Source organism: Stegodyphus dumicola, chromosome 4 (genome assembly GCF_044657685.1).
Source record: "Stegodyphus dumicola isolate Sdum_Otavi_A_Nest chromosome 4, ASM4465768v1".
Taxonomy (NCBI): domain Eukaryota; kingdom Metazoa; phylum Arthropoda; class Arachnida; order Araneae; family Eresidae; genus Stegodyphus; species Stegodyphus dumicola.
The window spans coordinates 17,941,270-18,013,358 of record NC_140771.1 but is presented as its reverse complement, the minus strand read 5'-3'; the positions used below and the strand labels follow the sequence as shown (position 1 = coordinate 18,013,358).

At 32.0% G+C, this 72,089-nt stretch overlaps 1 protein-coding gene across 2 annotated transcripts; it reads left to right on the top strand.

Annotated features, from left to right (window-relative positions):
- The first annotated feature begins 28,333 nt into the window (after positions 1-28,333).
- On the top strand, positions 28,334-71,644 carry LOC118202073 (protein XRP2-like). 2 transcript variants are annotated; one of them, XM_035374233.2, is made up of 10 exons: positions 28,334-28,475; positions 35,422-35,519; positions 40,656-40,773; positions 43,954-44,045; positions 47,724-47,896; positions 48,172-48,275; positions 55,083-55,211; positions 55,720-55,800; positions 58,855-58,948; positions 65,616-71,644. In XM_035374233.2, exons 2-10 carry the CDS (start codon positions 35,437-35,439, stop codon positions 65,798-65,800), a joined length of 1,059 nt encoding a protein of 352 aa, XP_035230124.1. In that variant the 5' UTR covers positions 28,334-28,475; positions 35,422-35,436; the 3' UTR covers positions 65,801-71,644. The 2 variants fall into 2 exon arrangements, with proteins under 2 accessions (XP_035230124.1, XP_035230125.1); XM_035374234.2 differs by lacking the exon at positions 40,656-40,773 and having other exon boundaries at positions 28,340-28,475.
- Positions 71,645-72,089: the final 445 nt, after the last annotated feature.

The following is a 72,089-nucleotide window of genomic DNA, read 5'->3' as shown; positions in this document are numbered from 1 at the left end:
CGGAAATGGGATAAAAACCAAAACAAAAAAAACTTTTTTAATAACAAATTGGAGGAGGGTCATGATGTCAATTAACAAAAATATTATATAGAGTCCAATCTTGGTGGTTCACTTCAGTTTTCCAGCATGAGGTGATCCACGTTTCCCGAAATATGGATCCCATTCCAAGAGAGACTGTGTAGAGCCTTCACTTCAGTTCTTTTTTTTCCTACCAAGAGGAGAGGGTCCCCAAAGGGTTACCCATGTCCAAAGAGAGAAAGTGTAGAGCGTTCATTTCAGTTTTTTTTCCAGTTTAGGGGAGGGAGGTCTCAAAATGACACCCCCCATTTTCAAAGAGACATGGTGTAGAGCGTTCATTTCTGTTTTTTTTCCAAAGTTAGGGAGTTTTCAAATGACTACCCATTTCAGAGAAAGAGAGAGAGAGAGAAAGAGAGAGAGAGAAGGTGTAGAGCGTTCATTTCAGTTTTCCAAGGTTAGGATGGTGGTGGAGAATCCTCCAAAATGGCTACTCATCTCAAAGAGAGAGAGAGAGAGAGAAAGCGTAGAGCGTCCATTTCAGTTTTCCAACATTAGAAAGTCCCAAAATACCTTCTGAATTCAAAGAGAGATCGTGTAGAGCGTTCATTTTCAGTTCTTCAAGATCAGAAGAAGAGGGTCCGCTTTTCAGAGACAGCGAAGTGCAGACTTCAGTTTTTCTCCCTCCCCAAGAATAGAGGGTCCCAAAATGGCTTTCCATTTCAAAGAAAGAGGGAGAGGCGTTCATTTCCATTCTCCAAGATAGGGTCGTCTGCATTTTTCCCAAAATGGCTTCCCAATTCAAAGAGAGAGAGAGAGAGAGAGAGAGAAAGGGTGTGTAGAGCGGTCATGTTCATTCTCCAAGATAGGGTCGTCAGCCTTTTCTCAAAATGGCATCTCCCCATTCAAAAAGAGATCGTGACCAATTTTTCCAGTTTTTTCCAAGATGGGGGGAGAAGAAAACCTAGGATGGAATAACACGACACACAGAGAGAAAGAGAAAAAAAAGCCATCTTGTCATTTTCTGATAGGGTACCGGTGTTCGAATACTTTTGTGACCGACTGTACACGTCCAAGTGTTTGCTCTTTGAACACCTAAATTCTTTGAAGTGTCCTGAAGGTATATTCAAAAGCGTCCAACTTTTTGAAACATCTTGGTATGTCTGACAGCCAAATTTCCCTGCAAATTTTTGCTTACATTTCTCCCTAATTTTCTTCTTTCCTTCTACAGTTATTTTCAGTGCTCACACAAAAAAAAAAATATTAAGATTTTTCGATTCCTAGACTTCCATAAATTTTGCATTCTTGTAAATTTTTTTAAAATATCAATTGAATCAACTGCGTTTCAGCTGAAGACAGCTTTTCATTTTCTAGACATTTTAACTATAAACAAAGTATAGAGCAAAGTCCAAAGCATATATATTTTAATTAAAAGATTTTTGCTAAATGACAAAGAAATAAAACAGTCCAGCAAGGCTTATTCTGTACCACCGAGTAACCCGATTCTTATATCGGCTGAAACAATCTAAATCATATTAAAGATCATGTTTTTTTATACAATCTATTACGCGAGAGAAAAATTAGCTTCTTTAAACATTCTTTCTAAGAGGATTAATATAAAATATTATATTTAAATATATATATTTTTAAAGCTGGGACTTGAACCAAACTGTCAGACTTTTAAAGAAAGACTTTTAAAGTTTAAAGTTTAAACGAAAGACTTTTAAAGTTTAATTTACATGGTGTTTATAATTAAAGTTCCAATTTGAAATGGTCATAAAAGGAAAACTACTGGACCAAATGTTATCAAACTTGGGAATCGTGTAAAGGAGGTTATGGGAATTTATTTTCCGCGGGAAAAAAAAGAGTTCAAAAACTCACCACCGGTGGAAAAATGGCGCTGTATACAATATTGGTAAATGAAATAAGACATGAAAACATCTGTTTAAAATGTGTTTAATAGTTTCCGAAATGTGTTACAAAGCATGTTCAATGTAGCGTCCAGCATTTTCCGAGAGCAAGTTAAATCCTGTTACTGCATTCTTAACAGCAGTTCTTAGCATATCAGGAGGAATGTTATGGACATTTTTCATTTCTGCCAAATTGTTTAGAATATCACCATAAACAGTACTTTTGAGATAACCCCATAGCCAAAAGTCACAGAGATTGAGGTCTGGTGGGAAGAGGGGAATTGTCGGCCTATAAGACGTTCATTCGTGAAATGTTTCCTAAGTAACTGTGCGACACACGTGAGGTGAGGCCCAGCCCTGCATAAAAATCGTAGTATCTAAAATGCCATGTTACTGCAGTTCCATGCATTTCATGTATCACGAAACATTTTAACATTGACTCTAAGTGAGCTGCAATCACAGTGGTCCAGCTGTCGCATGCTCTTCAGAGAAAAATGGTTCAGTTATAAAACTAGCTGCCATTCAACACTAAACGGTGTGGAATGACTGCTATGCAATTGAATGCAGTAGGAGAATGCAATGGAACTAGATAGATAACATGAGAGATTTCTTTGGCCCAAATCGATTAAAAGCGTTTTGAATCAGTATCTTCATGTTTTAGTGCCGAATTCAGGCTTCAAAAATTACAAATTAGCGATCTGTAAGAAAACGATTTCCAGATTATACGCACTTGTGCGAGTGATTTGCGATCTCACATTTTCTAATTGCTAATTCGTGGTTTTCACGGACGAATTTCTGACTTACACGGATGGCGCACTCGACTTTTATCGAATTCAACGCTTTTAAATGGTAATTTGCCTACTTCAAAGTTTCTTAAGGGTATGCAACATGTTAAACCTGTGTAACAAAAGGTTAAGTTAGATTCCGACCCATATTTCGTTTAACAATATTGCATACAGAGCCATTTTCCCCCTGGTGGTGAGTTTTCCAACTTCCTTTTTTTCACGGAAAATAAATTCCCATGACCTCCTTTACACGATTACCAAGTTGGATAACATTTGATCCAGTAGATTTCCTTTTATGACCGTTTCATTGTGGAAATTTAATTATAACCACTATGTATATTATTAAATTTTAATTTGAAGCTATGCGTTATATGTATACCAAGCGTAAATTTTTCGTTTTTATGGAAAAAATAAAGAATCAAAGCAAATATACTTAGGATAATGGACCAAAACTGAAAAAATTTCCTCTCCCTCCGAAAATAAAATATTGAAACTTCGACCTTGAATTTATTGGATTATCGAAATATTTAATTTGACTTATCTTCTAAGTCCTAGTTCCGACAACAATTCCGTCAAAACTTCCGAATTGCTTAAGCTAAAGTAAAAGATTTAGTATATATTCACTGTATGTTAATAAAGTAATCAGAGTGGAATAAAAATAGATTATAAAATTTACGCTGATGCAACTTTTCGTCTGACTGCACAACATGTAATGGAAGAGAAGGCTTGTAGAGATCTGTTCTTGACATGCCTCTAAAAGTAGATGTCATACTCCTTTTGTCTCTTCAATATGAAAAAACTTTCCTTTGAGAGGCAACTTTAGTTTTGGGGAAAGAAAAAATCACAAGAAGACAAATTTGAAGAACATGCAGGACGACTGAGTACACATACTTATTTTCTGAAGACAAGCGGTTCTCCGACTGGTTATTGAATAATGAAAAGATGCATTGTCATGCAATACAAAACATTCGGAATAGGTTTTCTGACTGAAAACGTAAGATTAAAAGTCATCTGCTTAATTCACAGTCATTTACAAGTCAACTACTCGGGCAATTGCAGAATCGTTTTGATCCTGAGCTTGTAAGACAAACCTAATATCACTGGATTTAAACACTTCTTTAATCTTCCGAGAACGTTCCTTCTTTAGTTCATATTCCAAGAATATTAAGTGAATACAATTATTGCAAAAGCAATTGAATATTCATTTGCATTACGGCTTGGTAGTTTACTAACGAGTTAACAAAACTTAAATTCTGCTTTTTGTGTCTAACAATACAACAATATTTTAAATATTTAGAAATAAAATATTAAATTGGAGCCTCACCAGTTGCCTAGCATTTGAAGATTGTTAAATACTAATTGTTTGTTGCCAAACCCTGGCTGTATGGTTGGTTTTCGTAGTTTTCTAAGTTCTCTTTACAAAGGTTCTCTATGAAAGCATCTTAATCAAATAGCTCCCATGTTCTTTCTATGTTCAAATAACCAACTAACCTAGTTTAAGCGCGATTTCTAAGTGAAGTTACTAGCAAAACCCGAATACTCATTAAAAATCATGTAGCTTGCCAATCGGGAGTAACATGAAAGATGCGGCGCCAATAATTGAATTCCTGCTACGGTACGCTGTTCTTAAACTTAGATGGTCGTTCCTTAATTAAATAGCTCACCAGCGGCTGAGCGGTAAAGACGCTGAACACTGGTAGTTCGGTCCGAGGTTCGAATCCCTCGAACGGGCTGGCTGCATGGGCGTTTTCGTGGTTTTCCCCATGTGTAACGTGTATACGAGCCAGTTTCCCTTAGAAAGTCTTCCACAAAGGAATCCCTCCCTTTAGGCAGATAACCCTCGTGTGCTTTGCGATAATTAAATAATCCAATTCAATCCAATCCAATCCTTAATTAAATGTAATTGATTTGTAACTTCTACTAGAGCTGACGGTTAGAATTGAAGTGTAAATAAATAATATTGGGTGCAATATTTGCAATTTATAAGAAGGATTTATTAATAACCGTAATAATTACTTATTATATTACTAATGATTCGGATTCAGTTCTTGACAATTACATTCTAAATTAGAATTTTAAGAATATAATGAAAATACGCTACGCACAAAAATACATTTTAAGATAAAAAAAATGAGTTGATTTTTTATGTTTTAAAACTTCTTAAATTCATTTAATAAACATCGTATCCTCGTGGTTAATTGAATCCAGAATGTTGGGTGTCGTTTATATAATTATTCTTACTTGTCCACAGAATCTGCTGACTTATCCAGCCATTAAGTAGCTGCAGATCATTTCTACACAATCACCGAACTTCCATTAATTCAGTCTTTAGAGGGTTGTATGTTTATATCATAATTTGACTTTTATAAAAATGATTATTCTAAATCTTATGTTTCTATAAAAATATACTGTGCTTTAAAAATATGTATCAGCCGCTCTTTCAGCCACTTCAAAAGCAACAGTTTGTTTTTAGAAATAAATTATGCAGTTACTGTCATAAAATTCAAATAAACATCAAACAAAAATTCTCAGTTTTAGACAATTCGATTTAAACGAAGTAAAGCAGCAGACGATAAAACGCCGAAGGTAAAAATTTACTCATATATATATGTAAGATAAAAAATGTATGAATCAGAATTATAGTATAACTATAAACATAAATTCCTCCTCTCTATTCTAAAATCGTAATAACTTATCTGCATTGCGTCATTCAAATTAATCATGCGATCTTACGTAACCGTTAATACCAGATGCCTCTTGACGACCAATCACCGAATCTTTCATAAGTACGCACTTCAGCTTTTGCTCTCTACTTTACTAAGATGTAATTTCGCTGGCTTGCTTTCTATCTCAACAATATCTAAAATGTAAATCTTCTGTGGAAAGGCACGACTAGAGTGCCAAGTGATCTGTGGCCACAAATGTCAATTGGAAATAAAAATGGAATTAAAATCGCCTCGACAGCCAAGTTCTTTAAATACTACGCAATCAAAATTCTTCTTCAATATGGATCTAAGCACGCATCGACACTGCTCTGGCTTTTCCTTTTCTTGTGCTTTTAATATTACAATTAAGCCGGTAGGATGGTTTCCTGCTGCTGCAAACCTCAATGGAAAATTTAGTTCTGCTCTTCCAATCATCGTTTTGTGATAAATCCAAGATAATATGAAAGAAGTGAATCATCAAGTTTGTTTTTTCAGTGTTTAAAAAATAACAGATCATTCTTCTGCTGCCGTGTTTTGCAAGTGCTTCAAAAAAAATAATAATAATCACGCGTAGTGTTTACAGATTGAAAGTAATCTCTCGATAAATTGAGAAGTTCGAATGCCTAGTAAAAAGGAATATTGAATTTCCTTCGCCGATGTCTGCAATATTTAGAAAAAAAAGTGCTTTAAATCATCAGTGAATTCCCGTTTAGGAATTCAACATTACAGCGAGTTCAAGGTCGATCTGAGTTAGTGTTTGCAAGTATGTGCGACAGAAAATTATTTGCATTTCCGCTTTTTCAACAGCTCAAAAATTATTACATTCGTGTGAACCTAGCTCAGGAACTAAATTATTTAATGTGCTGAGGATTCTGTAGTTTTCATTTCAACTTTGGTTAAAATTTCTGCAATTTGTTTTGAGAAAATCTGAAATTCTTGTTCATTAATTTTTCTAATTTTCATAATTATGAGTAAGCAAATTAAATAACGAATTTTAAGCTATTTAAATTATTCATAGGGAAGGATATTAAGATAAGTTTTTATGTTTTTAGAATAGAGAGGAGGAATTTATGTTTATAGTTATACTATAATTCTGATTCATACATTTTTTATATCAGTGTTTAAAAAATAACAGATCATTCTTCTGCTGCCGTGTTTTGCAAGTGCTTCAAAAAAAAAATAATAATAATCACGCGTAGTGTTTACAGATTGAAAGTAATCTCTCGATAAATTGAGAAGTTCGAATGCCTAGTAAAAAGGAATATTGAATTTGCTTCGCCGATGTCTGCAATATTTAGAAAAAAAAGTGCTTTAAATCATCAGTGAATTCCCGTTTAGGAATTCAACATTACAGCGAGTTCAAGGTCGATCTGAGTTAGTGTTTGCAAGTATGTGCGACAGAAAATTCTTTGCATTTCCGCTTTTTCAACAGCTCAAAAATTATTACATTCGTGTGAACCTAGCTCAGGAACTAAATTATTTAATGTGCTGAGGATTCTGTAGTTTTCATTTCAACTTTGGTTAAAATTTCTGCAATTTGTTTTGAGAAAATCTGAAATTCTTGTTCATTAATTTTTCTAATTTTCATAATTATGAGTGAGCAAATTAAATAACGAATTTTAAGCTATTTAAATTATTCATAGGGAAGGATATTAAGATAAGTTTTTATGTTTTTAGAATAGAGAGGAGGAATTTATGTTTATAGTTATACTATAATTCTGATTCATACATTTTTTATCTCAGTGTTTAAAAAATAACAGATCATTCTTCTGCTGCCGTGTTTTGCAAGTGCTTCAAAAAAAAAAAATAATAATCACGTGTAGTGTTTACAGATTGAAAGTAATCTCTCGATAAATTGAGAAGTTCGAATGCCTAGTTGTAAGGATCTTAAGTTTTACTAACGTTTATTTTATTTTAAATCTTTACTATCACTTCTTATTTTCTACTTCCGGCCAGAATTATAAGCGTGAAGGAGTTTATGCAAAGTTGTCTGGCGAACGCCAAGTATTTAAGTGTGGCCTTTTTGCCAAGCAGAGGAGAGAGGAAGCCGTGAGTTCGAGGCAGGCCGCTTACCTTAGAAGTTACGCAGTTGCTACTTTGCCTTCCAGGCCAGAGGTTTTAATCCTCTTGATAAATTAAACGTATTGTAGTGTTCACAGTCTCTGTGCTACATACGCTTTCTGTTATTATAAGGCCAATCTTATTCTAAAGTTAAATTAGAGTTTAGTTTTATTTTGATATCTTTTAAGTTAGACCCCGAGTGGAGGGTCATTGTATTCCGAAGTACGGAAGTCATTGTATATAAAGAAAAAAAATAAAGGGTTTTGTATACCCTTCGTCTGTATCCTGTCTACTTACTACAATTAGTGAACATAGCTTTAGTAAGCTCTCTGTTCTAGTCAGGTCATTGTATGTTTCCGAAGAAGGTAAGAAGAAACATTGAACCTGATAGTGGCGCCCGACGAAGAATAACCATGGCCGAGTTTCAAGAAGAACCTGTGCTGCCTGCAGAAACAGCTCAGAATCCAGAAATGCCAGCTGCCGCCCTGGAAGGATTTGGGTATATTGTCCAGACCATGCGCGCTTCGATGAAACCAGAAGCAACGTTTAATGGAAACTCACAGGTAACCAGTTTTTTGGAAAAATTGGATGACCACTTCATGCTCTACCCCGTGCACGAGTTTCAAAAAGTTACCTTAGCTACCAGCGCTTTGAGGGGCCAAGCGCTTAACTGGTTCAAATGTATCGGCAGAAGTCTCTTGGGTCAAGCAGGAAGTCCCACCTATACCTACGAAAATTTCAAGACTGCCCTACTAAAAGCCTTCCCTGTTGTAAGGGATCGTGCGAAATTAGAAACAGAACTTTTCAGTATATATCAACAAAGAATCGAAAACCTCTCGAGCTTTATTTTAAGAAAAATTCACGTTTTCAAGCTCTTGTATGGAAACCGTCCGGATCCTGAAATAATTCAAGTGATTTTGCCGAGGTTACTACCCCAAGTGCAAGACTTTATTGAATTGAGAAATCCGACTACACTGGAAAAATTATTTGAGCTAGCAATCCAGTTTGAAAGTAGAAGAACGGCGGCCGTCGAAAGAAGACGCCAATATCAACAGCGAAACCAATTTGGTACGCCAAGACTACAGCAAACTCAAGCACATGGCTACGGAGAAAAAGCGAATCAGTGGGCAAGGAAACCCGAGCATTCAAAAACAGCCGGCGAACGTCGACAGTTCAATAGCAACCCAGGAAAAAAGTCTCAAGGCCAGTGGAGAAAGAAGGAAAGCACCGAAAGAAAAAATAATTTAAACTAAAACGGATTTCTGCTGACGAGAGGGTGCGGAAATCCGAAGGCCACGAAAACCCCTCTTCCTACAAGTTAAATACAGTAATGGTGAAAAATTTAACTCTTCCGAAGATTGAAGTCTTGGTAAATAATATCCCGGCCACCGCACTCCTGGATACCGGCGCGCAGTGTTCCTGTGTGGCAGAAGTTTTTTTTAGAAAGTATTTTCGCAAATACCGCATATATAATGCGGATAATACAACAGTATTAGCGGCGCAAGGAGAACAATGTAAGTGCGTAGGTAAAGTACCTTTGTACATCCGTATCAAGGACGAACAAGTAAAGGTGATGTTTTTTATAGTAAAGAATTTGCAAGCACACTTAATACTAGGAATAGACTTTCTTTCAGACGCACAAGCTACACTGGATTTTAATGAAGCGTCTCTTAAACTGACGATGAAACCAGTGCGTGTAGAAAAGGTTGAACCGCCAAGGGTAAATCTCGACCACCTGCCTAATGACGAGCAAGATAGAATCCGACAAGTGGTAAGTGAATTTGCTTCCTTATTTAGTGATATTCCAGGATTTACCCAGGTTACTAACCATAGTATTGACACCGGAGATGCATTGCCGGTTCGTCAAAAACCATACCGGTATGATAAGAATAAGGAAAAAATTATAGAATGGCATATTACCGATATGCTACGTAAAAAGATCGTAACGCCTATCTCAAGTAGTTATGCTAGTCCGGTGGTTTTATGTAAGAAAAATAATGATTATCCTTTGGAGCATCCAAAAAGGTGGAGATTCGCTATTGATTACCGTAAATTAAATTCCATAACGAAATATCCGGTATATCCGTTACCGATTATAGAAGAAATTTTAAGGAACATAAAATCAACCAAATTTATGACAACTTTAGACTTAACGAATGGTTATTTTCAAATAGGGATCAGGCCTGAGGACGTGCCTAAGACTGCTTTTATAACCAAGTCTGGCACTTATGCATTTTTGCGAATGCCGTTTGGCCTTTCAGGCGCCCCAGCAACATTTCAGCGATGCATGGACATTGTGTTAAGACCTGTTCTCGGAAAGTCCACATTTATCTATTTAGACGATATCATTATTACTAGTGATAATCTAGACCAACATGTACAGGATTTAAGACAGGTGTTTTCTTTATTAAATGAGGCCGGTCTAAAAGTTAATGTCGAAAAATGCAAATTTGCAGCCCCTGAATTAAAATATTTAGGTTACAAAATATCGCAAAAAGGGATCGAGACAGATGAATCAAAAATAATCGCTGTACAAAAGTATCCGACTCCAAACACGGCAAAGAAGCTCTCTTCTTTTCTAGGACTTTGTTCATATTATAGGTCCTTTATAAAAGATTTTGCGGCTATCGCTGAGCCATTGTTAAAATTAAAAAGGAAAAAGGCAAGATTCTCGTGGACGGCCGAAGCCAATAGTGCTTTCGAAAAATTAAAACAAGCATTAACGCAAGCCCCTGTGTTGAAATTTCCTGAAAAGGATGAAAATTTACAAATTTCAGCGGATGCTTCGGATTATGCGGTAGGAGCGGTACTTTCGCAAAATCAGCAGCCAGTAGCATTTTTTAGCCGAACTTTAAATCAAACACAAAGAAACTATTCCGCGACCGAGAGAGAGGCACTTGCAGTTCTGTTAGCAGTGCAAAAGTTCCGAGTCTATTTTGGAAAGGCGCCGATAACAGTATATTCTGATCATGCGGCGGTAACTAGATTGTACTCTGGAAAAAATTTATCCCCAAGGTTAATAAGATGGGCACTCAAGCTGCAAGAATATAATCTGGTAATCAAGCATACCCCCGGAAAGGAAAATATCGTAGCAGATGCCCTGTCACGAATTAAATTAGACGAACAGGGTAATACCGTAAAAGTTGCAATGCTGACAGCGTGTACAATAAATTCCCGAGAAACTGTAATAACCGAACTGGGTAAGGATCCTGAGTTTGGAAGTATTTATGAGTATTTGAAGGATCCTGAAAATTTTAGCCACCAAGATATTGTGGCGATAAGAAATAGGGCGGCCCATTACGAACTAATAGATGGTCTATTATTTTATACAAAAACTACGAATTCCAACAACGAATTTCGACCTGTTATCCCAGCTAGTCTTAGATTAAATATCCTGCAAGAGCTCCATGACAGCCCTTTAGCTTCTCATGCTGGTATTCGAAAAACTACTCAACGCGTACGCGAGGCAGTCTACTTTCCTGAACTGCAAAAGTTAACAAGGGCGTATGTCCAGTCCTGCCCAACATGTCAAGCCGTTAATTATATTAATTTCCGCCCGGCCGGGTTTCTAAATAGTATTAAATCCGAATTTCCAAATGAAATAATTGGCATCGATTTATTGGGCCCTTTCCCAAAAAGTCAGTTAAACAAAAGTCGCTATCTCCTTGTTATAGTTGATCATTTTAGTAAATGGACCGAAATTGTTCCCTTAAAACGAGCCTCCGCGAAATTAGTTACCGATTCTATTTTAAATAAATATATTTTAAAATACGGGGCGCCCCTAAAAGTTATATCGGATAATGGTCCTCAATTTGTAAGTAATATATTTGAAGACATGTGCCAAAAACTGGGCATACGTCATTTAAAAATGGTCCCGTATCGGCCGCAATCAAATATAGCGGAACGGGTCAACAGAAATATAGTGAAAATTATCCGTAGTTATGTTAAAAATTTTCATAAAAGCTGGGATAACTATGTCAATGAATTTGCTTTCGCCCTTAGGACCGCAAAACATGATACAACGGGAAAAACTCCTGCTGAGTTATTTCTAGGCAGAAAGATTATAACACCGTTAGATAAACTATTTTATGTGCAACAAAGAGCCCCAGAATTTAAAATGGGTGATATAGAAAAACTAATAAAAGAAGCAAAAAAGAATACAGAAGTAGCACAAAGAAAACAAAAATTGTATTATGACTTGAAACGACGGGGAGTAACTTATAAAGTAGGGGATGAAGTACTAAAAATTAAGCATTCACTTTCTTCAGCACCAGAAGATAAAACTGCCAAATTTTTCCCACGCTTTGAAGGACCATATGTTATAGAAAAAATAACTCACGCTGTTGTAGTATTAAAGGCAAGAAATGGTGAAACCTGTTCCGCAAACATTGACCAGATAAAACCATTCTATGACCGTAATAAAATGCAAATCTTTTCAGATCTTTTGCAGGATCCGGTACGGCAGACACCGCAGGTACAAGTTCCAGAGGTGGGAAAACGACAAGTACAAGGGCAAGCCAATGAGAGACAGAAGCAAGTGAAAAGAAAATTGCCCCGCGGAAAAATTGAAGGTACAAAGAAAAAGAAGCCGTTCCACCGTCCAAAAAACAGAGTTCACGAACACCCCCAGAATGAAGAAGGGAGAAGGACGACGTATGTGGAAAAGACCGGGAGAAAGGACGGCAACTATAACCCGGCTGTGAAACGGAAGATTGACTCATCCGACAGAACTCTCCGCAGCAAAAGTCGCCGAACTGCGGAAGGGCCATCAGCGGCGGAGGAAAAAGTACAAGAAAAATTTGAACGGCCAACAACGAGGTCCAAGCAGGATCACGACAGAAGTTTCCCGGTTCCACCAAGACCAGCTGCCTTCAAACGGCCAAGACCACAAGCAGAGGACAGAAGGAAGATGTTCAAGGGTGGCCGTAGTGGTGAAAAACGGAAGCTTCCAGAGGAAAGCACTGAAGGGCGAGCCCGTACAAGAAGGAGGATCAACCAAGCTACGGTTTGCAGCACCTTTAAAGACTGGGCCCAGAAAAGGATGTCTGAATATTACAAAGATAAGTAAAATTTTGTGTTACTTTACAAACTTAAGTTAATCTTTCATTCTTACTGCAAGTGGCAGATTTGAAGAAGTTTTACCTCATGCGAGGTCTACCTTTATCGCCAAAAGGGCGAGAAATGAGTTGTGACCGATTTTCTTATTATGTTTTTCAATTACTCGCGCGTAAAACTAAAGTTGATGTATAATAGCGTTGTCTAAAGACTTAAATATTGTAAAAAGTTATTGTATAAATTTTATTTAAAACATTCTAACAAGAAAGAAGTTTTAGTCTGAAAGACTTTTTGAAATGTAGTATTATTTCAATGTAGTAAGAATTGGCACTTGCTTTGAAAAGAATAGAAGTTAACAATGTACTACTAATGTATGTTTTCAAATGTATAAAATTAACGGCATCTTGATATGTTCTTGTATACATGTGAACTGTTATTTTGAATGTTTAGAAATAACGTGATATGGTAAAAGTGAAAGTAATGTTAAAAAATTTGTTATTCGTGTGACTGTAAAGATTAAATCATGGTGAATATGTGTTAAAGGTTGAATGATGTAGTTAGGCTCTCTGACGCTACACTTTAGAGTTAGCCACTTTCAGAATAGTACCTCAGGGTCTAGAGTTGAAATTAGGGTGTGTTAAGAGGTCTCGTATGTTGAATTTTAACACGTTAGTGTTTTGATTGTAGGAGGAAGTGTTGAACACATAGACAGAAACACATTCGTGTTTGGTGTTTTTACAACACATGTCAGAGAGCACGGGGAGAGATAATTAAAATAGTCATGAATGAAATAAGAATGTTAAGAAAAGTATATTCTATATGTTATTTGCAATGTCATTCTGTAACATTTCATTAAACTAGTTTTCCTTCCAGATCTCTGGAAGGAACCAGAATTGAATAAAGCTCCTGTTTTGATGCAGTACAGATGAAAAAGAAAAAAGATTGTTGTATATTCCGGGAGCTGCTATTGTAACAAATTTCTTTCTTTTAAAATTTTCTAGTTTCTAGCTAAGTTATGTTTGTAAAAGTTTGGCCTCGCGTTAGTTTCTAGAGCTAAAAGTTTTCAACAAGGTCGTTTTAGACCTCAGTTTCAAACTAATTAACTCTGGCGGGAAGTATGTAAGGATCTTAAGTTTTACTAACGTTTATTTTATTTTAAATCTTTACTATCACTTCTTATTTTCTACTTCCGGCCAGAATTATAAGCGTGAAGGAGTTTATGCAAAGTTGTCTGGCGAACGCCAAGTATTTAAGTGTGGCCTTTTTGCCAAGCAGAGGAGAGAGGAAGCCGTGAGTTCGAAGCAGGCCGCTTACCTTAGAAGTTACGCAGTTGCTACTTTGCCTTCCAGGCCAGAGGTTTTAATCCTCTTGATAAATTAAACGTATTGTAGTGTTCACAGTCTCTGTGCTACATACGCTTTCTGTTATTATAAGGCCAATCTTATTCTAAAGTTAAATTAGAGTTTAGTTTTATTTTGATATCTTTTAAGTTAGACCCCGAGTGGAGGGTCATTGTATTCCGAAGTACGGAAGTCATTGTATATAAAGAAAAAAAATAAAGGGTTTTGTATACCCTTCGTCTGTATCCTGTCTACTTACTACAATTAGTGAACATAGCTTTAGTAAGCTCTCTGTTCTAGTCAGGTCATTGTATGTTTCCGAAGAAGGTAAGAAGAAACATTGAACCTGATATAGTAAAAAGGAATATTGAATTTGCTTCGCCGATGTCTGCAATATTTAGAAAAAAAAGTGCTTTAAATCATCAGTGAATTCCCGTTTAGGAATTCAACATTACAGCGAGTTCAAGGTCGATCTGAGTTAGTTTTTGCAAGTATGTGCGACAGAAAATTATTTGCATTTCCGCTTTTTCAACAGCTCAAAAATTATTACATTCGTGTGAACCTAGCTCAGGAACTAAATTATTTAATGTGCTGAGGATTCTGTAGTTTTCATTTCAACTTTGGTTAAAATTTCTGCAATTTGTTTTGAGAAAATCTGAAATTCTTGTTCATTAATTTTTCTAATTTTCATAATTATGAGTGAGCAAATTAAATAACGAATTTTAAGCTATTTAAATTATTCATAGGGAAGGATATTAAGATAAGTTTTTATGTTTTTGGAATAGAGAGGAGGAATTTATGTTTATAGTTATACTATAATTCTGATTCATACATTTTTTATCTCAGTGTTTAAAAAATAACAGATCATTCTTCTGCTGCCGTGTTTTGCAAGTGCTTCAAAAAAAAAAAAATAATAATCACGCGTAGTGTTTACAGATTGAAAGTAATCTCTCGATAAATTGAGAAGTTCGAATGCCTAGTAAAAAGGAATATTGAATTTGCTTCGCCGATGTCTGCAATATTTAGAAAAAAAAAGTGCTTTGAATCATCAGTGAATTCCCGTTTAGGAATTCAACATTACAGCGAGTTCAAGGTCGATCTGAGTTAGTGTTTGCAAGTATGTGCGACAGAAAATTCTTTGCATTTCCGCTTTTTCAACAGCTCAAAAATTATTACATTCGTGTGAACCTAGCTCAGGAACTAAATTATTTAATGTGCTGAGGATTCTGTAGTTTTCATTTCAACTTTGGTTAAAATTTCTGCAATTTGTTTTGAGAAAATCTGAAATTCTTGTTCATTAATTTTTCTAATTTTCATAATTATGAGTGAGCAAATTAAATAACGAATTTTAAGCTATTTAAATTATTCATAGGGAAGGATATTAAGATAAGTTTTTATGTTTTTAGAATAGAGAGGAGGAATTTATGTTTATAGTTATACTATAATTCTGATTCATACATTTTTTATCTCAGTGTTTAAAAAATAACAGATCATTCTTCTGCTGCCGTGTTTTGCAAGTGCTTCAAAAAAATAATAATAATAATAATAATCACGCGTAGTGTTTACAGATTGAAAGTAATCTCTCGATAAATTGAGAAGTTCGAATGCCTAGTAAAAAGGAATATTGAATTTGCTTCGCCGATGTCTGCAATATTTAGAAAAAAAAAGTGCTTTGAATCATCAGTGAATTCCCGTTTAGGAATTCAACATTACAGCGAGTTCAAGGTCGATCTGAGTTAGTGTTTGCAAGTATGTGCGACAGAAAATTATTTGCATTTCCGCTTTTTCAACAGCTCAAAAATTATTACATTCGTGTGAACCTAGCTCAGGAACTAAATTATTTAATGTGCTGAGGATTCTGTAGTTTTCATTTCAACTTTGGTTAAAATTTCTGCAATTTGTTTTGAGAAAATCTGAAATTCTTGTTCATTAATTTTTCTAATTTTCATAATTATGAGTGAGCAAATTAAATAACGAATTTTAAGCTATTTAAATTATTCATAGGGAAGGATATTAAGATAAGTTTTTATGTTTTTAGAATAGAGAGGAGGAATTTATGTTTATAGTTATACTATAATTCTGATTCATACATTTTTTATCTCAGTGTTTAAAAAATAACAGATCATTCTTCTGCTGCCGTGTTTTGCAAGTGCTTCAAAAAAAATAATAATAATAATAATAATCACGCGTAGTGTTTACAGATTGAAAGTAATCTCTCGATAAATTGAGAAGTTCGAATGCCTAGTAAAAAGGAATATTGAATTTGCTTCGCCGATGTCTGCAATATTTAGAAAAAAAAAGTGCTTTAAATCATCAGTGAATTCCCGTTTAGGAATTCAGCATTACAGCGAGTTCAAGGTCGATCTGAGTTAGTGTTTGCAAGTATGTGCGACAGAAAATTATTTGCACTTCCGCTTTTTCAACAGCTCAAAAATTATTACATTCGTGTGAACCTAGCTCAGGAACTAAATTATTTAATGTGCTGAGGATTCTGTAGTTTTCATTTCAACTTTGGTTAAAATTTCTGCAATTTGTTTTGAGAAAATCTGAAATTCTTGTTCATTAATTTTTCTAATTTTCATAATTATGTGTGAGCAAATTAAATAACGAATTTTAAGCTATTTAAATTATTCATAGGGAAGGATATTAAGATAAGTTTTTATGTTTTTGAAATTTTGTTGAGAATTTTGAATACGAATTTTGTAATTATTCTAAAAAACTGTAATAAATGTGTAAAAAATAAGTGAAATTATTACACATATGTAATATGAAATTATGGTAAATGCATGTTAAATTTATAGGTGATTGTACGTTAAGTATAGTGTATGTCGAGGGAGTACTGGGTTCTTAAGCAGAGGCCTGTAATTACCTCTGTACAGTTGTTCCCTTCACCCTCTTCATGCAAGATAATGTTGGAGGCTCTCATTTTATGAGTGTTTTTAATTTTTTTTATATTATTATTAGATTTTTTTATTATGGAATGTATTAGTGCAGTTCTCAAAGGCCAGTTACCTTAATGCAAGGAACGGAGGCCTTTTCAAGTAACTGCCTAGGCACCCTGGGCCACCATTGCAGAGAACACACTGGTTAGCTGAAGAGGACAGCCCTATTGATGGATATGTTTGTTTAGAAGTATTGCGAGGCTTCCAGTTTGGTAAAATCAGGAATTGTAAATGAAAGATGATAACGGTGAAACCATAATTTTTGAAGCTTACTCCTATTATTATATGGTATTAAAATATAATTTATCAATATGAAAATTAATATTATAAATATTTATGTGCATTACATTAAATTATAAGTAATGATTATGTAAAAGTTTTTGTGATATTCTGTAATAACAAGAACCTTCCCCAAAGAATTATGATTATGTGAATTCTCAAACAAAAAGACTGTTTTGCACAGGCACTACACTATAATTCAATAAACTCAGGAGTAATGGACTGTATTATATCTCACTTTAATTCTCATTAATTTACATAGTTCATGGCCACTCGAAGCCACGAATTCTCTCACACGCTCTTAGCTCACAATCTCATGTCACAAACTCCAAGAGCTCAAGACGCATGCGCCGACGTTAGTAATGAAATGCGCGCGCAGGCGCAACATACCGCCCGCCTTGACATGATGTAATCATTCAAAATTAAATCTTACAATAAAAAATTACACAGAGTGACAATACGAAATATAGGTAAATAATTGTAAACATCAAATAATAACATCAACAAAATCAAACTACTATAATAAGAAAATACAATAATTAATTACAAACATACTTTTTGTTTAATTTGGCATAGGTAAAAGACAAATTTTATTAATTGATCTTTTAAAAATACCTCCTTTCGTTTTCACTGAAACTACTCTAACCTTATTGTCTTTACCTATGAATATCTCTACGATTCTGCCAAGAGGCCAGTTACATACAGGAACATTATCAGTCTTTAAAATTACCATAGTTCCAACCTTGACATTGTCTTTTTCAAAGAACCATTTAGTTCTTCCTTGCATTGCACTCAAATAGTTATTTCTCCAATACTTCCAAATTGTTTGTACTATTTTAGTCAATTTTTTCCAGCTCTTTAATCTATTATCGTTAACGTATAAAATATTAGGTTCTGCAATAGCCGTGATAGGTCTGCCTATCAGGAAGTGGCCTGGTGTCAAGATATCAAAATCCTCTGGTTCACATGATAAAGGTTGCAAGGGCCTAGAATTCAAAATGCCTTCAATTTGAGCAATTACTGTAAGAAACTCCTCATAGGTTAGTTTCAAATTGCCTACTACGCGTTTCAAATGAAACTTAACAGATTTGACACCTGCCTCCCAAAGACCTCCATGATTGGGAGCTCTAGGGGGAGTGAACGAGCAATCAATACTCTCACTCGATAAATAATTACCTAATTCATCATCTGGTTTGCTGACTAGCCTATTCAATTTCTTTAATTCTGCGTTACTACCAACAAAATTGGTTGCGTTATCTGAAAATATGCGTGCACACTTGCCTCTCCTGCTGAAAAAACGCTTTAAGGTTGCAATAAATGCTTGACTAGACAGGTCTGTTACCAACTCAAGATGACAAGCTTTGGTAACAAAACAAACGAAAATGCACACATACACCTTGTTAAGGCGACCTTTTCTCTGATGTGGGTATTTTATAAAATAAGGACCAAAAAAATCAACTCCAACACAATTGAATGGAAAATTCGGGCTGACTCTTTCTTGAGGGAGTTGACCCATAAGTTGTTGACAGGGCACTGGTTTTGCTTTGAAACATACGACACACTCATGTACTATTTTTCTACAAGTGTTGCGCCCGTTTAAGGGCCAAAACCCTTGTCTAACAATAGACAGTAAGCCTTGTGGACCAATATGCATGCATTTCTTATGAAACATCACAATAATTAGATTAGTCAACTTATGATTCTTTGGTAAGATAATAGGAAATTTTCTATCAAAATTCAACTTACAATTAGCTAATCTGCCTCCAACTCTTAAAATTCCATATTGATCTAAAAATGGAAAAACACTTCTTACCTTGCTATCTAGAGGTACCTTACCCTCCTTTTCAAGGCTTGAGATTTCTTTTTTAAATTCACTATCTTGAATTAGCTTAATCAGTTTAAGTTCAGCTAATTTTAATTCTGAGCTCTGAAGAGGACCTGAAACCTTATCCTTCCCCTTGCAGTTGTTTACAAACCTAAAAATAAAACTTAAAACACGAATAATTTTAGTGTAATTGTTACTTAAATTTAAGAAATCCTCAATGAAAGGGTTAGCTTTCACATTAAGAAAAATATTAGAGTCACTAAGGATTTTAAGTTCGTCTGGAAAGTCCTTCACAATGACTTCCACCGGAATCTCTCTATTTGGGTAGTCGTCGTATCTCAGGAACAGAGGGCCTTTCCACCACATATCATTTTGTAGAAGTTTACTGGGATCCAAACCTCGGGATATAAGGTCACTCGGATTCTCCTTTGATGACACATGACGCCATTGATGACCATTAGTCAACTCTTGAATTGTTGCCACTCGATTTGCAACAAATGTCTTCAACTGGTAAGGCTCCTTTTGTATCCATGAAAGCACGATCATGGAGTCACTCCACAGATAAACGTTGTTCACAGAAATCTCTAATGCAGATATTACTCTAACCATCAACCTTGCAAGTAGGACTGCCGCACAAAGCTCCAGTCTCGGAATAGTAACTCGTTTAATAGGCGAGACTCTGGATTTACTCGTCACTAGCCTTGTCTTCACTTCTCCATTTCTCGAACGGCACTTGCAATATATGGTTGCTCCGTATGCTACCTCAGAGGCATCTGCAAATCCATGAAGTTCCACATAGTCTACTTCTGCAATAAGAATAAACCTTTCAATTTCTATTTTACTTAAAACTTCCAGTTCAGTAGAGAACTTCTTCCATTCATCAGCTTCATTTTTTGGTAGTGATTCATCCCAATTCAGCTTTAACAACGTTGGAGGAATATTTTGGCTTTACTTATGATTGGCCCTAGTAAACCAATCGGGTCAAACAATCTTACAATTGTGGACAATATTTGTCGTTTGGTAACTACTATGTCATTATCGAGTTTCACTCTAAAACAGTCTCTTCTAGACTTCCAAGACACTCCAAGTGTTGTAGATTCTGCTTCATTAGGAAAGGAATAGGAGTGATCTTCTTCCGCAAGATCAGCATGATTACTGCACCACTTGTGCAGTGTCATTCCTGCACTCTTCAGTATTGCAGTTAACTGAGATTTAAGTTCCTTAGCTGTACTCAAAGATTCCGCTCCACTAAGCACATCATCCATATGAAAGTTTTTAAGTAAGACTGGCGCAGCTAATGGAAATTTTGGACCTTCATCAATCGACAATTGTTTAAGAGTTCTCATAGCTAAGTATGGCGCACTAACTGTACCGTAAGTCACAGTATTAAGCTCGTAGATTTTCACAGGTGCATCATTTTCTTTTTTCCACAGGATTCGCTGCAAGCATCTCTGTTCAGGTTTAATTTTAATCATTCTATACATTCTTCTAATATCCGCCGTAAATGCGAATGGGTACTTTCTAAATCTAAGCATGATTGAAAAGAGATCATCTTGAATAACCCCTCCATTACGTTGTAAAGAATTTAGCGAAATTCCATTTGATGTTAAACACGATGCATTAAACACTGTTCTCAATTTAGTTGTTGTTTTTTGAGGTCGGTATATCCCATGATGTGGCATATAGTACACTACCCTAGGCTCATTTTTCTCTTCAACCTCAGTCATATGCCCTAGCTCTTCATATTCCTTTAAAAAATCCTGATACAGACTCAAATATTCAGGGTCTTTAACTAATCTTTTCCATAGGGGATTTAATCTCTCAAGGGCAACATCCTTTGAATTTCCTAAGCAAATAGGATCTTCCTTTAGTGGCATTGTTACAATGTATCTCCCTTCTTCATCCCGCTTATGAGTTTGCACATAATGTTCTTCACATATTGCTGTTTCTTTATTTTTTGGAATGGCTATTTCAACATTCTCTATTTCCCAAAATTTTCTCATTGTTTGTTCTAAGTCATTAGATGTTTTCATTAACCCACAATGTAAGCGGCTCTGTTCTTCTGATGTAACGCTTCCCGACACTATAAACCCGAACACGCTGTTTTGTAAAAAAAGACTCGAGTTTTCATAGAGAATTTGTTCAGATTTTAATATCTCAAAGAAAACCTCAGCTCCTAAAAGCATCTCTATACGTTCTGGAACATTAAAATTCTCATCAGCTAATTTTATGTTACAAAAATCCTGCATTTTAATAGCAATTTTCCTTGAAGGAATCAAGTCTTGAGTGATTTTTGGTACTACTAATAAGTCTAAATGTCCCATGTAACTTTTATCTTTATTGCTAATGCATGCCGAAACTCTTTTCCGAATTGTAAACAAGGAATCATTTAATCCGGAAATCGCAATGTTTACCTTCTCATAATCAAAGTTGAATTTATTCGCACAGTCTCTGCTTATAAACGATGAAGTACTGCCGCCATCAAGTAATGTTTTGACTGGATGTAGCTTACCCATAATATCACTAATAAAGCAAATAGCCGTGCTCAGAAGAACACTTTTTCTGGATCTGTTTACACTAGTCGCTGTAAGTAGAATATTACCGTTGTTAGGCAGAAAGTCTGGCGCTAGGGGGGGAAAGCACACTGGAACTACTCGCTGTTTCGTTTTTATTTTTTTCCTTCTCTTTCGATGATTTATTTTCTACTGGAAAATGCAATGTCATGTGGTGTCTTTTCCCACAAACGGAACACGAAAACTTTGATTTGCAGTTTTTGACGGAGTGGTTTAATGCTAGGTAATTAAAGAATAATTTATGACTTTTGATGATTTCAACCCGATCATTCACCGTTTGTTTCAAGAAATTTGGGCATTTTGCCAAAAAATGATTCTCCTCACAAAGAACACACTTTAAGCCTTTTACATCGGCAAGGAATACCTTTGAAACATTTTTCGACGTTTTGTAATTGCTGCGAGATTTTTCAAAACTGTGCACACTTGCGGCAAGGGACTTTCCGCGAGATGTGAAAAATAAATCTGCTTCCTTAGCCATTTGCTGAGGCGGAAACCAACTTTCAGCTTGCCTTATAGAAATATGGGCTGACGTTTCTCGATATAATGTTTCAAACAATTTGTCTGATATTATTAACTGCTTCAGAGTTTCAAAATGAGACACTTTCCTCAATTTTAAGTAATATTCGAAATTTGTGGTTAATCGCGACACGAACTGCACATGGGACTCATTTAGGCGTTGAGCCTTTTTAAAATTTTCTAAAACAATTTGTGGTGTAGGTTCGAATTCTTTTAGAATAATAGCTTTTACTTTTTCATAGTCACTTAGCTCCTCATCTCTAATATACACGATAATGTTCGAAGCCCGTTCCCCTAACAAGTTTAACAATATTTCCGCTTTAGATTTCTCAGGCACATTTTTTGTCGCGAAAGCTCTTTCTAAAGACGAGAAAAAATAATTCCAGTTTTCAGGTTTACTCGGAACCTTCAATGTTAGTGTTCTTATACTTTTAATAAGAGAATCTAAGGAATCGGAACTTTCTCCTTTATTTTCGTTTTGATCGTTATTAACACTTTTGGTTTCAGCTCGCAATCAAGCAATTTCCAGTTCTGTTTTACATCTCTCTAATTTAATTTGTTCTAACTGTAATACTTTAGCTTCTTCAGATTTACGATGCTCTACTATGGAATTACCCAACTCTATTACCGAATTTGGATCGGATTTAAAAGCTTCACTACTTTTAATCGCTAAATTTAATCTGTAACAGTTATCTTTTCACTTAATTCTATATTCAGTTCTAAAGCCAATAGCTTTCAATCCTCTTTATGTGCACCTTTCATCAACATTGTACTCTTAATGAAATAACACAAGATAATAAGTCATTCTTCTCAATTACTTAAACACAGTAACACAGTATATAAATTTTCTCAAAATTCTTACACAGTATCTCAAAATAACAAAATGGCACTTTATTCTTAAATCGAAACTGCTGACTTACTTGTTACTTGTATATAACTCATAATCCATAGATCTCTGGCCCATGACGGACCACGATGTTTTGCACAGGCACTACACTATAATTCAATAAACTCAGGAGCAATGGACTGTATTATATCTCACTTTAATTCTCATTAATTTACATAGTTCATGGCCACTCGAAGCCACGAATTCTCTCGCACGCTCTTAGCTCACAATCTCATGTCACAAACTCCAAGAGCTCAAGACGCATGCGCCGACGTTAGTAATGAAATGCGCGCGCAGGCGCAAGAAAGACTTTTGGACTGAAATGCTGAAAAATTCAATAGGACTCTAAAAATTAAAAAAATTATTTAAAAAAATTGATATTTATAAATTATACTTTACAGGACAAAAATTTTATGATTTATTTTTTTTTTTTAGCATTTGCTAGTGCTTTAACTCTTTCTCTTTCAAAAGGCTTCTCTGTCGTTACGCCTTTTTCTTTTTGAAGGGGGGAAATATGTAAGATAAAAAATGTATGAATCAGAATTATAGTATAACTATAAACATAAATTCCTCCTCTCTATTCTAAAATCGTAATAACTTATCTGCATTGCGTCATTCAAATTAATCATGCAATCTTACGTAACCGTTAATACCAGATGCCTCTTGACGACCAATCACCGAATCTTTCATAAGTACGCACTTCAGCTTTTGCTCTCTACTTTGCTAAGATGTAATTTCGCTGGCTTGCTTTCTATCTCAACAATATCTAAAATGTAAATCTTCTGTGGAAAGGCATGACTAGAGTGCCAAGTGATCTGTGGCCACAAATGTCAATTGGAAATAAAAATGGAATTAAAATCGCCTCGACAGCCAAGTTCTTTAAATACTACGCAATCAAAATTCTTCTTCAATATGGATCTAAGCACGCATCGACACTGCTCTGGCTTTTCCTTTCCTTGTGCTTTTAATATTACATATATATATATATATATATATTAATATAGAGAAATTTAAAAAATAGTTAAAAATTTGAATAATATCATATAAAATTTTAAAAAATAGCTTTAAATATAGTATTAATAAATATTTATTACGCATCATTGAGGGGAAAAAATGTCATATAATTAATTCTCCGTAAAATTTTACTTGAAATTCAAGGTTAAAAATAGCTGTGGCAATGCAGTGTAACAAAAATCCATAGACCACATTTGGCGTTATTATCGCTCAAAAAAAGCTGCCATATTTCAAAACGCGAAAATATGTAAATTCGTGTATATCTTAGAAAATTTTGAATAAAAAAGCCTAATTTTTTGCAGATATGCTTAAAAATACACCTACTTTAAGATGATGGTAAAAATTTTATAGGTTATAATTCAAAATTTTTTTCGAAAAATTTATAAAAATTATTTTAAAATAGAAATTTTAAAAATAAAACACAAAAAATGGGTAAATTTTATTTGGAATGAACCTAAATTTCGAAATGTGAGAGAAAAAATCAAAAAAGTTTAATAAAAAAGAGATATTAATAAATATTTGCCAAATTCAATTAACATTGAGGATCTAAAATTTTGAGAGCTAATATTTTAAAAACTACTCGTACGATTTTTACAAGACTTGGTATTCTGGCATAATTTGAGTCGTAGAATGGAAATATGGAAAAAAATTGGTATGTTATTTCAGAAAAAGTCCGATTTTGTGTCAAAATACCTATGTTAGAATAGTGCTATATATAAATCTAATATACATCCTAAGTCGCGCTTTCGAGACATGAAAAACGCAGGTTGAATTTTGTCAATCGGCCCAGTAGAACGGGAGATATAGCACTGTCCCTTTTTTTTTTTTTTTTTTTTTTTTTTGAGCAGTGTACATAGAAAAGCGGGCGATTTTGCATTTCAGAGGAGAGTAAAAAGGAAATTCATACATTTTGTACGAGTTCGAAAGGCCAGGAAGAAAGATAGGAGAAATTAAATTTAAAATAAATGGCTCAAAAAAATTAATAGAGGAGAAGAGGGAAAAAAAAAAAGAAAAAAGGCCTATAGAAAGAAAAGGAAGGGAAATAGAAAATATCCTAAAATACGATTGTCTCCATGAGTGTAGTAAAAAAAAAAGCTATGTACATTTACAATAAATAGTGTCTCACAAGTGTGTGTAGTGAGTATGTTTGGTAAGGCTGAATAGATGTAATGATGGGAAAAGAGTGGTATCAATTAAGTTCGTATCAAAATATTTAGCATGGAATACAATGCAATATGTATGCTTTCATCCTAAGACAAAACAGCAAAAGATCCGTAACATCAGACGAAAGTAAAAATTACTTTAACTAAAGTAACTTTAGCTATTACCGTTAACAACATTTTCATACATTTTTCAAAAACCAGCAGCAGGCAAAAAACATGGATCCATAAATACAAAACAAGACCACATCAGCAAAAAAAAAAAAAAAAAAAAAAAAAAAAAAAAATATGTATATATATATATATATATATATATATACATTAATAAATTAAACATAGTATTTATTAATTTAACTATCATAATTTATTACAAGTTTACTTATTATCAGTTTACTATCAAATTTATTACTTGTTAATTAATGTTAATTAACACATTGGGACATTGCATTTATATTAGCACATAAATTTAAATTTATTTCAGGCAATGGAGAATAATCCATCCCTCACACTTGGACATTAAACAGATAGCAAAGAACAGTATGAGGGAAAAAAATCGATGAGGTATAATATTTAAAGGCAAAAAAATATTTAAACGATCTGAAAAAAAGAAAAAAAGATCGGAGAGGGAAGTGGCGCATAGCGCAAACTAATATACAGGACGATGCGCAAGATCCCGAGAATTTCCCTGTCGCGAAATTCCTCAAAGTAGGATAAGGAACAACTGTTGACAAACGCGAGCTGATAGCGAACTGAGCTTCTGTTTGGACAAAAAGATCCACAAGCAATGAGCAATTCAAATATTGTTTAACTCTAAAAACTGATGAAAATATAAATTAATTATTCTAAAAGTACTTTTGTAATGGCAATTTGATTTAGTTTAGATGAAATTAGTATACTTATCTCAAAATTCCAGACTTTCGTTGTGTATCCTCACGGTGTCCGCTCTGTCACTCTCATCAACATCGGAGCTGAAAATATCTGGAAAGGGTGTAGATTTTTTTTTTTTTTTTTTTTTTGAAAGAAGAAGCTTTTGAAGTGATTTAATGGATAATCACTAAGAGGAGAATAATGTTTGTTCCTTAGGTGCTACTTTGGTAGACGGTTGCACGGATTTTGGCGATTTTTTGGCGACTTTCCTTTGGCGAGTAATACAACTTAGGGTAAACCCATTGCTGGATAAGTTATTTATGGTAACCGATACTTTGTTGTCATTTTATTTAAAAAATAATGCGTTTTATTGTGCATAAATTCCGTGTTTAAAATATTATTTATGGCTTTTAAATATTAAAAATCAATTTAATTTTGCATTTTTATTTGAAATAAAAATTTTATTGTTTATAATATTTTATGAAATTTTATTTTGTGGATGATGTAATCAATGACGTCACCTTATTTTAAAAGTAATTAGTTTTAATATCTATAAATTTAATCTAATGTTTTAAACATTATTTATGGCTGTTAAATATTAAAACACAATTTAATTTTGCATTTTTTAAATATGATTTTATTATGAATGATTATTTAAATAATTTTAATTCTAGGCGTGATGTAATCAGCTTCCTGATTGGTTACTTAATATTTGTGCATTACAGCGCCATTTTAAAATTTTATTATTCATCTCTTCGATTTCCTCAGATTTCAAAGCGAATGGATGTCTTCGTTTCGAAGATGAATGTTGTTAGTGGTAATTACCAAGAATTATTGGTATCGGCATAAAAAAATTGCCGTTTGAGACCTTATTTTGGCCAACCTGGATTTCCTAATCAAAGATTTATTTATTGTTACTAGGGTCAGAGGAAATTTATTTAAAATATTTGAAGGAAACCTCGCTAATTGCTTCTTCAATGAAGTGCGAGAAATGTGGATAACAGATGAAGTTTTTTTTTTTTTTTTTTTCCTGGTGCTTATCAATATGCGTATAGTAAAATGCTTAAAAAAATGTAAGTACATATTTTTCTTTTACTTTATTATTGTATACTTCAATTTTTATTAAAAATTTAATACATATTTTTTAAAATTTCCTGAGATATTTATTGCCACATGTTTTAATGTTAAATAATTATATCCTATAAAACTTATTTTAAAGGATTTGAATTTAAGTAATTGAAAAATTTTAATTCTTTTAAACGTTGGTATGATGTTTTCAATTCAATATTCAATTTAAGTAATATTTTATTCCAATTAAATGTTGGCGCAATGTTTTTATACTATTATATGAAAGTAATAATTTAACCTTACTTTAGCATTTTATACTCTTAGTAAATGTATTTATTTACACTTGTCAGCCATCTTAATGAAAACAACGTTTTCAACAAAAAATTAATCCATTGTTTTTAACGATATTTATTTTTTTAAAGTTTCGAATACTTTACTATGCGTGAAATACGTAAAAACATCATTTTTCAAGATGGCTGACGACTGTAAAAACCGCGCCAACAATTGCGCCAATGTAAATCGCCAAAAATCCGTGCAACCGTCTACCAAAGTAGCACCGTTCCTTATTACGGAGCGCTGCGAACGTTCGGCCGTTTTCCTCGGTAATCGCACCGCTCCCTCAATACAGAACTAAATTAAACAGTAATAAATATCAATATGCGGTATGCGAAAATACTATCTTTTATTTATATTGACAAAAACATCTTTGAGTTAAAGCTATTCAAACATAAAATAATTCTGGGTTCAAACCTCAGATGAAAAGGAGTATTACAATTCAAAAGAATTTTTCTTCGAAATATTTTGAACATTTTGTACAACTTTGCATTTTTTTTACTTTTATTCAAAAAAAAAAAAAAAAAAAAAAAAAAAAAAAAAAAAAAAACAGGAGCCATACTTACCGGATGCAATGTAATATCATCTAGAGAAAAAGAGCATAATTTTACCATATAATGACTAAAATCACTTCAGTTAGCTTAATAAATTAAGAAGTTTTAAATTAATACGCCATTCGTTAAATTTAATAAACCGAAAATCGTATTAAATTCTAATCATATGAAATTCGTGTTTTATCTTTGTTACACACTTCAAATAGTAGCTTCCTCGAGATAAATATTCCTATGACAACAACATCGTTTTGAACAGAAAACAAAGTTCAGAAATTCCCTTAGAACTATAAAAAACTCAATTCCTGTTAAAATATTTGCTGCTATTAATGTTTACTATTTATATGACATTTAATGAGGCTGAAAATTTTTTAATTCCGCAAGCTTCTACAATTTTTAACGTGAACGAATTTTTACCCATAACCGTATGACTATTTTTTTTTTTATGGGGTCTGTTTGTTTACGTTAATTGTCGATATCTTTGCAGGAAAGACCGGAAAATTGTATATGCATTTCCTTCCAATGTAAATGCAAAATAGGAAATATTTAAAATATTTTGCATGTTTGTTCGGTATAAAGCTACCTCATAAGTGAGTACTTCCTCAAGGCTGTGTTTATACTTCACAATGTTTATGTTTTCGAGAAAAAAAAAAATTTAATCTGTTGTTGCATTTTTCTTTTTAGATGTATATTGTTAAAGGGGTTCATATTTATTTATGAAAGCATGTATACATGTTTAAAAAGATACAACTGTTTACTGTTATTTAACTGAAAGAAAATGATGCACGTTCTCTCTAACAATTTTTTAGAATGAAATCATTAAACATAACTATTGTATTGCAAGAATGAAATACTCATGATAAAAACTGAAAAACGAAACTAAACCTTTAACCAGATATAAAAGCTGTGTAGGATGCAATTAAAAGAAAAGTTTTCTTTCTTTTTTTTTTTCGGGAATGTGTTCAAAAGTAGAGAATAAATGAGCATGAGCATGAAAATTTTTTTATTCCTGTTTTCATTAATAATTCTTGAGTTTGGAAGCTAACCTCTCATGTAGATGGATGTGGCTGCATAGTTTGTGTATTTTTTTTTTTATTTTTTTTTTATTATTTATTTATTTTTTTCCACTTGAAATTTGTAAGAAATTTCAGGTGGGCTTTTAATCCGAGTACCATTCGAATAAGTTTCTATTCTCAGTTTAATACATAACTTTAAATCTCAGTGCACTATATTATTATAAAATAGAATGCAACAAAAAGTTTCTTTCTTGGAGATCGCTTAAAAAAGCAAATAAGAGTGTTATATAACGAAGTCCCATTAACTATTTTTCAAACTGTTTTATAAAATTGTCATATTTTTCATAATATATGTGTATTACTTGTACCACTTTTGAAAGGGACAATTTTTTGTATTTATTTATTCTAAATCTGAGGAAAAATATTTTTTCCGTTGTTTTTCCAGGTACCTAGTTAACTTATTATAATGTTTGTTATTTTATGGTGATTTTGAATGACAGCTTGTTCCAAATATTAAAAGGTAAAGTGTTACAGATGGTATTAAAAAAAAAGTATTATTTTCTGATTATTTGCACCCCCCCCCCCTTTGAAAAATCTCTAGTGAGTCAGTGATTAATTTTTTCCCAAGCTAATATGTGAAAAGTAACAGCCATTTTAAAAATGGTGGTGCACTGAGAATTCTATAAAAGATCATCAATTCTATAAAATTTAAAAGTCAAGAAGCATCATAATAAAACGCTTACCTTTTTCTAGAAATCCTTATGTAATTTTTCAATTATTGTTATAGCGGAAAAATTCGGTTGTCAGATTTCAATGGAAATACTCATTTTGACTATATTTTTCTGTGATGTTTGTATGTATAGACAGAACAAAGGACTCTATCCCAATGTGGATTGTAAAATAAATTTTTTCATGATGTCTGTATACACATAAAAATGTATTTTGCATAACTAAAAAATTATTATTAGTAAAACATTGAAATTTTGTATATGGGACTGCTATAATATCTAGTTGTGCATCTCTCTCTTTTATTGCAGTTGGCAAAAGTGTACATATATATACAGTCAAAAGTCGTTAATCCGGACTCGTCGGGACTTCGGCGATTCCAGATTATCGATTTTTCCAGATTATAGGTCATCAGTTTAAATCTGGTAAGATGGCATGCAGAAATTATAAAATTAAAAACATGAAACCGTAATTTATGAAATAAAGAACAATTATGATCTAAAGGGTATCAGAATTTTTTAAAAAAAGCTTAATATTTATTTGTTTACTTTATTAAACATTTCTTTCAATGTAAGTTGTTTAAGTTGCTTCGTTTTTTACGTGATAATACATTCTCTTTAATTCTATAAACAGACATAATTTCTTGTTCAGTTACAAAGTTCCGCTGTTCAAGTCCTATAATTGCTGTGTCTTCGGACTAATTTGTCAATCGAAATTTTTTCGTTTTCAATAACCTCTGTTACTTTCTTCGCTATCGGAAGCGAATTATAATGACGAGGAATTTGATTTAAATCATATCAAAGACGGAGTACATCGAGATGAAATACTACATTTAGTAAGGAATTATAAGCCAAATAAAATAAAAACATCGGTTGATCTTTACATTACGGTAACTGGTAGTTTGGCGACATTTTGGAGGCGATAAAGGTTACTACCTGGGACTTTGGTAATAATGTGAGCAGTACTGAGTTCCGATTACGCATTATTTTGTGTGGGGGAAATGAGAGATCATGGGATATGTCATGTGATATTAATGGACGAATTACGGTTCTTTAATGGGGAAAAATCTGGGAATTTTGTATTTGGCTTTATTCTGTGTTGTGTGAAATAGTGTTTGTGAATTTTTGGATCCCATGACCGTAAGTAAAGTGAATTCGAAATGGGTATTTAGTGGTATTGAAAAGGATAGTAAGAAATGTTTTTTAAGGTTGTGTGAGAGAGAAATAAACATGTTTTATTATGTTATTTATTTTACGTGATATCTTGCTTTGAAAGATAAGTATGATTTTAAAGATTCTGAAAGAGAATGAAGAAAAGTGTATCCGCCACGTAATGAAGATTCTGAAGGAGATTAGGTAAGTTAGTATTTTTAATTATTTTTATGCATTGTTGGAAATGTAAGGTGGAAAGGAATTTGGTATTATTGGGAAAATTGTTATTAGCAATGATTTAGTTTAAAGTAATTAGGATTGTAAGGTAATTTTTATTAATTGAATGTATGTGCTCATGTATATTTTAAGTGGTGTTTTTGAATTTAATTATATTTTAATGAAATGATAGTTATTTTGTGAATTTTATACTTGTAGGAATTTGGTGTATGTTTAATTTGAAATAAATGTGCATGGAAATAATTTAAATATTTGATAATAAATATTTGTAATGCTTCATGTATGAATTCGTTAGTGACGTGTATAATGTAATAGATGATTTAGAGGTAAAAGTTTTTGGATATTTTATTTATTTTATATGTGGAAATGTTAATATTTGTAAAGGGTAAATACTTTTTCGCGATCATGTAATTTCATATATGTTCTTTTTACCGGGTTTAAAGATTGAGAAAATTGTCATGTATTTTCGTGAAATTTTTTTAATTTATGAGGTAAAAGCAGTGTACATGGATATAGTGAAGAGTGTGCGCAATGCCATTTTTGTGCAATTCTGGGATGTTTTTTTTAAGTAAAAATAAGTCGACGTGTACATGGTTCAGTGATGTTTTAATGAAATGATAGTTATTTTGTGAATTTTATGCTTGTAGGAATTTGGTTTACGTTTAAGTTGAAATAAACGTGCATGGAAATAATTTAAATATTTGATACTAAATATTTGTAATGCTTCATGTATGAATTCGTTGGTGACGTGTATAATGTAATAGATGATTTAGAGGTAAAAGTTTTTGGATATTTTATTTATTTTATATGTGGAAATGTTCATATTTGTAAAGGGTAAATACTTTTTCGCAATCATGTAATTTCATATATGTTCTTTTTACCGGGTTTAAAGATTGAGAAAAGTGTCATGTATTTTCGTGAAATTTTTTTAATTTATGAGGTAAAAGCAGTGTACATGGATATAGTGAAGAGTGTGTGCAATGCCATTTTTGTGCAATTCTGGGATGTTTTTTTAAGTAAAAATAAGTCGGCGTGTACATGGTTTATGTGTATGTGTTATTTTGAAAAACGCGTAAGGTGTATGGTATTGTGCACTTTTTCCGAATTTTGCAGTGAATATTTGTCATGATTAAGCAGTTTTGTTTGATAAAATTTCTAGCATAAGTGTAAATCGGCTAGTAGATTGTTGGAAGAAGTGTTCAGTAGATAAGAAGAAAAGAAACATGTCTTTACTTCGTGAAGACAAAATGGCGGCGGGGAAAAAAAAAATAAAGGGTTGCTGTAGGGGAGTTGGTCGCCAAATTTTCGCCAAAAAATCGCCAAGTTACCGTAATGTAAAGATCAACCAAAACATCTGCCCTGAAGATAAGGATAGTGCTGACAGATCAACTTCCAATTCATTGCGCGCCCGCCGCGGCGTTAAAGATAAACAAAGTTTAGGTAAACTTTCGCTTTGTTAAAGTTTAGATAAACAAAGGATATGCCTTTATTCATTTTTTGCAGCAATTCCACTTTTTGTTTAATGAACTTCGAAATATACTTTCGCTTTGTAAATCCTTTACATATTAGTAAATATATATCAGAAATTCTATTTGACATAATCGAAAGTTCAAGCTTACTTTTATAAAATTACACTAACAGTTTGCAAAAATTAATAAGCCGGATCCAATTTGAAGATTAAGGAAACAATGCAATCTGCAACATTAACTGAAATAGATAATTAGATAATTTTAGCTTAGCTTATACCGTCCGTTATACATTAAACGCGCACTCATAAACGTATTTTTCGCACGCGCACAGGCATATTCGCAGCCGTAAAGGTCTTACAAACTTTCTGCACATGCGTCTCATTGACGCATGTGCAGAAAGTTTGTAGCTTTGAGGTCCGGATTATGGGTGTCCGAATTAACGACTTTTGACTGTATATGTGTGTGTGTATAAAGTTAGTACCTTCTGACGAGGAACATCCACCAGACCAGACATTTTATTCCTTAAATAGAGGTGTCCTTTATCAAGAGGTATATATTAAATATATGTTTAATTCAAAGGGGCCGGGACTAACAGAATCATCCCTTACAGGTTGTACTACTATATATAAAGTAGGATAACCTTTGTTTTTTGATACTAAATTTAATTTACCCCACTTTTTCCCTTCAATTTAGAATTGATTATAGATGTATGTATCATATATAATGACATTGCAAGAAAGGTTATATGACATCACAAAACGTGGACATTATGAAGTGCCCACAATGTCGCTGTAAAATTTGTGTGTGACCTGGGTGTGAAGTTGCAAATGTTTGTAATATCACAGTGACGTCACCGTGTGTTGGGGGTATGCAACTTCTTTTTTACTGCAATCAGCACTTCAAACATATACGTACATATAAGTATGTGATTAAAAGAGGAAAAGTCATAGCAAATGTTGATGACATAGAACATAGATAGCATATTGAAGAGGAAGAATTTTGACTGCATAGAATGCTAATCTCTAATGTATAGGAAACTTGGCAGTCAAGGCAGATTAAATTCCATTTTTATTTAAATTCATATTTGTGACCATAATTCACTTGGCACTGTAATCGTGCCTGTTTACAGTACATTTACATTTTTTAATACTATTGCGATAGGAAGAGAGCGCAGTGAAATTGCATCTATGCAGCACAGAGAGTGAAGCTAAAAGTATGCATTTATCCAATATGGCAGTTTGTTAAAAGAAAGGTTTTGGGGTACTATTCGGTAATAGCAATCTGTTTCTATTTAAAAAAAATCAAGGAACTGTAGAAATATGGCAATCTACATCCTTTTATTTTACGCATGTGCACAGCATTCTGTTTTCATATTTAAAAAAAAAGATCAGAGTTCGTCAAATGATAAAAAATTTGATCATTTAAGAAGTAGGTCTTCATGGAATGCAAATAAAAAAAATTGATCATTTAAGAAGTACAACTTCATGGAATGTGAATAAAAAATTTGATTTAATCATTAATAAAGTACAACTTCATGGAATGCTAATCGGAAAATTGATCATATAAGAAGTACAACTTCATGGAATGCGAATTTTTGTGTTCTGTGCTGCTTGGCAAAATACTGTACCTTTAGGTAAATATAATGCTTTCTATTTTGTGGTAAACTCCATAGTCCCATTGTGATTCCTTACGAGGAGAAAAAGAATATAATGACTGTAAAACAACTTCTAATCAGAAGAGTGACCGTCAAATTTGAAGGTGAAAATCTGTGCTCATCTGCTGCACAGGCACACATACTTTGGTTACCACACAAATATATTTGGAGTTGTCTGTTTTAGTTATAGAGTCCATTATCTCATGAATAGTAAGGGGTCTGTGGATAATCAGAGAACCAAAATCTTACATTATATTAGTTTATTTGTGTGTCAGAAAATATATTGTGTATAAAAATATTACTTTATCAAAAATACTTCTTTTTAAGGAAATTTTAGAAAAAAAATTTTCGGTACTTTTCTGTTTTGCCGGCGCAGGCGATAGAGTTGCCAATAATGGTACAACTGATACCAAACGGAATATTCTTGCTGGTAACCTTTTACGCCTCATTTTCAAAACAAGTCGCAACCATTTCTTATCAGATTGATTGTTTTTTTAAATACTGGCATAAAATTATGTAGAATTTTTACCAGATAGTTCAATTTTATGCCCTAAGACCATTCGCAGTAATTAAGTCAATTAGGAAGCAATCACACTGTTCACCCAAAGACGAAAATATAGTAAAGGCAAAGTCAAGGGTTAAATTCATCAATTCTAATGGAATACACCTGCGAAGTAAAACACTGCGGTTATACATAATTTCTGAGTAAGCTATTCGTATGAATTGAAACAATTCTCGCATTTAAACTTGTATTCCAAACTAAGATTTAACTTGAAATTAATGTAGATAATCACTGAGAGAATTAGATTTTCGTAGCGTGGTTTACGTGAGATGAGATCTCTTGGGGGTCACGTGATACGAACCGTCGAATAAGGATGTTGAACCATGAAAGCATACTAAATTCTTAATGTCTTTTTTACAAATTTATTGGCTTTTCACAAAATTTTTAAAGCTATTAAAATGTGTATGTTTTCAAAATAAAAAATTCTTAGAACTAACATTTGTTAACATTTTTTATGTGTATACTATATATTTTTGCCAGTAAAATCTGCTTGGCGAGGTTTGCTCCGGCGAAACGGAAAAGTACCTATTTTTCTTTTAAGGAGAGAAAAATAAATTATTTGAATGTCAATTGTTGTACCTTCTTTTTTTCTTATGATCTTCTAATTTTTTGTGTGTGAGTAAGTGATGTAAAATTCTATATATTAACTGTGCTTTCTCTGCAATCCTGTCTTCAGTATGATTAAGTTATTTTATGTTTAATGTTGATCTTATTAAATTAGGGTTTTGATTAAGATATGATGGGGTGCTTGTGTGCAAAATCAGGATCACCCAAAATAAAAATAACAGACAGTAAAAAGGGAGAAAAAAGCTATTCATGGTAAGCTAATTTCTTTTTTCCCCAGGGTGTGTATGGTGTTGGGTATTTTAAAATGCTATGTTAAATTTTGGATTTCTTTTATTTCATAGTAACTGTTATATAATTAGATATGATTATTGTTTCTATTTGAAGATTTAAAATCTTAATAGACAGTATTTATGTTCTTGGAAGATGATATTTAAGTTTTAAAGATTTTTTCTGAATGTTTAATTTTGATCTCTGCCCTTTCCCAATGTATCATTCTTAAGTGATCTTTTTCCCTGTTTTAAATTCACTAAATCAGATTTGTTGCTTGTAAAGAAAAAAGTCGGATAAAATTTGTTCTTATTACATACTGTTAATATCAGGTATGTTCCACTCATCATGTTAAAACCATCCAAAGGAGCTAATTGTTTTTATTACCGGAAAGCTCTTTTCAACAGTGGGCTGTTGTTCAAAATGCAAAATTGTTCAGACTTATTTTTCAGAATTATTTCTTGAAAAGCAAGTAGGTCTCATGATCGCAACAAAGCACCAATATCGATGAAAAAATAGTCATCGGAGACCTTCCTGCTGACTTGGATAAAACTGAAATCTCTGATATTTTAATATCTAAAGAATTCACTGTTTGTGAAGTGGTGCAGTTAACTCAAAATAGAACTAAATAATCTGTGACATTTTTTTTCAAATACAGCTGTTAACAACCCCTAACATTGAGAACATATCTCCATTAATAATATAACCCTATTCATTGCCAAAATAGAAAAATACATAAACAAAAATTAGTTCATCAGTGCCGCAATTAAGGCATCACTCCTCTGACAATTGTTTTCTCGTCCCATGTGACTGCAAATATGCAGGACATTGTAAAATGACTCTCTGTTTCTACCCAGGTAAATTAGAAAATCCAGTCTGCTTCAGTTGTAATCTGTATCATCCAGAATCATATCTTGGTTGCAAACTCTTTCGATGCAATAAATTACAAAATTTTTATATTCCAAAAAATCAAATCCCCACAGTATAATTAAAATTATCCTGTATAATGGAACCACTTCTCAACTGAACAGCAACATAGCCATTACAAAATCTCTCCCAGAAAATCATTATGTCTAACACTATATCCTGTATGCAAGCACTCAGCAGCAGTAATGATCATAACACTGGCATCAAAGAATTCTTCATATCCACAAAGGAAGTTGAAAAAGTATTTTGAATTAACTATCCAAACTAATTAACAATAACCTAGATAGCCTTAGAACAATGTAAACTCTGGTGAAGAAATTATGCATTATTATTCCTCATATGTGTTTAGTCGAACAGTTTCACGAATCGAGAAAGTTAATCCTGCTGTAATTTCCACTTGAATTAAGCATTATGCAGTTAACCTTTGGACGCGCGGTGGTCACGCCCTGAAATCACCATTTTCCGAATTTTTTTTCTCCTCTTTTTTCCGAAATGTTTGAGTGAAAATGAATTGATTACTGATCTTTTACATCTAAATAACACAAAATGACTGTAGAATCATATATGTTTTAGGTATCAATTTTTCAGATCGAATGCCTTTTAAAACTCGTTTTTGATGAGACAAAATAACTTCCTTTTATTAATATAAACAACTTTAAATTTCAGAAATTAGTCATCGCACATCATGATTTCTGTCATAAACAATAAAAAATTGCAGTAATTAAACTGCATATATATAAAAAAAACCTCTATATCTATGGCATTTGCTATGTGGTTTCAGGGCACGACCACTGCGCCACTAGAGCATTGTGTCACAATGCTTACAATCCTTTAGAGGCTCTGTGGTCGTGCCTTGAAACCACTGGCGTTTGCTTCTCAGTGGCGTTCGCTTGCTTTTCAAATAGGAATGTTTATTTTTACCCGGATATAGATAAAGGGCTTTGAAACTATGGAGTTATTTTATTACTAAACAATATATGCACCTGCCTAGTAAAAAGGTCTTTCTTTTCCAAATACTTTTCTCTGACATCAACACACTTGCTCCCCAAGCTAATATTGTGATTTCATAAATTATTTCTTGTGGTTTAAATTTAATGTAAATATACTTTGCTATAATTAAAAATAGAAATTGTGTAAAAGTTTTATTTAAATAAAAAATATTTTCTGAATATTTTGGGACGAAATACGAATAACATAAGTATGAATGGGAAACGAACGATCCGTACAAAGCCAAAAAGACCAAGCCCCCCCCCCTCATTAACATAAGAAACCACAAATTTCATGTGCCAGATGAAAAGAAACTAAATAACGCTGGACATATACCAGTAAAATTTAAATCCAGGTAGTGTACATTTTGTAGCACAAGGAAGAAACCTCATAGAACAAGATGTGTGTGTGAAAAGTGCAATGTGGGTCTATGCATGTACCAAAGCGACAAAACATGCTTTGAACAGAGTCACAAAAAAATTTTTCTTTGAAATTAAAAAAAAAAAAAAAACACTGAGTTCTTTTTTATCCTTATTTTATTGAGTTTTTAATCCATTTATCCAAATGTCCTTATTATGTAGGTACTTATATTTTCACTGCTATAGAAAAATTACATAAATATTTATTTTTTAATTTTTGCTGACGATTTACTTTGTAAAATAATGTAAAAAAGTTATATATAATATAATTCTTACATACATTTTTTTAAAATCCGTAAATTTCATCATTTATTGAAAACGCGCGCGGAAAATCGTAAGTTTTTTTTCCCTACTACATCAGTAAGTTTCAAACTCCTAGACGACCACCACCCACAGAACAATGGGCAAGAGTAGATTTTTTTTTAATTCATATATTATTTGTCTCTAGGATCATAATATTCAATTTCTGGAGTTTTTAGTTTAAAAAAAATTATCAAAATAATATCGTGCGTGTCAAAGGGTTAAGAGGGGGAATCAACTATGAATTATTCTGATTTATTTGCTGACTGAACCCACAATGCAAATTGAATATGATTTGGAATTAAGATTTTAATTTTTAAAAAAATTAAGATTTTGGAATTAAACATCTCATTCAATTTTTGTCATATGCGAGTCAAACTTTTTGTTTTATTTTTATGCTGAATACAAACGTTTCCTAAATATAAGTATACGGTCTGGAGAAACGCGTAAAAAGTTGTTCACATTTTATACATTTTGTTTTTTTTTAATTTAAAAATGCGAAAACATGAATCTGCAGTTGTGGTCTCAAAACATCATTAGTAAAGATAAGCAGAAAGTATGTTTAGATTCTGATATAGGCGTCAAATCATTTGCTAGACATAGACATATCTAATTATGTATTGGATAATTCTGATGTATTTCGTTAAGAAAATAAAGCTAGATCAAGAAATTGCATAATCAACCAATGCAAATATTTTTATGCCATATTTGGCAGGTTTTTTTTTTTTTGACATGTATTGCCTAAATGAACATCGACCCCCAAATGGTTCTAATTTTTCATCAATTCTTGCATATTCACCTACATTGTAGGCTTTCTGACAGTTCTCAATGAATTTTTCAAAAAACTGTCTTATGGGAGCGAGTTTATCCACATCTCTTCTACTCGGACGATCTTGGGTATCATCAAACCGAAGAAATCTTAATTAGAAAAGGAATTGCTTGCAGGATATTGTTTTGTGGAAAATATCCATTCCAGTTCCATCTGTTGTCCACGGATCTTTTACATTGATGCGAGAGGAATTGTGAACACCACATATATACAAAAGTCCCAAAAGTGCTTTGATTTCACATTCATCCATTTTCTTCGCATTGCGCTCGCTTACAAAACACTCCTGAATGGAATCAATGTAAATTTTTGTACATTGAACTATTATTTCTCTCATGTCTTTGTCAATGAGCAGAGACCAGGAATCCAATAGTGTTGATGTATCTTTCGAATAACCAGTATTTCCTGGAATTTTGAAGATAATATTTTTAGAATTGGTCCTAACATTCGTTCGGAATTTGTTTTTCCTTCCATATCAGGCCATTTTTACAAACATAATTTTCATCATTTGATTGATTTTCTGAATCACTATCTAATTCAGTGTCTGTATCACTGTATGTTGAATTATGATTGCTGATGTATTCTTCATCTATAAATTCTTCCTCTTCGCTAAACGATTCATCATCTGTTGAAATGGTTTCTAGCATATTTCTCAACCTTTCCATTTCTTTATCATAGCTTAGATGCCTCGCCATGCTGTCTACCTAAGTAAGTGAGGGTGAAAAATCTGAGAGATGCGAGAAGGTGCGCAGGTGTCACATACCCAAACGGTACAATTACTAGAAAAGTATTCAAAGAATCACTCCACTGACATCCCAGCTTCAAGAATGTGACCTTGATATTCAGCTACAAAAGGTTTCACCCATTTCCAGGAAAGGAGTTTGGAGATAAGGTACGCAGAATATGCCCCACCCAACGCACATGCTCGCGGGTTAAAAAATATTTAATCTTTCAAATCCCATCTTCGTTGCCAATAAAACAATGTAGTGTAAGGTTTAGTATAAAACAAGTATGATTTAATGATACAGCACGAATATTTTATTCATTTGTATTTTTTTTAATATTATGTTTTATGTGAAAGGTGGACTTCATTTCACTTTGCCTTATATAAGCAAATAGTTAGCTTTTGAACACATTTGAAATTAAATTACATTTTTTAGTATTTCAAATACATTTGCTAAAAAGGTGGGACTAAGGAAAGAACTGTGCTTGCATTTTAATGATATTGTCTTATTAGCTGTGACCTGGTCTTAAATTATTGAATAAGTAGGGAAGATTTCTGTACTATTATTTATTTGAAATTATAATAAATAAAATATTGCAGTTGTGTTACTGTGAGCTTTAGTTTTATGTAAATGGGCAACTGTAATCAGAGAAATTTTGTTCAGATATTCTGAAGGTGAGTTTGTTCTTTAATTTTGCCATTTGCTGTCTTAATTTAAATATTGCTTTTCAACAGTTTAGTTTTCCTAAATTAAAAATTTTAAACTATTGTTTTCTTCTCTTTGAAAGAGAGAATAGTTTGATGTATGGAATGTCAAAGTTTTCATATATGATACTAGCTTCTCCATTATTTTATCATATTTAGATGTGTATATATATATATATATATATATATATATATATATATATATATATATGTTATTATTATTATTATTTAAGGGATAATAAAAAGGATGTGAATCCTAAAGATTTTACAATTGAAAATGCTAAAGATGAAACTATTGTCAAGTTGCCTGGTTCTGTGAAGGGCCAGCAGTTCATAATACAGAACTGTGAAGTATGTTTACTTTAATTCTTAGTTATTGCAATGTTTTGTTTAAAAGAATGGAGTACTTGTCAATTTTACTGCTGATCAGCAATTAATCAACAAATTTGGCATTATTTTTTTTATGATAATGCAAAAACAAACCAAGTAACATTTTTCAGCATTCCATTCTTTCATATTTAACAGGAGGTTTAAGTGTGAATGTGAATTTTTTCTTTAGTTCACATATATCCATGCTTGTAAACACAAGGGTATCCTTCCAAGTTAATTTCAAACTCAAAACAAGAATTAAGAAATTGTTTTTGCTCTTTCATGTAAATATTTTTTAACTTTAAAAAGATAACAATTTTCAATTTATCATCAAATGAAAATGATTCGGTTGCGTTCTTCGAAGAATGTGGTTTTTTACCTTCCACCTAAATTTGCAAAAACCAACATGAAATGAAATTATGTGATGTCATGGAAGCTGCATGGAGATGCAGTGTGAAAAATTGCTGGGGGGGGGGGGAGAAGGCTTTTACTTCAGCAATCAAGAGTCAAATGCCAGTATTGAATTTCTGTAGTATCATCATTTTGAGTCGTTCCTGGCTGAGTTCATATGGCAGCAGTAGAAAGTCTGTGATAACATATTTGATGCCATATTAGTTGCTATTGCTGATTTATGACTACTTGAAGTGTGGGGAAAAAATCACACTTTTTTAAGTAATTTGCATTTTTTGTAAGCATGATTTTTTAAATGTTTTTGATTACATAAAAAAACATCATAAAAGCGAATTGATATTAAATTTGATTATAGAAAAGTTTTTATTGGAAGGGGCATTCCCCCCCATTGATATTTTCTTCTTCTTCTTCAATGACCAGACAGCCCGGGATGGGCCCTTGCTTTCCTCAAAATTGAATTCCAAGCTCTTCTGTCCCTGGCTATGGACATCCAGTTGGTTATTTTTTAAATTCTTAAGTCTTTTATTTTCTCTCTCTTTTTCGTGTGCCGAATGGCCTGGCCGAGGAGATCTTTTTAGTTACTCGATTTTTGTCCATTCTGCATAGATGTCCTGCTCATTTAATTCTCTGAATCCTTATATATTTTACTGTATCTGATTTTTAGAGTTCAGAGTTAGTTCTTCTTTTCCAGATATTGTTACATTTTATGCCACCAAAAATACTCTCAAAATTTTTCTTTCAGAGACAGAAAGGATACTTTTAGCTTTTTCTGTCATTGCCCAGGGCTCAGCAGAGTATGTGAGAATGGGTCTGTTTAAGCTTTTGTAAATTAAAATCTTCACTTTTCTGCTAGTGAAGTTAGATTTTAAATATTTTTTGAGACTGAAAAAACATCACTTAGCATCTGTGACTCTACTAGAGATCTCAGACATTAAATCATTGAGAGTATTAACTTCTGATCCTAAATATTTAAATTTGCTACCAGTTTCAAATTTGTAATTCTCAATTTCAAAATAGGGACTGCCGTTATTACCACATACCATTGATATTTTGGTCACTGGTAAAACTGACAAGTACTAAAAATTGTTAAAAGTTTTATTCATTATGTTATCAGGATAATAATAATTATTTAATAATGTCAAAATAACATAATTTCAAGTCGAATGGCAGTATTGAATTTAAGGAATTTAAGGATTAATGGAATCTTAAGCTGTTATTTCCTGTACATTTAAAATTTTTCAGTATTAATATTTTAATTTTCAGATATAGTTATAGAAATCCTTTTCAAGTAAATATATACTGAAAACATTATATTACTTTACAAAGTCCCATAAAACTGGAGGGAATGGGTTGAAGAATATAAATATTAAATAAACTATTTGGAAGCATTCAGAATCTGAGTCTAGTTAAAATTTTGTTCAACAAATTCCATCACATGTATTAAAAAAGTTTCTTCATTTAATTAATATATTAATTAAATTTGAAGATCTTGTTGGTTTATCTATAGCAGAAAGCTTAATTGGATTAAAAACTTGTAAAAATGATAAATCTTGAATTCTTGATTTTAAGAAAAATCATTTTTCGAAACAGAGTGCAGTGAGATATTTAACTTGGAGTGACAGGTAAATGGTACTCTTTGTTTTGTTGCATCACTTTTATATTATATAGTAAACCCTGTTCCATCCAGAATCAATGCAGTTTTTTGTTGTTAATGATTTTTCTATCAGAAAGTTAAAAATAAACTTTTTGTTAACTACATTTATTTTCCTTTTCATCGAATCCCACCAACATCCAAATGGTAAAGTTGCTGAACGCTGGTAGTTCAACCTAGGTGTGATTCCAGGCAAATAGGCTTGTTGCATGCACAAGTTTTCCTCGTGTGTAATGTAGATACAAGCAAATTTCCTTTTGAAAATCTTCCACAAAGGCATCCTTTTCTGTAGACAGATACTCCTAGCATGCTTTGCCATAAAAAAAGTAACCAAACCTTTTCATCCAAAAAAATATTTAGTCATAAATTTGTATTTAAATGTGGAAGAAAACAAGTTTAAATTGCAGCAAGTTATTAATTATTTAAATACCTGCTATCAGTGAATAAATATTGGTGATATTATTGATAAATATCTAAAAAAATACTGAATTCCTCTATAGAGAAAATATCAAATCTTGTATACTTTTCTTGTCAGTAGCATTTTGGGTTGAAAAAGAAAAAAATAATCTTTCTGACAGTTTTAAAAAATTTATTATGGTACATTCTGATTATTTGCAGCCGCCCCCACTTTCAATATTCAATAGAAATGCCATGTTTTGGGCTTATTTTCGAGCTGGCATCTGCCAATAGCCAGCCCATGTATGTCTGTACCACTCTTGTTTTCACACTTTATCCATTATTTCATTGATCTGTATCCACCAATTGAAAAATGTGTTCAATAGTCATTGTTTTCTAAAAACTGCTTATTCTTAATAGTACTTATAAACCTATATCTTGCACTTATGAACATATAGTTGCCATGAACCCTAAAGATAGCCAAATAAATGTTTTTCAGCAATGGGGTGGTGACTTTTTGTGGGTGTATGAAACGTCATATGTAACAGAAAAAGATATAATGAAGTTTAATATTTTATTACATATTTCTTTGCATTTAAAATTTTATTAAATGCGAAATGTGTAATTTCTTTACTTTTTTCTTTCATTTTGTAGTTACATTTTGAGATTCTGATATTCTTTTGTTTTCTTCATTCTGTTCACAGAACAGCAACATTTATATTTATGACCATATCAATACAATTACTGTTGATGATTGCAATGGCTGTAATGTCTTTATTGGACCTACGAAAGGAAGGTAAGAATATTTATGTTTATATACATATGGAGCATCTGACTGTTTTGAAATATGTGCTTCTTACATATAGATATGTTTGAAATAAAAAAAAAATAAAAATAAAGTTCACATTCCTGCAATTACACAAGAATTTCAGTTGATATTTGAACGATTTATAAAAATAAACTGACTGCACTTCTTGAATAAAACTTTAATTCTGCACAACTTAATAATGCATATTTGAATGAGTTTCTTTTTTATCTATTTGATTAGCTTAGGGAAAATTCACTAATTCGCTTTTATGTTGTTTTATAATCTTCATTTATACTTATAAGTTAAAGTACATTTCCTTTACTTGATGGCACCAAAAGTATGTATTTTTTGACCTAATTTATAACTCATCAGTTTGCATTTGGTTTCCACTTTCCAAACTTATATTGCTCCAGTTTTCTAGCAAAATATTAGAAATTTTTTACTGCAAGCTTTAGGGTTTTCACTTTATCTGTTACTCATAATTTGCTAAATGGTATTTTTGTTCAAGTGCTTTTTATTCCAGTTGATTAAAATTTCCATCACAATGCATGTAAGCTTAGTATAATTTAAGAATTATAATTTAAACTTCCTGTATGGTCTTTGATGGCTTTGCACACAAATTTGATATGTATAAACCGCTTAGCACCTAGCGCATTAGCACAGCTTTGATTCTGTAGTTAATATAGCAATTCATTTACCTAGAAAATACTGTGGATGGACAAAAATATGGAAACACCTTGTGAAATGCATGTTTGAAAAGAAAGATTGATTTTAATGAAATATGTAGGTGGCGCTGGCATTTTTGACTACTGACACCACCTATACAAATTCGTAAATGTGCTAAACAGTTCAGTTGTTGTCGGAGTACTGTTATGTGAGGTTGCCATTGCATTATGTCAGAGTTAACAGACTTCGAACGTGGGCAAATTTTTGGAGCACGTATGGTAAGTGCTTCCGTAAGCAAGGTAGCCGAGGTGTTTAGTGTTTCAAGAGGTGCTGTATCGAAGATTTATTCCGCATATTTGAAAAGCGGAAAAACATCATCTGCTAAATCACAGCACGGACGAAAGTGTGTCCTGAGTGATCGTGACAGACGATCATTAAGGGCAATTGTGACGAAAAATAAGACGACCACAGCTGCAAAAGTTACTGCTGAAATGAATGTTGTGTTACCGAACCCTGTGAGTACCAAAACAATTAGAAGGGAGCTTCATAAACAGGGAATTGCTGGCCGTGCTGCAATTGAGAAGCCACTCATCAGTGATGCTAATGCCCGTAACAAGAAAAGGTGGTGTTTAAGTCATAAAGCCTGGACTATAGAGCAGTGGAAGTGAGTAATATGGTCTGACGAGTCTTCTTTCACATTGTTTCCTACTTCTGGCCGAGTTTACGTTTGGAGAACGCCTTCTCAAGCCTATAATACAGACTGCTTGTTGCCAAGAGTGAAACATGGCGGGGGTTCTGTTATGGTTTGGGCAGCCATATCGTGGTTCTCTGCTAGCCCCATGATAACTGTGTCAGGGCACATGACTGCCAAGACTTATGTGAACATTTTGGCCGATCAAGTTCATCCCATGGTACAAACTTTGTTCCCCGATGGTGATAGTGTCTTCCAAGACGACAAAGCTCCTGTTCACACAGCTCACATTGTCCAGGACTGGTTTTCTGAGCATGAGGATGAGTTGTCCCATCTCTCCTGGCCACCACAGTCACCAGACCTGAATATTATCGAACCTTTGCGGTCTACATTGGAACGGAAAGTGCGTTCTCGTTATCCACCGCCAACATCGTTATCTAAACTTGCCACCCTTTTGCAGGAAGAATGGTATAATATTCCCTTGGCAAACATACAGGAACTGTATTTATCCATTGCGAGAAGACTGCAAGCTGTTTTGGATGCCAATGGGTTTCCTACACCATATTAAGCAAAGAAACATGTTTTTTTAAAGATGTTTCCACATTTTTGTCCAACCCCTGTATCTTGCAACCAAAATCTTAACTCTGCAAGGGTAATTTTTGCAGTTTATTTCATTTGATGAAATAATTAACTGGAAATATTCAGTGCTTAGGCACAATAAAGAGGAATCATATTTCTGTATGTAAGCTTAATTGTGATATGAATTCAAAACCTAGATATATGTTAGGAAAACAAATTCTACCTATTATGTAATTAACATCAATGGCACAGAAAGATTTAATTTAATTTCCAAAGATAATAGCAATGTTTTTTTCATCAACTTTTGTATTACCTGTGTAAAAACTGAAATGTATAATAGAAAGAAGTAACAGGAAAGTTGAAATAGAATGTCCAAATGTTGTAAAATAGTATGGGATTTGCTATTTATCAGGTAGTTTGATTGGCCATTACAAAATTAGACTATAATAAAAAAAAGTGGATATGCATTTATTTTATTACGTCTTCAGTGTTACAGCAATTAAGGAAGATTTTATTTAAGATGACAGTATTAAATTAAAGTTCAGATGTGAAAGAGATTTTGAAGCTTTGTGAATTCCAAAAAGATGTTACAAAGATTCTTTGTCAAATCGGAGAAAGCTTAACACGTAAATGAGCGAGACCAACTAGCACTTAATGACTAGAAATTGCTACAAAGAAGGGCCTAGCAGCATGTATTCCTCTTTCTGCCGTTACAGAAAGCAAAACAGCAAGTGCTAGTTTACAAAGATAATCACACTTGATGTAAATTGCTATCATATAAAGACCAAGTATTTATTTCATACAAGAAATATGAAGTTTTGTTATACCTAAATAAAAAAAAAAAAAAAAGAAATTGCTTTAAAAAATATCATTTAACTTAACACTTTACCGACCGATCGCTTATTAATCGGCTTTTTTTCACCAACGCCTACCAACCGATAGCCAGTTGATTGCTTTTTTCTCGGGGCTACCTAAAAGTAGACTATCAATCACTAGTCGTGGTGATAAACAATTGCCATTTGCTATATCATCTGCATTTTATTATTAGGGAGAATCTGCAACTGAGCGGCCGATTGGACGTGCATATCCTGTTGAACCGCTAGCGGTCGGTAAAGTGTTAATATGAAAAAATAATTTTATCGTAAAAAGTCTCAGAATCATTAATAAACTGTTAATTTGAGAAATTTATTTCTATGCCACCAGTGGCGTAGCTAGAGTGGGACATCTGTCTCCGGACGCAGCATCCAAGGGGCGCCAAATTGATGCTACGAAATTTTTTAATGAAATGTTTTCCATTTTTGGCACACAGAAAAGGGCCCACATTCTTCAGTTGTCTGCAGGCACTGAAACTCTAGCTATGCCCCTCCCTGGTTGCCACGCTACCTGGAAAAACTGGGAAAAGTCAGGGAATTCAAAAATTGACCCAAAAAGTCAGGAAATTTAAAAATTTTAGTCAAAATCTAAAAATGTCGGGGAATTTCATACTGCATTCCTCCTAAAAAGCAATTTTTGGGTCAAAGCAGAAGCGATCACTTTCTTTATGAATTATCTATCATGTGAGCGTCATTCGAACAGCTGACAGAGACAATTTTTGCAGCACCAACCAGATCAATAATGCCGGGGAAGCCAACTCACAGGGCCTTTACATTTCGTAACAATATATTTTTAATTTGTTTTTTGTTGTGAGTAAAAATGTTTTAAGGTGTAATTTTGTATTAATTTCCTTGCAGTGTTTTCTTAAGAAACTGTTCAGAATGTCGATTTTTGATCGTTTGCCAGCAGTTCCGAGCCAGAGATTGCAAAATTGTGGACATCTTCCTGTGTTGTGCTACACAACCTATTATTGAATCTTGCAATGATATTCGCTTTGGATGCTTTTGTTATAATTATGCTGCTTTAGAAGGTATGTATAAATGGTCTTTCTCTTACATTGTATATGATACTATGCAGTTCCCATTTGATTTTAAACTCCATTGATTTCCTGAGTAAAATTATATTCAGCATGGTTTGCTCTGCTTATAGCAAAATGATTATTTTAAAAATTCTTATTTTCATATTATTTTCTTTTTGTGTTACAGTATAATAATTTAAAATAAATTTATTGATTTATTACATTACATTATAATTGCATCACATTATTTTACATTACATTATATTAATTATTACATTTTATTTCAGATCAGTTTAAAAATGCATGCCTTAGCATTTTTAATAATAATTGGAGTAATATCCATGATTTCACACCAGCTGAAGGAGAAAGAAATTGGAGTCTATTGCCAAAAGTAGGTTTCATATTATTTTTGTTAATACTTAAATTTGTACTAATTCAGAAGTCAAACAACAAAAATCAGTGTTATGTTTACAAAATTGTTTGACTTCTGAATTAGTATTTATTCGGCATGTTATTGTGTCTTAATTACTTAAATTTGTGTTAATTTTTTTAAATCACTGAAATAATATATTGCATATAGCCATTGATTCTAAACATCAAGAACTTCTTCATCAACTAACAAGAACATCAAGAACAAGGAAATACTTCTAAACAACTTCTAAACATCAAGAACAAGGAAACTTGGCCATATGTCTTGCTTCTTTTCTTCTAGCTCCTTATATATATTTTAAAAAAATAGCAGTTATCGAGTCTTCCTCTTCCACTCCCATTATAGATTTTTCACATTTATTTAGTTTGCCTCTTTTATTTAATTATTTCATTGGTTGTTATTTTTTATATTTCATTACCTGTTATGTGTATTTATCATACTGTTCATATCTTTTGCTATTACTTACACATTCTAACCTTGTATGTTTTATGACCTTGCTCCCGTTTTTATAGATTTTCACTGTTTTTCACATTTACTCATTTTTTGTAAAGAAACAATTTTAAATTATTCATTATAACATTATTACCCTTATTACTAGCAACTTATACTGCCAGCCACTTAAAATAGCCATTATGAATAAAAGATTTAAAAAGAAGTTTTTATAAGCTTTTATTTTAAAACTCATAAAATCATTAATGAACTAATATTAAGAGAATAATTTATAGTTTAATGGGAACAAAAGATAATTATTTTTATAAGATTCAACTACAATTTTATATAACCACAGATAAATGAAAAATTAGTATGGGATTTGGTCACTTTCTGCCACTGTAACAGCTGCCACTCTCTGGAGTTTAAAGAAATGGAAAAGTTTTTCCATATTAACAAGTACCATAAGTAAGTTTAATAAAAGCTTATAAAAATGCGGCTGGTTTAAAAAACATTGTAGGAAGTCACCTAATTAATATTTTAATTCGTGTTTTAGAAGAAAATGATGATTTTGTTTTATAATCTTTGAAAATTTCAAATCTTTATGACATATACATTTTTGGATGTTAGAATTTTAAAGATAAAATAATAAATAAAAGAATATAATATTGCATACCACAATTAAAATAAGAAAGTTAACTTTTGCAATGAAATGCTGAGAAAAATGCATATTAACTTGTGAAATAAAAAAAGAAAAAATGAAATGGTGGATTTTATTGCAATTGATTGTAAACACTAATCAATTCTGATTATGTGGAAGAAAGAAAACTAGGGTGGCATAACGGCACTATAACTTTAAAACTGAAGAACAGATTATTCCTTCTTACTTTAGCATTTTTTTTTTTTTTTTTTTTTTTTTTTTTTTCAAGTGTAGAAAATTGTCAATTAATATTTTTTATCATTCTAGTTTTAAAAGATGGTGAAGAATTTGTTTTATAATGTGTGAAAAATTCAAAATTTTGTAACCAATATGTTTTGAGATGTTAAAATTTTAAAATCATAAACATCAGGTAACTAAAAATAATCTTGCAATTTGAACAAATTTGAAAATTTGAACAAAAATTGAAAATGAAGTTAAAAAGCTTGATACAAATATAATTTTAAAAATTTTTTTCTGCTCTCTCTGATGATTTCAGACAGTAAATCTCTGAGATTTTTAATTTGTTCATTAAATGAAAATATGTTTAAAAAATTGTTTAAGCATTAAATTTTAAAAAATTAAATAAAATTTTGAAAAAATCTCTTCACCACATTCTATTGTCATCCACAAACAGTGTGTACAAAATTTGAAGTCGGTAGCTTATCAGGAAGTAGTATGAAAACTGATGACGACCTTTTGATCTTAACAATAAACACCAAGTATTAATTAAATAAAAGCTTAGAAAAGGTACTTTTGATTACTTGCATCCCCTTGAGGAATATTCATGAGTGATGAGTCGGTACTACCGAACCGGGTATTTTGTAACGGGTACTGAAAATCGGTACATCCAAGTACCCGTTACTTCAGTACCGAAATCAGTACTTTTTGGTATTCGTTCGTTACTTCTGTACCAAAACGGGTACTTTTCGGTATTCGTTACTTCTGTACTGAAACAGGCACTTTTCGGTATTCGTGTATTCGTTACTTCTGTACCGAAACGGATACTTTTCGGTATTCGTTACTTCTGTACCGAAATGGGTACTTTTCGGTATTCGTTATTTCTGTACCGAAACGGGTGCTTTTCGTTATTCAAACGGGTGCTTTCGTTATTCGTTACTTTGTAACGAAAATATGCGTCTCTTCTCGGTATTTCGGTATTCGTTACTGGAGGATCGATGAGGGTTCAGCTCACTTCGGTTTTGGTATGAGGACAGTAGTATCTGGTTGTATTTGCGAAATGCTCATATGCGCTCCTTGTGTCCATGAATGGTTTGCTCCTTAGACACTTTCGTAGTTGACGTTTTCTGATATTCAAAATCTTGCTCCGTACAGATAAAATCAAACACTTTGTGACGTGGCAGAGTTCCTTCAGTGCGCAAAATCGTTAGCTGCGTATTTTGGTACTCCAAATCGTTAACTAGGGCACTTCAGTACTCCAAATTGTTACTAGGGTACTTTGGTATTCCAAATCTTTACTAGGGTACGGTACTCCAAATCGTTACTAGGGTATTCCGGTACAGCAAACCGTTACTCCGGTATTTTGTTACTTCGGTACTCCAAATCGTTACTTGGGTACTCTTTACACTAAATCGGTTTTCGGTACTTTTCAAAGTAACGGTTACTTGAGTAACGGGTATTTTGTAGCGGGTACTTGTCCCGTTACTCTTGTACCGGGTACAAGAATGTACCGAAGTTGCCCATCACTATTCATGAGACAACGTGCTATATCATCAAAATAGGCAACATGTGACATTGCCCGAAAGTGCGTAAAAGGCAATCCTGGTAAGCACTTGTTGCAGATGAGCACTTTTCAAATTTGATGGTCGTCAGCAATTTTTTCTTTCGTTGCATTAAGTTCTTCCCCCTCCCCTTGTAAGGGATTGTAATAGAACTGTGGAATTTGCCAGCTGATGAAAAAGACTTAGCATTTCTGCAAAAATATAGTGTTTTACCTAAAATTAGAGAATGCGTTAATTTGTGTTCCATGAAGCTTTATTTCGTAAATGATTTGAGTTTTATGAATGTATAATTTATTCTTTCATGTCGAATTTGTGCAATACTCTGATATTTTTTAAGCAAAAACAGAATGGTTTATGCATGGGAAAATGAGAACATGTGAAATGCCAAATGAATGCAATTCCTTGTTGTTTTTTAAGGAAGAATGGATTGCTGTGTACATAGGGAGATCAACAGTGTGTGCCAAGTTGTATTTGAGTCCTCTTATTTAGGGTTTCTCCTCAGTTAAAAATCCAATTTATTTCAAAAAATGAGAAGTGCCAGAGCAGGGCTTGGGCAAAATTTAAGTTTTGATATTTTTAAAAAAAGTGTTTTTATTTCACTACTTTCATTTATCCTTTTTCCTGTGCTATCCTTCCCTTTGTATTAGCATTTTCTTTACATATAAATATGTAAAAAACATAATAATTTTGTATTGAAATCCTGATGAATTGATTCATTATTATAATTTAGGAACTCTTCCTTATTAACAATGGAAACAATTGTTGGAAAGGGTAAAAAACTCAGGAACTTTAAGAAGCTGGCTATAACTATCTGAAAGTTAATCACAGATACAATTTCATAGATATGTACGCACAAAGTGTTGAGCGTTTATGGGGATCAGCTAAACGAAGAAATAAAATTCACAGGATAGCACAAGGCAACATCTCACGTCCTATCTGTCAGAATTTATTTAGAGAAAAAAAGCAAGCAGGAGGAATTATTTTGATTCCATTTTAGAGGCAATAGGCAAACAGTTTCCACCTGAAATCAACACTAATTGACATAAGCAATGGCCCTTCTACCCTTTTTATAATTAAATTTATTTTTCTCATTTGCTTATTATTAATTATTATGTGTTATTATATCAAATTATTTATTCTTATGATTTTACGATATTGAAAGGAAAGTATAAAGGAAAAGTACCATAATTTGGTTAGTTATTTGTAAACTACCAGAATTTAAAAGCTAGAAAGGGGGAAATGTAAAGAAAGCTTGGGAAGACCAAAAAGTTTCAGAAATCATCTTCTAGAATGCTATTGACATCATTGGTATGCTATCAACCAAATCCTTTGTCAGGGGAATTGGGGATGTACTTGCAAGATTTGATTATAATTTATTGAAATATTTTGTTTTTCCATTTTTGGTTATTTATTCTTTTTCAAAAATATCTTTTTATACAATGCAAGTCTTGTTTATAATCCATCAATAAAGATGGGTATTTAAGGTGATCTCTGGAAGAGAAATTTTATAGTCTGTTATTTTTGTATACTGAGATCATGCAGTTTCAGTGGTAACCAACTTATGCCCACAAGAGGATCAATTTAAGATTACCAATGGTGTGTGACCGTCATGGATTTTGTTAAGTTAATATTTAAATGTATATCTGGAAATAGTATTTATTATTATAAACAGTTTACATATTAATTATGTACATAATGTATGTACTCTCTGTGTATGAAATATTCAATATAAAACTATCGTGATTCTTTTTTTTTTCCCCAGTAGAAGCTATTAAAGTGGTAGCATCGAAAATTGTTAATTCATTTAAATCTTTCATATTAAATGTATAATTGTAACAAATCAAACTACATAACTTTTCTCTTGAGTTGTGAACTTGGTTGGAAGGAATTTTTTTCCTCCTCTCAGTATTTAAACCTGAGCTCTAATCAGGGCTGTGGAGTCGGTAAGAAAAATTATGGACTCAGGCTCTGATCCCGACTCCTGGAATTTTAAAGACTCCGACTCCCTCATACATATTTATGTAAACATATACACGTGGGTTACAGCTTATTTTTTTAATATAAAAGAAGTAATAGATTCTACAGAAAAAAAAAAAATGATGACATAGCAAGTTATATTTATATTAATTAGCATTTATTATGAAATGGGAAAAACTGGCATTAATTATTTCTAAGAAACAGTATAGCTTCGGCAAGATCTTCGTTGTTAGAGGACTATATGATTAACTTCAGATTTGATTCCGATTTGATAGATCTGAGAAGAGTCTTTTCACACTGACTTGAGTAGGAGGAAGAGCTGTTACTATTAGGGCTATATCTTTTAACTTTTCAGGATAGATTTTTATAAGTTCTGAACAAGGTGTCTTGCAAGAGCAATCATATTTCTCTATTTCTCCAAAGGCCGTGTATAAATTGTGTTTGTATTTTATATCTAAAGGCTCATGGTTTTTTATTTTCATTCGCTTTGCCTTTTCAATATTATCCAAAAATATTTCTCAAAATCTAATTCATCACTGGAAGAGGATGATAGAGACTCAGTTGCAATGTCTGCAGTTTCACTGTCTTGATTTGAATACTTTAGTTGTTCTGATAATAATTTCATTCTTAATGAAAGTTCATAGATGGCTTTCTTTACCTTCTTAATTTGTTTGTCATCCAACAAAATTCAGTGTTTTGAAGCTACATATATTGAACCCAGCAAGATCTTGTTGTCTAGCAGACTAGTTTCTCTTTTCAGAAGAACAAACATCACATTCTTCCATTCTTACCTCCTGTTAATTCTTTAGATTGTAGCTTCTTTTTTTGGGGGGGAGAAGAGTTAGAAAAGAAAAGAAAAAAGAAGAGTTTCCAATTCTGCAAGGTCATTCCACAGTCTTTCTGTTAGTGAAACATATTAATATGACAGTAAAATAGAAATAACTATTTATTAATGTATATAGTTCATAAATAAAAATAATAACTCAGTGTGTCATTAATTTTTCAATTCACTTTAATTTCATTTCAAATTCAAACTGTCCAGCAAAAACTGGAGTTGGAGTGTACCTGTTTTTAGCGACTCCAGCTCAGACTCTTTTTGCCCCAAAATCTGTCTAATTCTGATTCTGACTCCTCAGCCCTGGCTCTAATGCTGTAGGCAGAGAACTGAGGAAAACAAAAAGTAGTTAGTGATTCTATAGCATAAAGCTGTATAATCCACCCCATCTGTAATTTTGCATTTTTTGTAATTGTTTTATATAGTGTTTGTCAATGAACTATGTTATCCAACGAGTCATTATTTGGTGAGGAAATTCCCTATTCATGCTGTGTGAAGTTTATCAGCACTGCAAGTCAATCAATTACCACACTACATATGTTGCTGCTAAGCAACAGCTGATGCATTATTGCAACAATTTGGGAGAGTAGTGTGGCTCTAACATGCTATGGTCAATTTTGTTAATTTTTTGGAAGTAACATGAAATGATATCATTAGCCACCTGTTGGCTGTCACTGTTGTACATTAGAAAAGATGTTTTTATTTTTGAATAATAATAATAAACTTATTTGAAAGTTATTTTAAAAGAAATTTGAAAATGCTTGATTTTTGAGGTTACTGAATCATTGTCTGTTTTATTTCCGTCATTTTGGCGGAGTGTAATTTTATATGAAGCAGAAATTAATAATTTTTATTTACTTATTTAGACATTTATACTTTTATCTGAAACTATAAAATTACTTATATTTAAATAGATTGTGCATGAAAATGTTGAATTATTTTTTAATGTATTCTTTGAAAAACATCTTAAAATGCCAGGTTATCTGAGATTTTTGTCTACCTTTGTTTTGTTGTTGTTATCTTTCTATTTATTATGTTATTATTTGTATTTTTACGTAACAAAATTTAATGAACAACTATTTAAATAGGATGCCAGAATTGAAGATTTCTTCCCTCTTCCGTCACAAGAGAAATTGGGTGATATGCAAGTAATGACGGATCCTCAGAGCAGTCTTGTTCCCCAGACACATGGCTGTTTGCAAAGAATATCTATGCAGGTACTGCTTGTGCATATTGTTAATTTAATTATAAAATCTCATTTCATCATACCATACGTGTAGTTTCTTTCTTTTAACACGGTGAGCGTGGCGCTGGTCCCTGGTGACCGGCAGTGAACTTTTTGTGTGGCTGCCATCGGTCCCTGGGGACCTGCACTGGAATTTTCGTTTTGCTGGCATTGGTCCGCGGAACTGACAGTATAAAAAATAAATATAGTTAAAGTTAAAAAATAAATATAGTCTCGATGAAATGTGATCAAATTTAGTTTTAATGAAATGTATTGAAACATTCTAAACAAAAATATGGCTTAGCTCACTGCCAGCTGAACGGAAAGGACAGCAAATTCGGCGCCGCGCTCAACATGTTAAGCATGAATTCTTTCTTGAATATACATAGCTTGAAGCTGAGTGATATTTCATTGCTCATACTGCTTCTAAAGTAAATGTGAACTTATGTCCATATGTTTTACATGGTCAAAATTATGTCTTTAATGTATTATTTCCTTAGTATTGCCTTGTTGTATTCTTTTCGGATGGTCATGCACAAAATCGAGCTTTGGCACTTATTAAAGAATTAGAGCAAACAGATGTAAGTATACTGCCAGAATGCTGTTTTGCTGATATTTAGAGTTTTTAAACTATTGTTTTATAATGTTTTTAAGTATTTCTTTGTATGAATATTTTGGATTATGGAAGCAAAATTTATCATAAAAATTATGCATGTAATGTTTAATTATATGCCATATGACAAATGTTTGAATAGTTTATTGTTTTATTGATTTTGTTTTTATTTAAGAAATTCATATTAACTAGCACAATTCAAAAGGAAGTGATAGAAACACACACATTCTTGGATACCTGCTGTATGAAATCGTGTGTAATTGAAGTGTTTGATGTATTTACTTGAATGACAAATTACATCCATATAGCTTAATGAATGTGATAATTCTAAATAAAATCTTTTAGTAGCGTTTTGGTTTTTTTCGTAGAATGATTGTTTTAAAATTAAATTTACTTAGCTTCAGATTTTTTTTTTAATCTAAACATTAAAAAAACAGTAAAGTAAGAGAACAAATTCAAATGAAAGGGTGTTTTGTAAGATGATTGAATTCTCATTTGAAAAATTCTTAGGTGTATGTGCATACATAAGCATATAAGTGTATCAAGCTGTGATCAAAAAGTATTGGGACTGCTGCTATATTCTCAGAGCAAAAATATTCCAACCAAAGCCACCTGGTATAGATTGATCTTTTATTATGCATTCTAAATTATAATGCATACTTGAATTTTCTAGTTCACACAGGAAGTGGGTGGGGGCACTTAAAATGAACGTATAGATTATCTTATTATCACATTTGTCTTGGGAGAGAATTTGCATCAAATTTTGCCAAAAGCTTTGTGAGTCTGAGCAAAGACTTGTTGCAGAATATATGTGAGGAGAAATATATGAACCACATATGGCTGGTTCGGACATTTTCAAGATGTCCAAGAAGGCTTCAAAAGTGATGAATATCCCAGAGAACACATAATCAACAAAATTGAATCATCAAAGATTTGTTGGAAGAAAGGAAAATCATTGAATCACTGTTTGTGAGTTATTGGAATTGTATTTCAGCTTTATACACACTTACTAAAGATATGGATGTGAGATGCCAATCTGTGAAATTGTGTAAAAATTGATTTCAGATGAACCAAAAAAGAGTTAAATTTTAATTTACAAGATTTCTATGTATAAAGGATGTTGAAAAGCTTTTTTAATGTGATCGTAACAGTTGACAAATTTATTCCTGCGACCCTGAAATAGAGCCTCAGTCTTTGCAGTGGAAATTCCCAGCCTCTCCAAACAAGCGTGAAGAAATCTAAGAAGTGTGAAGACACTGTTGACCCCCCTTTTTTTCTACAAGGGCTCTGTTTATCATAAATATGCTCGACTTGTGCCAGGCAGTAACCAAGAAATATACAGGGTGTTTATAAAGTCCTGGACCCATTTTGATGTTTAATAACTCATAAAATAATGAAGATATAAACAAACTTATGGCATTTTTGATGGAATAACTTATATATTTTCCTTTTCAGGTTTGAATATCTTTACTTTTGTAAATATCGTCTGCGCGTGTGGTTAATTTCAGATAATTTCATTTTCCAGTCTAAATATCTGTACTTTTCTAAATATTGTCTGCTTATTAATTGTATTTTTCTCTTTTTTGTTAAATTAAGACTGCATGCATACAAAGTTTAGATTGTTCAAGTTTTGGAACCAAACGATAGGCCTAGGAGGATGGCCTTTGCACCAGATATGCTAAGGAGGATAGAAGATGATGCTGAATTTCTGAAGTGCATATTGTTCTCTGATGAAGCATCCTTTCATCTTTCTGGCATTGTTAATTGCCATAATGTGCTCATATGGGGATCTGAAAAATGTTGGAAAACTTTGTATTTCCACAACTAGAAGAGCTTCAGCCACATGTCTTTTTGCAACAAGATGGTGCACCACCTCATTGGGGTACCATCGTTTGTAGTTCTTTGAATGACCATTTTACAGGAAGATGGATTGGGCGAGGAGGTCCAATTCCTTGGCCACCCAGATCACCTGATATAACATTGCTGGACTTTTTCCTTTGGGGATTTGTAAAGGGCAACATTTACAGGAGGAGAGTGTCGAACATTGATGACCTAAAAGTCAGAATTACAACCGCAATAGCCTCTGTGGATGCCGACATGCTTGTCGGTACCTGGCGTGAAATTGAATATCGACTTGATATTCTCCGTGCGACGAAGGGGGCACACATGGAAGTTCATTCACAAGAGTCATGAAACTTTTTGAGTCTATGTAACCATTTATGTTATTAATTTTAATCTATCTTTATTATTTTATTAGTTATTAAACATCAAAATGGGTCTGGGACTTTATAAGCACCCTGTATTATGAAGTGTTTTGCCATTTGGTGAATCTTGTTCATCAAGAAAGGCTAGAATTGCTTGTATTCAACAAGTGGCATTTTCATTTCATTTTGTTGTAGCAAAGCACTCGAGGTCTATCTGCCTAAGGGGAGGAATGCCTTTGTAGAGGACTTTCTATGGAAACTGTCTTGTATACATGCTACACATGCGAAAAACACGAAAATGTCCATTCTCAGAATTTTAACTTCAGATCGAACTCCCACTGGACCAAACTTACCAGTGACTTCACTGCTCAGCTGCTGGTGGGCCTCAATAAATGGCAACTCCATCATGAAAATGCATTAGTTCAGCTTATGCAATAATTTTGGACCAAGCTCAAAATATCTGACATACCATAGCTCCATGCCCGACATACCACATTCTCCTGTTTTCATTTTCTGCGACTTTTTCCTATTTTTTAAAACACAGTTTTAAGAAGAAGATTTCAAGATGTCATGAAATCTGAGAGAATATAATGCAGCTTTTTGTTATCCTAGACAAAGAGTTTCAGGCATGCTTCAAGCAATGATGCAATGATGAATAAAATATATGATTTCAGAAGGTGACTACTTGAAGAAAATTGAATGCCAAATCTCTGAGAAACAAGAGTATTTTTTTAATAACTTCAGTCCCAAAACCTTTTGATTGCACCTCATCACATATATGTAGCATAATTTCATTTTGCATTTTTCATTCTTCATAGAACATTTTACTACGAACAAAAGAAGTTTTGTTAGAAGAAGATGCTGCAGAGAGAATTTTCGCCTCCAATGCTTATAATAAGATAGTCAAAAGAGGTAACCTAGATTCTTTTATTTTCAATAGATATCTTTTTCCTCATCAAATCTAGTCCTAATATAGCTTGACTTAATAAGATTTGTTTTTTGTGTTTTAGAAATGTTATTCCATTTCTTTTTGCTTGTGTTTACAAACAAGAGGATATATATATATACATATATCATTTTATTACTTTTACTTGAGTAACAAAAGATAATACATATTTAACCCTTTCGTGGGCCATTTATTTCTCTTTTGAATTTCTCCTGTTTTTTTATGTTTTATTATCAACTAAACAATAGCATTTAAGGAAATATATTTTATTTTGTCAAATTTTTTGTTTACATTTAAATTCTAGGGGTGGGAAGTATACTTCCCATGGGACCTTTTATGGTCATAGAGAAAATTCAATATAAAGGCGATTATTTGCCGTGAAAAGATGAGAAACATGTTGCAATGCACAAGGGTACATCACATACTGCACACATATAGCGGGTCCTCTTTTCTTGGGCCTTTGTGCTACATTTCCTACATCGTCTATAGTTGAAAACCATCTCTGGCATATGATTTCCCACATTGGCTAAGCTTATATCATCCGGAATTGCACACCTTTTTGCTTGGAAGCTAGCAGGACGGCCTTTCCTTTTTCGAGGAATATCCGTCTATTAGTTGATGAGCTAATGCTGTACGGAATGTTAGCTGGTCTAAACTTCTGTTTCTCTCGTTTACTTGCCACAGTATAAAACTATTTACGATACCAAGATCAATAAGAAAATCAAAAATACGATGCCACCATTCTACAGATCTTCTTCCTATTTGGTATCTTTATTTTCTTTGATCGAAGCAATCAACCCCTCCCATGATATTGTTATATACATATCGTTATATATGGTGACAGCTTTAGGGCAAGGTACTTCAGTTTTAGTACCATCATTTTGTGTACGATTTACAGATGTAATAATCGCTGAATTGTGTGCAGTAGTCAACAATGTAACAGCCTTTTTGTCCATCCACTTTATTGCAGCAATACCTTTCTTAGATAGGAACATTAATTCTCCTCTTTGTAGTTTGTTATTAGCCTTCAGCATTGGTGGAAGATCCTTCCTTTGTGGCCTCACAGCAGAAAACAGACCACTTATAAGTAGACTTTTTGCAAGCCTAAAAGATGTGAAATAGTTATCATAGGCTGTAAGATGACCTGTCTGTTTCACATCTGCCGTTAGTTTAGTTTGTTTCCCCTAAGCTCAATATTTTATCCTTATTATCAGAAGTTTCTTTTCCATGATAAATTTCAAATTTTTGAATTTATCCAGTCTTAGAGTCTGCTAAACACCACACCTTGTAACCTCTTTTTATAGGCTTCATTGGCATATACTGCTTCAATGAAGTTCTCCCTTTGAAAGCTATCATACATTCATCTATTCATAATGTTGACGAAGGTTCGTAGACTTTAGGTATGGAATCATTGAGCTGTGAGAAGATTGGTCTGACTTTATCGAGTTTATCATGTCCAAGTTGCCCACATGGATTTGTGCTGTTATCGTTTACATGTAAAATCTCAATTATTTTTTTGAACCTCTTTGCGATTATTATTCTTGCTACTGATTGAACATTGAGAATAGGGTCTGTGCTCCAGTAGTTTTTCAGTTCAGGCAGTTGATGTATACCCATGAGTATATGCATACCTACCCATGCTTTCAATTCTTCTGATGTGATTTCTTTCCAGTTCGGGATACTGTCTTTCGTGGTATGACCCAATCTCTTCCTTTTCTTAGGCTGCTTTGCATACGAGTTTCGCCAACAATATTCTGTAAAATTTCCTCGGTAAAAATCATGCCAAAATAATCCTTTCCTTTCTCAGTAGAATTGAATGATATTTTCAAATGTATTTTCAAAAATATTCTAATTTTTCCAACATACCTATTACACGTGGCTTTTATACACGATGGAATAGCATTTTCACTTTTCACCCATTATTTATTATTCAATATTAGAGAGTTCCTGCAGAAATATACAAAATAAGAGAACGTTATTATAATAATAAAAACAGTGTTTTACTTACATTTGTAGCAGAATCGTATAGCAATGCAAATGTCAAATCAAAACAAGTGTCTCAGTGGAACAGATCTCGCACAATGCGTTCGAACTTTCAAAACAAATGTGGTAATTCTGCTTTCAATCGATTGAACACTGATGGCAGCACAATACTGAAGTGGGAATTAGAGTTCCCAACGTTATAATACCAAAGCCAATATATTATAGTGGGTTTTGCTCTTCCCACAAGTGTATTTCCCAGGATCATGTAGGTGGGAAGTAATCTTCCCACGGCCCACGAAAGGGTTAAAAGTCAGAAAAAGTATAGGCCACTTAGACATTTTTTTGCATATCTATCTGGGACTTTCATTATGAGCATATAGCTTTTGTAGTATTAATGTGAAACCAATAGTGGAAAATTTTTATTTATTAAAATCCAATATCTTAAACTATATTTACCCACTGAAGTATTTCAATTTAACAAAAATTTTCATAAAGTATGAGAACATTGTTTTGGGTCCAAAGCCATGATATACAGTGGATGGACAAAAATATGGAAACACCTTGTGAAATGCATGTTTGAAAAGAAAGATTGATTTTAATGAAATATGTAGGTGGCGCTGGCGTTTTTGACTACTGACGCCACCTATACAACTTCGTAAATGTGCTAAACAGTTCAGTTGTTTGTCGGAGTACTGTTATGTGAGGTTGTCCTTGCATTATGTCAGAGTTAAAGACTTCGAACGTGGGCATATTGTTGGGGCACGTATGGTAGGTGCTTCCGTAAGCAAGGTAGCCGAGGTGTTTAGTGTTTCAAGAGGTACTGTATCGAAGATTTATTCCGCATATTTGAAAAGTGGAAAAACATCATCTGTTAAATCACAGCGCGGACGAAAGTGTGTCCTGAGTGATCGTGACAGACGATCATTAAGGGCAATTGTGACGAAAAATAAGACGACCACAGCTGCAAAAGTTACTGCTGAAATGAATGTTGTGTTACCGAACCCTGTGAGTACCAAAACAATTAGAAGGGAGCTTCATAAACAGGGAATTGCTGGCCGTGCTGCAATTGAGAAGCCACTCATCAGTGATGCTAATGCCCGTAACAAGAAAAGGTGGTTATTAAGTCATAAAGCCTGTACTATAGAGCAGTGGAAGTGAGTAATATGGTCTGACGAGTCTTCTTTCACATTGTTTCCTACTTCTGGCCGAGTTTACGTCTGGAGAATGCCATCTCAAGCCTATAATACAGACTGCTTGTTGCCAAGAGTAAAACATGGTGGGGTTCTGTTATGGTTTGGGCAGCCATATCGTGGTTCTCTGCTAGCCCCATGATAACTGTGTCAGGGCACATGACTGCCAAGACTTATGTGAACATTTTGGCCGATCATCCCATGGTACAAACTTTTTTCCCCGATGGTGATGGTATCTTCCAAGACGACAAAGCCCCTGTTCACACAGCTCACATTGTCCAGGACTGGTTTTCTGAGCACGAGGATGAGTTGTCCCATATCCCCTGGCCACCACAGTCACCAGACCTGAATATTATCGAACCTTTGTGGTCTACATTGGAACGTAAAGTGCGTTCTTGTTATCCACCGCCAACATCGTTATCTGAACTTGCCACCGTTTTGCAGGAAGAATGGTATAATATTCCCTTGGCAAACATACAGGAACTGTTATCCATTCCGAGAAGACTGCAAGCTGTTTTGGATGCCAACGGGTTTCCTACACCATATTAAGCAAAGAAACATGTTTTTTTAAAGGTGTTTCCATATTTTTGTCCAACCCCTGTAGGTTTGAGATTCCTGTGGTGTAAAAATTGACAAATACATATGTAAGGAATGTTAAAATGTTAAACAGAGCATTCATCGAAGCCTTGCATGTTTATGGAATATTTATTACCTCAGACATCCCAACTATTTCAGTTTATTTTGGTAAATGATTTCTTGATAAGAAAATTATATAGTCTTTGTCCATAGTTGAAGATCTTATTCAAAAATGGGGTGCTTATTTTGGATATCCTTGCTCATTTATTCATCCTGAAATAAATTCCAGATCCACACTTTTCAGAAGCATATGTGAATTTCATAGCAGAAATGCTGTTTTCCGATGTTCTTTGCATATACAATTGACTTAAAAAGATATAACTATGCTGGATATGCTACTTGTGCTACAATTGAATTAGAGAGATGTAACTATACTGGATATGTTACTACTTGACTTATGTTTGTTTCTTGAGGTCAACAGGAGAGCAAGAATATTCCTTTCTTTTGCACCTAGGGTGCTGGATATCTTTCTTTCTTCCCCCCCCCCCATATAGGAGTCTGCACAAGATTATCAAATGTATCTCATAGCAAATAGTCTCTCAAGAATACAAAGAAATTGGGAATTGTACTATGTAAGAATCTAAAGCAAATGCACAAGTCTTCATTTTATGTATCTAAACCAATAGACATATTTTCCATGAGTGTTTTTAAAAGCTTTTGACTTGAGAAATCTCGACATTTTTGCTATACTTTTCATTGAATAATGTGGATTTTTTTCTCTATGTCAAATGACTTTTTACAGTATTTTTGAAAATAGAGAAGCTAAAATAAATTGCATTTTGTTATTCATTCTAATTCATTTATATGCTATTTTTTATTAAAAGTTATTATTTGAAATGTTGTTGTTATTTGAGTTAGAATTCATAATAGTGTAGAATGTGTCCATATAAGTATTCTCCTTATAATAAAGATTTGCCCAATATATAAATTAATTTTATATACTGAGCAAAAAAATTAATAAGAATTTTATATAAAATTCATATGAATCTTGAGCAAAACTGAATGAGAGTTCTTTTTCTTCAAAAGCAAGAAAATCTTAATATAGGAAAGGAGAGTCATGGAAACTAATAGTATTTTTGTAAAGTGAATGCCAATTTAAGCTCCCTTCTCTCCCATTTTAGATTTCATAATGATTTTTCCCCCACTATAGATCGTGATCCCTCTTTCGTCAGAAAATTCTTCAATGTTTTAAAAATTAACCTATTATCCTACATAAAATAATAAAAATGTTAGAAATTGAAATATGAATGCATAACAAATGCATATCAAAACATTGGTGTGTTGTATTTAATTACGGCAAAGCACATGACGCTATCTGTCTATATCCGAACATGGATTACAAACACATTAGTTTCTTGTAATTTTTTTTTCATGTTTTTTATTTATATTTTTTTATGTGGATTAATGAATTTTTAGGTTTTTCTCATCCATGAAAATCTTTCTAATTATTGATTCAAATTCTAATCTCCATTTACAACTAACCTTTAAAGAATTTGATTCTTAGTTGCTTCTTCATCAATTTTTCAACAGTAGATGACATTAAGGATCTCGTTTCATATTTTGTCACAGAACTCCTGACCTTACTTCTGTATTCTCATTGTAAGCATAAGTTTCCTTTTATCTCATTTACATATTTGCAGTTGAAGAACAAAGTTCTATTTTACTTTAAGAATTATTCTGTTACATGTTTGTTTCTTTTTTCTGATAATGTTCAAAATATTTTTTTAAATTTGTTTAATTAATATTTGATGAATTTAGGTCTAAGAATACAAAATGTGTTACATAATTAGTGCATAGTACTTACATATTATACCACTGATCATGAAAGCTGTACCAGTCATTCCTACAGAATTTTGAGCTGCACTTCTAATTGCAACTTTCACAATAATATATTTGTCAGGCTGTTTGCATAATCTACCAAACAACTCTGTTGTAAAAGGATTCAGTGTTCTTCATTTTTGTGCCTTGTAAAGGATTTTCATTGATTTTTTTTATTATTATTATTATTTTGATAGACCCTCTGATTTTACTGGAAGCTATGTGTAGAATGCCAGGAGTACAAGCTTCCCACATGCGATTGTTTCAATCTATTACTGTTTTGTTGGCTCTGTCCATCTGTTCTGGTCTGCGTTCAACAGATGGTAATTCTCTCAAGCTCTAAATGAGCCTAAGGACAATCATAAATGTGATTCTACAGCCTTCAAACTCTCCCCCCACCCGAATTCAAAGAAAAATGTGGCAACAATAAGTAATTTATATCAGTTTTCATTAAAACAAAAGATGGCTTATCCAAAATCAACCAAAGTTGCAGGGGGGGAATATGCTAATGTGTTATGACATCACATTTATCCACAGTTGGCATAAAATTATGCCGCTTGGTAAAACTTTCATGATGCGATAGTACTAAGTACCCAATGCATTTTTATTGCATTTTATGATAGAATAATGCATGTTCATGACATAATTATAAATCAAGTAAAAATTTTGTATGCGTATAATTCTAAGTATGAAAAATAGCTATTTTATTGATGTATCAGTTAATTAAAATTAAACATTCAGAACTGTAGAGAGACTGAAATAGAAGAAAACTGTATAGGTTTTGAAAAAGCTCTTTCACTTTAATTTACCGATTAAAAAAAGTTTTGAAAAAACATTTCTTAATCTGTAAACTAAGGTGAAAAAAAGTTTATAAATTTATCAAAATAATTGCATTTTAGGCAAGTAGAACTATGTGTGGTTATAATTTCTTGGAATTTTGTCCATAATTCACAAAACTTATAAAAATTAAGTGGTGTGCTTGTAATATATATATTTACAATTTCAGGTCCTGTTATAGCTTTAGAATATAATGGAAAAGACTGCATGAGTGTGTGCTTTGAAACAGCAAAAAATATTGCTACTGCAACTGGTTGTACTGGTCTTGTTTATGTTAGCACATGTCCCAAAACTGCTAGAAAGCAGATTGAGAGTTTTTTCAGTCATGCGGATATGCAGTTGTCTAGTCAATAAATTTTGTTCATATTTTGTTAAAATTGTGTACATATATGCTTTAGAACATGTCATATAGAACTTAGTTGGCTGTAGCTAGTCTGACCTCAGAAATGGAACTAGTTATTTGATATTTTTGTGACTGATGCTTATGACATGTAAATCTAATTATAAATTTATTTTATTTTTTATAAGATAAGAATCAAGCAATGCACTATAAACAGGTTTTTTACCAATGCAGTGTTAAGATTTCAATTTCTTAAATTCCAATGTATAATTTTAACTGATAATGTATATTATTGCAATATGGAATAATATCTAATGAAAGAGATAAATTTTATGGATATATTCTTAAATATATTTTAGTAAACTTAATTAAAAATATTTCTAGGTAATAAATCCAGTTTTATCCTACCTGCATAATGCAGTTTTTCTACTATCTTAAAGTTTTTATAGCTTTTCATTATTAAATAAAAATATATACGTAAAGGTTAATGTAAAACATACAGGTGGTTGCTATATTTTGAATTTAATATTATCTTTGAAATGTAAATAAAATTTTTATAAATTAGTATTAATCTATTTTTATTTTATTCTCACCAGGGCTGCTTTTAAAAATGGGATCAGCATAGCTAACAGTTTTTATTAGAGTAAAGATGAAAAAAAGGAATAAAAAATATTTTCCATATAGCAGTTATTGTTCCTTATGAAATTTCACAACAAAGTTCATATGTCCTCTTTTATTTAAATGGAGCTTAGAAACCTGCTGTTAATGGGCTGAGCCAAAAGGACAAGACGGCTCAGAGCTGTTCTTGTGTCAGACAGACCATAAGTGGCACGATTAGAACTAAGAGGAATCACAATGAGTCCAAGTCATTTGGTGATGGTTCACAAAAGAGCTCTGAGTAGAGTTTACTTTTTTGGTCCAGTAAACTACCATGAAGGTTGTTGGCTCTGTTTAAATAACAGGGGATAATAAATAATAATAATAAGGAAATAGTGAATATTTTTATTGTTCCATAGATTTAGATTTTATAAAACTTTTAAATTTTTCTTTATTAGAACTGTAGCATTAGTTAATAATTAAAAGTAGAATTTAAAATATGAAAGAATATTCGAGAAAATACTTTACCTTTGTAGAATTATAAATAAATAAATAACCTTAAGGTAATAAGTGCTTATAATAAAAATAATTAAAAATAAATTTAAATAAAATATAATTATTATGTAATTTCAAAGATGGATTTTTATTATGTATGAATTGTTTATGGCATCCAGTTCTTTAAAATCATAGGCCCATTGAGTAAAGACAGCCCGGGAGTCTAGATTCTAAGGATCAAAATGTTTTTAGTACATTTTAATAATAACACGCTAATGAGAAATTAACTTTTTTCAATTTATTATTATTATTTATAATTCAAATTATTGGGAAGAGCATATATGGTATGTACGCTGATGCATATAATATCAAATTTTCTTAAATGTTCTCTGCATCTTACTTATGAGTCCTAATTATTTATCAGATGGTTTATATTGCATTGCCATGTTGTGAGTTTAATTCTAGTCAAGTTTTTAATAGTGTATTAAAAATTGTTTGTTATTTTTTAATTTCGTTTATTTATTTCCAAAAGTAATCGTAATTTTATTTCATTAGAATTTAAAAGTTTTATATAACATGTAAAATGTATTATGTAAAACTAGCAAAGCTAATGCGAGATTTTTCTTTACTGAGTGATTTTCTCTGAATTTTTCAAAATGTACATTGTCTTTAGTAATTTCATTAATGTTATTTATGTATATAGGATTTTTTTAATTTTTGATATTTATTTATGTAATACTTTTTTAAAAAAAGTCATCTACTTTTCAGTGATATTTATTTATACTAAATGTATAGATTATTTATAGTTTAATCTGCACACTTTTAAGTAACTTTTTGGTTGAAGAATGTTTTTCTTGGGAAAGGTATTTCTAAGAAATGCATTTTATATAATGATGTTATTTTATAGTTTGTTGTTATATAATAATTTAATATGGTATATCAATGTAGATGCATCATATAATGAGTCAGTAATGTAGTAGATAATGTTTCATATATTCTGCGCCGTGGTTGTATGTGTGAATATTTGCTCAGTGTAAAAAATCAGAGTATAAAGATATACTTAACTATATTTAGTTATTTTATATAATGTATTACTTAGTAAGAGCATGCTCTTGTTATAATACAACTTCTATAAATTATTTGACAGTGTGTTATGTGATGTATTTTCTATTGTATTATTACACTACTGTTGTGAACATTGCTGTCATCTGAATCATCTAATCATGTTTATCTTTCAGGCTCAGCATATATAATCACTTTAATTTTGTTATTTGACTGCATTTTATTATGATACAATCCTCTTAAAATAAATTTTAATGTGCTGAACATTTTTTAAAATAAAATACCCCCCTCTCCCAAAAAAATCCTTTAGATAAAAGCTCCTCTCCTCTTGGTAGCTCCCATCATACAAATGAAATGCAAAATTCCATTGATTTTCACTGTTTTTAATTTTTGTGAAGTAAACATGAGTATTTGAAGAAAAAATATATCAAGTCAATCTTTTATTAGGTAAATATATAAATAATCAAGCATATTAAAGAAATATTATTCAGTATTAAAAGTTATACAAGAGTGCAAAAAGTAATTTTTTTCAAAAAATTAGCTACAGTATTTTCTTTGTTATATTCATAATTTATAAAATTTTCATTTCTACGAAAATAGAAAAAGTTATTTTTTCCTTGTTAACATTGATGCAGAAAGAGGAGTTTCTATTTTGTAAGATTGAATTTTAATTTTCTAAAATCTGAAAGTAATGTAATGTATTTAAATTAAGTACAAGATACCTCTTTTCTGGTGATAAATATTTTTCCATGTGTAGGGATAAAGCTGTGAATTTTTAATAAAAAAGTTAATTTCAATTAATTAATTGCATGTTGCATAATCAATCCAATAACCATGGGTTCCCCTTCCCCCATTTTTTTATCATAGACATTCGAAATTTTTCACTGAAATTATAAGGAATTAACTTATGTAATTGAGCAGTACTCTAACTTTAAGTAGAGAACAATTGCCAAATAAATCCATAAGTAATGTATATAAAAAGATGTTCTTAAAAATTAAATATATCGCATAAAAATTAATTTTCTTTAATTGTGAAAAATATCTTTATTATGATCCAAACTTTCAAATTCTGTAATGGTTAAATAGGATATTTAGATACTTTTATAGTAATCACAGTTAGTTATAAAAATTTTGAGTTAAAAATAGCAATAGTTATGTATTTACATTTTGTCATAATGTTTAGATATCAAAGTTTTTTTAACACATGAAGAATTTCTATTGTATTAACTTATATCAACCCAAAATTAAAAATACTTCTTTTAGCACTAAAACTGTTTTTTATTTAATTGTAAGAATTTTTATCCAGAATTCTTTCAAGTTATGTCAGACTTGAAAGGATATTGTTATGAATATATTGAATTGATCAAAAGAATTTAGCAGTCTGCTTAATTAGTAAAAGTTACATAGTCCATTATTAAAATTTATGTGTATACTTTTAACAGCTTATATAATCAAAATCTAATTTTTATAGAAAGCTCTTGTGATATTTTGAAAATTCTGTGTTTATTTAAATATTAATGTAAATTCCATATTTAATAATCTGAGGTCATAGGAAAAGAAAATATTTCACAAAGAAGTTGCATAATTCATCAGGTATTTTGCTGCTTTCTGTTGTGTAATATTTTTGGTTTTACTTCCCATTAATACTGATATAGCTAGTAGTTTCCTATGCAAAATTTATCATAAGTGTTTTGAAAATTTTTGTAAGAATTGTATTATAACAAAAGTTTCATAAAATTTAATTATATATAATAAATTGTAGTGTCGTGATATATAAATCGACTTTAGCATAAATGTGTCTTGGACTTTCATATAATTTGGTGTACAGAAATAATAATAATTCAATTTCATATAATTTAGTGTACTATATAAAGAAAATTACTTTCTTCCTTCATAATTTCAGTCACATGAGTGTAAGTAATGTTTGTAAGTTATATTATGTAATGAACAATATGTGAACCCCTTTGAATTCAATCTGTCATAAGGAAAAAACAATGTATTAATTGGTATTTACTGAAATTTTATTCATGGATTATGTTACGTAAATAAAACTGTTTTTAAAGTAAGGGGAAAACATTGAGTAGTAAATGTACAAAATTGAATTTTGCTTATAGTTTTCTAATTTCATTATTTGAGAAAAGGAAAGTTTACATTTCTTTTTTCCAAATAACAACAAGATTTGTTACTACAAAACAGCAATGAATTATAGGTTTTAATTGGGAGCATTAATGTATGTAAATCATATATGTATATCAAAGAAACTAAATATTTCTGCTCTTTAAACATTTCATTATTTGATTCACGTTTATACATCTATGAGATTTAAATTTTATTATCATAAAATATTTTTCCAGATTATATATATGTTAATTTAAAAGTATTTTTATACTTAATATGTTGTATTATTTCTGAGAAAAGCACATTTATTGAAATTAATCAAATCTTTGTGTCAGATATTAACTATATAAACATATTACATTTCTGTATGGACATTAATGTTTATGATGTGTTTGTTAATAATTTAAAGTAATAATGTAGATTTATGAAATTGTGTTTGTAAAAGCAATATAATTTTTTTAACTATTTGTTCATACCTTTGTTGATACAAGTTCTGAATTTAATTTAGTTTGAAAGAGAGGGCCTGCAATTTTTATTTCATGCCTTAGATTAAAATTTATGCTTGAAGAAGCATTTATTTATATGTTCCTGAATTTGGCTGGTTATAATATTGTAATGTTTGTTTCATTTAAATATTAAAAATACTCTTTCGCCCTTTCCCAATATATAGTATAAAGGAACAAATTGTTAATATTTACTCTGTTTTCTTCAAAGAAAAATGCTAAATAAATTAAAATATATTGGTTTGTAAAAAAATATGTATATATTATCTATTTATTTATCTCTGTTAAATGTGTATATCGCTTTAAAAGTTATAGTTTCAGCTGTAAGTTTCGTAAAATTTGTTTCAAGATACTTCACATAAGAAAGTGAAATGTATATTCTTGTGTTCCATAATACTTATATTTATGGCAATAATAAATCTGTTGAAATTTTAGAATTGTTAAAGTTGTAGATGCCAAATATTTACTGAAAATCATTATCCGTCCAAAGAAAAATATTTCTTATTAAATTACAATGATACTGATATGAGATAAAATTTAGATTTTTGTTAATTTCATGAAATTTCTCAGTTTTTAAATAACTAAATAGTAATAATTTATTTCTTTGTTGCATTTTTATCTACAAAACTTATGTGATATATCTGATTTTATAATCTATAAATGTGATGTGTGTCATAGCACGAACTTGCAAGTTTTAAATTTTTCTATTACTGTTTTTATATTTAACCTTCAAACATAATTTTACTTTATTTAACTGTTTTTTATATGAAGAAAATTTTGTTTAATTTATATATGTGTGAGAAAAATTTTATTTTGAAGTATCATCAGCACCATCATCATCTCTGTGTAATATCTTTGATTGCATCCTTTTGTAAGATGCATAGTATTATAATCACAGAGTTCTTATAGCACAGACTCCTACCATTTCTTATATTGATTAACATAAAATTTATATACTATAAGGGTTTGAGAAAAATTATATATATTATTATTTTGTTTCATATATGTTAAATAACATTTGTTAACTTTCTTTGCGTTGTCTATTGTATTAATCATATTTAATAATAAATCATATGAAAAATGTGTCTGTTGTTTATTTATATGGAAAAGTGAAAAGTATAATCATCTTATATACAAAACCTGTTGCTTATTAAATTCATTAATTAATAAAATCAACCTCATATCACATTCAGATTTCTTGGAACCAAAACAAGTTGGCACATAGTCTTCGACATATGACAAATCACTTTTGTGATGGAGAGAAACTAAGATTAAAAATCTGAGAAGCAGTCTGAAGCTATCATGAATTTTCTGGTTTAAGAAATTACTTATGGTTGCAATAAATTATTGAAATAAGTAACAATTATTCACTTGTTATTTTTTAATTAAAGACATTGTTTGTTTCTGTTAACACGTTTCAAAGAAGAGTATGAGTTATTTTATGAAATATGTGTATATGTAAGAAAAGTAAAGAATACGTAAAAGATTAAATTAGCAGCTTAAAAGTATTCTAAATTCTAAATCTTCT

Bases quoted from the DNA above. Each gene is read 5' to 3' on its own strand.
- LOC118202073 (XM_035374233.2), top strand. From the start codon at position 35,437: ATGATGGGGTGCTTGTGTGCAAAATCAGGATCACCCAAAATAAAAATA. The intron at 44,046-47,723 runs GTAAGAATATTT...ATTTCCTTGCAG, and splicing joins ATTGGACCTACGAAAGGAAG to TGTTTTCTTAAGAAACTGTT. The intron at 58,949-65,615 runs GTAACCTAGATT...TTACAATTTCAG, and splicing joins TAATAAGATAGTCAAAAGAG to GTCCTGTTATAGCTTTAGAA.